The sequence below is a fragment of the Artemia franciscana genome, chromosome 8, assembly GCF_032884065.1.
Source record: "Artemia franciscana chromosome 8, ASM3288406v1, whole genome shotgun sequence".
Classification (NCBI taxonomy): Eukaryota; Metazoa; Arthropoda; class Branchiopoda; order Anostraca; family Artemiidae; genus Artemia; species Artemia franciscana.
Window position 1 is genome coordinate 39,988,005 of NC_088870.1, and position 57,487 is coordinate 40,045,491.

At 34.5% G+C, this 57,487-nt stretch overlaps 2 protein-coding genes across 2 annotated transcripts; both read left to right on the forward strand.

Annotated features, from left to right (window-relative positions):
* Positions 1-410: 410 nt before the first annotated feature.
* LOC136030420 (uncharacterized) lies at positions 411-8,865 on the forward strand. The gene is made up of 2 exons (XM_065709384.1): positions 411-5,709; positions 5,760-8,865. The coding sequence occupies exon 1, from the start codon at positions 3,951-3,953 to the stop codon at positions 5,694-5,696; it is 1,746 nt and encodes a 581-aa protein (XP_065565456.1). The 5' UTR covers positions 411-3,950; the 3' UTR covers positions 5,697-5,709; positions 5,760-8,865.
* A 16,323-nt stretch (positions 8,866-25,188) lies between these two features.
* LOC136030421 (polyadenylate-binding protein 4-like) lies at positions 25,189-51,164 on the forward strand. Its single transcript, XM_065709385.1, has 9 exons — positions 25,189-25,563; positions 32,975-33,168; positions 34,957-35,235; positions 36,557-36,769; positions 37,992-38,115; positions 40,271-40,467; positions 44,372-44,851; positions 46,471-46,668; positions 49,906-51,164. The coding sequence occupies exons 1-9, from the start codon at positions 25,371-25,373 to the stop codon at positions 49,972-49,974; spliced, it is 1,947 nt and encodes a 648-aa protein (XP_065565457.1). The 5' UTR covers positions 25,189-25,370; the 3' UTR covers positions 49,975-51,164.
* The last annotated feature ends 6,323 nt before the right edge of the window (positions 51,165-57,487 follow it).

Below are 57,487 nucleotides of genomic sequence, written 5' to 3' on the forward strand. Positions count from 1 at the left end.
GTGACAATAAAATCTGGGAAGAAATGACTAGACTCTGTGGAATAGGTCTAGAAACAATATGGACTTTGGGACTAATATTGGCACAACTTTTACTTATTGAACCAGAAACATTTTGGGAGAGCACAGACTTGAAAGCTTTGGTAAGTAAATATCTGTATCCTCCATTTCACCAATGGTCAATAATTTATTGTTCATGGGTCAAAACTAAGATCCAAACAAAAGGCCGAATACCAAATAAATTTTGGAATATTTATATTTAAGTCTACCGTATATAAGTCTATCGTAAAAGTCTATCGTAAATAATAAAACAGAAATTTCAAAAGAATTGAAATTAAATTTCAAAAAATTTAATTCCATAAAGAAGACTGAAAATTACAAAGCAGAAACTGAGTTCTTCCCAGCACGTAGATCTTGCGTGTACTGTTTTCAACTTGTAGGCTGTTGATGCTTTAAACTAGGTAGGCCGTGGATGTTTTAAATTCGGTAGGTTGTTGATGTTTTAAAGTAGGTGGAGTGTTTATGTTTTATACTAGGAAGACTGTTGATGTTAAGCTGTTAATATTTTAAACTTGGTAGGCTGCTGATGTTTCAAAGTAGGTAGGCTGTCGATGTTTTAAACTAGTTAGATCGTTGATGTTTAAACTAAGTGGGCTGTTAATATTTTAAACTAGGTAGGTTGCTGATGTTTTAAACTAGGTATGTCGTTGATGTTTCAAAAACGGGGGGAGGGGGGTAAAACCCCTCTATTTAAGCCTTTTGCCTTGTTCAAGCCTTGTGACGAGGTAATCTTAAACAGTGAGAATATCGACCAAGTGGATAGCTTTACATAACTTATTATTAGTAAAATAGTGAGTTAATTAGTGGACTTTGGTTCATTTAAAGTAGAGAAATCGGGCACTAAGAACCCTAGCTACACCGCTTATAACGTCATAGGATGAGATCAAACATGTATTTAGTTATAGTGTTACGTCATTGAAAATTGTTTGTAATGACGTTATTTGAAGATATAACTTGGTTTATTTAGTATAGCTTAGTCAGTGTAAAAACTTAACTCGACAGATCAAAATGAATAAAATATTGAATTTTTTTATCCCTAAAGAACACAGCAAAACAGAGATGACTGGAGTAGAGCTCCAGCCTTCTAAAGCTGGAACCATCAGCACTGCCACAGATGAGGAACATTCGGTGTCTCAAAAAGTAGAATGGAATTACAGGCTAGGAAAATTCATTGTACGGTCTACAGAATGCCGCAGTATTGCTTCAAGAGAAGAAGAAACAAGTTATGAAGCGGTATTAGATTATGGAGCTGGAATAATCACGGGCGAAAAAAAAATAGTGAAACGCCCTATAAAAGCAGCAGTAAAAAAATTAGACACTCAAAATTAGGAGACAGACTCTACCAATATAGTGAATCAGCTGAGAACACTCCAGAACAAACAAGTCTTGTGAATGCTATTACGAAGGACTCAAATGTGATAGAAAAGCAATTCGAAGAAGAACCAGGTCTAAAGAATGAATTAGAAGAGCCAAGTCCTGTGCCTATCCAAGATACTACTCTTGTATTGCCAGTAGTAGAAAATGATGAAAATAAAGGATTAATGTGATGAGGTATTACACTCTGAAATTTTGCCTAATCTAGTGATGCCTGCCAATCCCTTTGTAGATTTAATTGTGCCTACTGTTGTCGTTAAATCTCTTTCGGTGTCTCAAACGTCTATTGGTGCTCCAAAGGTATCGATTCTAACAACAAAAAGTACTAACAATGAACAAGATGTAGAAGAAGGGAAAGTATCGAATATCGTTGAAAACATTCCACCTGGAATTAGTGACAAAATAATCAGAAGCTGACATGTTTTTGTTGACACTCAACCTGACTTCAACTTGAATCAGTGACAAAGAAACCAGACGCCGACATGTTTTGTTGATGCTCAACTTGAGTGTTACAAAGAATTGAGTATTACAAATTGTTCAATCGTAACGAAAACACAATTCGAAGAAGGAGCAGGTCTAAAGAATGAATTAGAAGAGCCAAGTCCTGTGCCTATCCAAGATACTACTCATGCATTGCCAGTATTAGAAAATGAAGAAAAGGAAGGATTGATGTGACCAAGTATTACATTCTGAAATTTTGTTTAGTCTAGTGATGCCCGCCTATCCCGTTGCAGATTTAATTGTGCCTACTCTTGTCGTTGAATCTCTTCCGGTGTCTCAAACATCTAAAGGTGCTCCATAGGCATAGATTCTAACAACAAAAAGTACTAACGCTGAACAAGATATAGAAGAAGGGAAAGTATCGAATATCTTTGAGAACGTTACACCTGAAATCAGTGACAAAATGATCAGAGGCCGACATTTTTTAGTTGTCGCTCAACCTGAGCTCAACTTGAATCAGCGACAAAGAAACCAGACGTCGACATGTTTTGTTAATGCTAAACTTGAGTGTTACGGAGAATTGAGCATTACAAATTGTTCAATCGTAACGGAAAAACAATTCGAAGAAGAAACAGGTCTAAAGAATGAACTAGAAGAGCCAAGTTCTATGCCTATCCAAGATACTATTCTCGCATTGCCAGTAGCAGAAAATGAAGAAAAGGAAGGATCTAATGGTGTTCCAAAGGATCACAAACCTGTGATCTTGCGCGTTGAAAATCCTCCCAGATATAAATCGCCCGTAGGTTTTCAATTCTGCTGAAAATTTCCGTGAACATTTTCTCGGACATTAGCTATCCTCACACATAAAGTCACCGACGAGAAAGAAAGAAAGAAAGAAAAAAAAAATATATATATATATATATCAAAGTGGAAGTAGCCACTACCCTGAAAAGTGATAAGTTCATTGGAGGCGCTGAATTTCATCGTTTTACGATGACAAGGGATCTAATAGACATAAAAAAATCCATGTTTATTTGATCAGGATAAACGTCTACCATTAGGCCAATAGTTTATTATATTGCATAGATGTTAAGAAATGATCAAGTACCTGTCATGCCCTTCTAAAAAATATTTTTGAAAAAATGAATATGTTTGATCTAAAATGCTAAATACAAGCCAAAAATGCTTGTGTAAAAAAATATACGAATGAAATTAAGGTTGTATGGGACAAAGGTAAACAATGGGGTCCATGCAGGAGCATTTTTCCCTAGATTTTCCTTTAAAGCAGATGTTGCAAAACATATTTTGGCTATTTTCACTAAAAAATACCTTTTTTTGTATACACAATTTTTCTGTCATTTTTTGGTATTTTCGTAAAAAAAAAAAAAATTCGTGAATTGATGCTACTGACGTTGAAATTCATGATTTTTTTCAGCTGAGGAGAGTTTTGTATTGACGAAGCCTACAAGAATATGGATTCACTAGTCCAGGACCAAAAAAAACATCCAGTACCCGTGTGGCATACTATTTCTTCTGGATTAGAGTCAGGGTCAGTGCTTGATCCTTTACGCTCAGCCATAGCTGACCTAGCTCTAAATTAGTATCAAGAAGCATCTAGTGAAGGTGAAAAGGAAGCGTCTGTGAAAGCACAAGAAGGCCCTCCCATTGCACTATTTGGCTTACTTGCCGTAAAGCGGTGATCAACACTACCATTAGGGCCTATAAAATCCAAAGCGGTATTATTTTTGTCTACTTTATCTTTAAAAAGTACAAAAATATAGTTTTAAGTCAATTAGACATTTCACAAATCTGCAAAATTCTTCACAGAATCCAAATTTATAATTCAGATAAGAATTCTTAAAATTTCAGGATGAGTTGAAAGTGGATATTTGGTTAATTCAAAATAACGAAATTGGACACTAACACTACTAGCTACACCACTTATGACGTCATATGATGAGGCTAAATTTATTTTAGTTAGTGTATCATTGAAAATAGTTACTGATGACGTCATTTCAACTATATAAACAGATTGTTTAGTACAGTTGAGCCATTCTAGAATTTATTGCATTAGTAACATGAAAAAAATCTTCCAAAATTGGTTTCACCGCTTTCTGCAAAAATTAACAAGCGCATCAGACATTAATAACGATTTACCATGTTGTGTAAAAACATGTGAAAAATCGACAGAGCCTACAGATGCTACACAGATACAGCAGATCTTTACAGATGATATGCCTAAGATTGTTGATTTTGAGCATGGAAATGACCCAAAATCAATTGAAAATAGGCACAACTACAAAAAAAAGCTTTGTACAGACTTCAAACCCATTCAAAAGATGGAAGAAAGTAATAGCATGTACCAAACTTTCCATTCAAATAAGAGAAGAGAAATACTTATCTATGACAAACCGAAAAATCCTTTTCATATAAAAAGCACACTCAGTAAAATGGAATACAACAAGCTAGCAAACCTTACACCGATAATAAAAGAAGTGATGATTGGACTTCGTAATGTAGTTTACAGTGTTTCAGCTGTAATATGTTGCTACAAGAATAAGGTAAAAAGAAGTGTTGACAGTATTCAGAGAAAGGCAGTGGTAGGAATGAAAAATATTATTGACCGTGTTAGAGCTATGACTTCTCGAGCTAAATGTGACGATGCACTTGTACCCGACATTAGCCATACTTCCAGCAGCAGCTGTAACCCTGTAAAGAGCTTAAGGACAAGTATAGAAATGTTTAATGATGATTACTGCTTGAGTGAGACAGTTATAGGAATAGGACGAAATGGAGAAGTCCTCCTCGCCAGCGACAGGCAATGCAACAGAAAAAAAGTTGCCGTTAAAATTGTGAAACTAGAAAAGAATGTCAAGATTCGAGATGAAATATCTGGAGTTGTTATCCCAAGAGAAATTTATTGGCTGAAAAAAGTCCAAAATATAGAAGGCTGTCAAAAATGTGTTGCCTCTTATGTTGACGAAAAAAATGCAGTTATTGTTACAGAATACCAAGAAAATACGGTTGATTTACGCAGGTTTATCTATAATATGCTGATCCCCTTCAAAGAACAGATAAAGCGATATAAAATAAGCGATCGCTGGTTGAGTGAATGTGAAGTCATGAAGATATTCCAACAAGAAATATTGAGTGAATGTGAAGTACTTAAAATATTCCAACAAATAGTATCAATAGTTGCAAGATTAGAAGAGTGTGGAATTACTCATGGAGACCTAAGGACAGATAATATACTTATAGATGGCAATTTCAAAGTAACTCTAATTGATTTTGATGCCTCGACCTACATGGAAGAGAAAATAGTGGAAGATGAACTACGTTTTGACAATTTTTATCCTCCATCCGAATTGAAAAGCCATCACCAAAGAATGAAAGAAAAATACAATACTGATAATTATAAATTCATTTCAGAAAGTGACATAAAAATCGCGGAAGAAATGACTAGACTCTATGGAATAGGTCCAGTTACAACATGGACTTTGGGAGCAATCTTAGCCCAACTATTACTTATTGAACCAGAAATATTTTGGGAGAGCACAGACTTGAAAGCTTTGGAAAGCAAAATATCTGCATCCTCCATTTCACCACCGGTCAAAAATTTATTGTTCATGTGTCTGAGTCAAGATCCAAACAAAAGGCCGAATACCAAGGAAATTTTGGAATATTTATATTTAAATCTACCATATATCGTAAATAATAAAACAGAAATTTCAAACAAAATGGAAAGTGAAAGATTTTCCATAAAGATGACTGCAAATTCCAAAGCAAAAGCTAAGTTCTTCCCAGCACGTAGATCTTGCGTGTGATGTTTTAAACCAGGTAGGTTGTTGATGTTTTAAACTAGGTTGATTGTTGGTGTTTTAAACTAGGTAGATTGTTGATGTTTAAACCAAGTAGGCTGTTAATATTTTAAACTAGATAGGTTACTGATGTTTCAAAGAAGGTAGGCTGTTGATGTTTGAAACTAGGTAGATTGTTGATGTTTTTTGGGTAGGCTGTTGATGTTGATGTTGAATTGGGTTTTTTGGGTTTGAGCGTCCCGGTCGTCATTTATATTCCTTGTGTCCCGGTGACCTGGTGTCCCGGTCTGTAACATACGACAATAGATCAATTGTGTTGTAACTTTGTTCACGATCCCATTCTACACATGTAGAAATAGAAGCAGTACGATTAGGTGAAGGCATTCCCAAATGCTTGAGAAGTTTGTTAGCAATAGATAAGCACAAATCTTCAATCATAACTCAGGTGCAGTTATAAATTTCTGTTATAAAGTCCAAGGTCATATCTGACCTTTCTAGCCGTATTTGGTGGAGTATATTCTCGGCCATTTGTGATTTGTATTTCTCCCATAACTCTGTAGAAGATGAAGGAGAGCAACTTGTGCCGGAAGACACGGGCCGTAATGTCATGTCTATGAACCGGCGATTGTCCAGGATGTAAAAGCTGTTGTATCTAATCCCAAGATGGATTATATATAAATGTAATAAACGACGAATCATTAATCTATAGGTATAATATTTCATTGCGCTGCATTTCTTATCCATTTCTTTGTTAGTGGCTGGATTTATCAATTTAATATTAAAGTGATAGCCGTCGGCTCCATCCCAAAAAATGATAAAATATTGTAGGGCATCGTAGCATCGACGAGTTTAATAAAAACTTCTCATTGAAACGCCTTCTAATATACTTATAATGACGTCATATACAAAGCCTTTGACGTCATATACAAATCACCAACCATAACGATTGCCACTTCGTTGATAGTTGCGTATCAGTAGGCATCAATTCGATTGCTGCTTTGAACAGAAGCACTAAATTATTAATCATGTGGAAAAGATGTTGCAACTCAGAAACGATAGTCCTTTCAACGTATAAAGTACTCAGCTAAGTTGCTTGTATTATTCCCAATCAGTAGTCGCTCTCTTCTTGTTAGAGTTTCAAATGCTTGTAGGACATGGCAGAGGAATATCATAGAGGGACAATCCGTAAGAGGCACTTTGCTACCTGAGTCTTTACAGAGCCCAGGGCATTTTGTGTGATCACCACTGAAGAAATGGTGAGGAATGGCATTAAGAGCCTCTATTAATTCTTTTGCGCCTTTGCCTTCTTGGCTAATTCAGATGATCGTTTCCCGGGCGTACCCACTTAGCTTTTTAATCATTATTGGAGTTAGCCTTTTTGAGCATTCTTGGCCACCAGTCTTCCTTTTATTATACAATCACGATGTAAGGCATTTGCAGGCATGATTTACGCATTCCACTTTCTCAATCATCCGTCCGTATGGAACCTTAGCGATCAACTCATTATACATGTTGGAGTCTCCATCAGCAATGAACCTCTTATATTTTAATTTGTGCATTGTTAGAGCTAAGCGAAATGCCTCTACTATTATGTCCGCTTCCATTCCTGTTGATGGTCCATCCCAGTTCAAAAAACACTTGTGATGGGGTTTTTCCGAATTTCTGTAACGAAAGCACATAGCACAAAACTTGTTTCGAACGCCAATATGGAGCAGCTTCTTAGAGTAGTATCCAATCACCACACCACATCCAGATAAAGCTCTGTAACGAGTCCCGTAGCTTCGCGTGCACCAACTTCCATCAACAATTACAGTTGTCTGCACAAGACCCTCGTGGTCGAATCCTTCTCCAGCTCTCAAAGCTGCCTCTCTTTCTGCTTTTCCATTTTGTAATAAATATTCGGCAAGGAGTTTTTCTGTTTTCTCGCAGATTTCACGCTCCTACTTTGAAAACACTGCAGACGCTGGAATATGTAGTCCTAATGTATAAAAAAGCTCCTCAATCTGGGCATGCGTAAGTCCAGCATTTATTGCTCCCAGGACCATCTCACGATTTAAATTTTTGGTCTCTCTGTCATCTGCTTGCGGTGCATTTTTATCTTTTTTTCGTGATGGAGGAGCTTCGGTAAATACTGACTCCTCCTCTTTGCAGGATTCACATCTGAATACAAATCTATTTCGGAGTCCTTGTAGATATTCTTTTTCAAAGATCATATTTGGGACGTCCTTGATGTCTTTGCAACTAAAAAAAAAATATATATTTAATAAAATAAAATGAATGAGACTTTCCCAAAAGTTTTAGACTGAAGAACTTGCCAACATATAGACCCTTTCGAAGAACTCGTCTAGTCCAACATATAGACCCTTTCGAAGAACTTGTCTAGTTCTTCGGCGTACCGCATTATTAGGTATTTTGGATATTTGCATCTACCAAGCTCTAAATACTTTTTACAAAGGCGCTGTCTATGTGTGGTAACACTTTTAAGATGCATACCTCGCTTTGATTTAATTTTCCCCATGATTTCGGCTTTGTGTGCACAACTTTACTGAAGGCTCCTGGCTATTTCTCATTTCTAGGTTACTTCATTGCATTGAAATAATTTATGAAAATTTTAACCTCTATTAACAAGCAGCTGATTATACCAGCTTGTCATTTTAGTCTCTGGGGGATATTATCGGTGATCTGAAAAGATTCTTTCTGACAACCGACTTGTAAAAATTTCAGGTAGCTGAAACTATTCTAGGGGACTGTTAGAAAACAGGAAAATACATCAAAAAATGGTTCCAATCATCTTATAGATTATTGTCTTCTGCTCATGATAATACCGATTTTGTTCCAAAAGCAATATCCTTCATAGAGTACACTTGTGAAAAAGACCTAGACATTTTCTAAGATTTCTAAGCAATTAGAGGAAATAGAACAAAATCCTTTCAAACATTTTGTAGCATCTTCAAGAAGCTATGGCCTGATATTAAAAGCAGCATCATCCGCCAATCAATACTTGAGTACTTTTTAAATATAAATTTTCAATTTAACATGGGATTTTCGAGTTCCGTCAGTTCACTTAATCACCGCCTTAATGTTTCTGTGTTCCTAAAATACTTTATTCATTCCGAATGGAGCTTATAGTGCAAACTTGAAGAGCAAAAGCTATCCAAGATAAGGAAACAATGAATAAAACTTGCTACACTAGTTACTGTAAAATTAAATTAATATTTATTTTCTCTTATTATCAAAATTCTTTATCTCGTTTTAATTATTGGAAGTGACTAGGTTTGCACCAAATGAATAAATGTTTACTGCTACCCCTTTTTCGCCACAGTCGTTGGTTACGTAACTACTACTACTACTACTAACAATTCACAGCAGCACCAAGATGCATGAGGCCATCACAGCTATGCACGTTTCTTCTCCAACCCAATATATTCAAACCCTCACTCTTTACACCCTCCCAGGAAGTTTCCATTTCCTTTAAATCTTTCCTTGTTACATCCTCCCACCCAATACGAGGACGACCTGCCTTCTGTTTAGCCTAGACGGTTGGCCGAAAGGGACAGTCTTCGGCAATCTGTCATCTTTCATCCGTAGACCGTGCCCTAGCCACCTCAACCTTTTTTCCATTATAGCCCTAGAAAGCGGGATTGAACCACATTTTATCGCAAAGACTACTGTTTGAAATACGGCGAGTCAACCGGGTACCCAGAACAATCCGTAGGCAATTTCTCTAGAAAAAAAATGAGCAAATCTTCACCCGCTTTTCGAACAGGGTTGCCAAAAGGACACTTTTAGTGATTTTTTGACACTTTTTCACTCTGGGTGACACCGTGCCACTATTGGGTGAAAAAAGGCAATTTTTTGAAAAAAAGGACACTTTTTGGCATTTTTTCAAAATCAATACTATATGTATTTATTTTCATTTTTTGTTTTGTTTTTTTTACTGCAACTGCTTTTAATTTGTGCTCTGTGCTTTTCAGGTTTGTTTTCATCTTAGGGATTTTTTATCGTATCTGCACTAATTTCCTTTTCAAAAGCGCGAAAATTCAAACGTGGTGAAACATGTGACTTGATCAAGAGAGTTTAGAAAAATATTTTTGATAAAAATTCCTGTAACACCGCAAACACAAAATCTTCTGCAAAAACATTCAGAATCTTCTGCGGTTCATGAAATAAGACTATGCTTTCAAATTTTTTGCCAGAAACGATGAAAATGAAAACTGTCGTCCAAAAAGCAGCAAAAAATTGCCGGAAAACACCATAACAAAAACAGGGCTTTACTGAGTTTTCAGAAGAAGAATAACTAGTACAACCGAAGGTTCGAGAGAACCCGGGAAATTGTACTGAATTCTTTTTCTTCTTCACGTATTAGGCGATTTGAGGTGTTACATGGAATTTTACTTATTTGAAGAACCGCTTTGTTTTTACTTGAAAAAAACGAACGTAAATCTGGCCCTGGAGTTGTGAGCAAACCATTTAAAGCCTTTTTTGTCAACTTTTAAAGTATATTGGCTAATTTTCTAAGAGGACACTAAAAGTGTCCTTTTTTTGCTGAATTTGACACTTTAGTCCCTAAAAGTTTTGGCACCCCTGTTTTCGAAGCGCCCATGCTTCAGAGCCATATTTGACACATAAAAAAATTGAAATCGGTTTCTTTTTGCAGAAAAACGAAACATATTTGAAACATTTGCTGAAACTACTTCTAGATATTCGTCCTGGTTGATAATGAGGACAATGAGGAATCTAATCCGTTGGTAGTACATATCTTGTGCAGCAAAATGGTATTACAAGATGGTCCATCTCATTTACAGTAATTTCTATCGTGCAAGAAATCGTTGAAATCAAATGACACAAAATCAAATAGTAGTATGTTAGAAGATGGCAAAAACCAAAAGATTTGTTGGAAAACATATTATGTTGTTCGATACACGTGAAAAACAATGCTGATATATGTGTCAGGACGGGGCTGATTACTTAGCTCTTGGAGAAAAAAGTAAATATTTAGGGGCGGTTAAAGCGATGGAATGTCCTTACTCATGCCCCATCCTTGGAGAATTTTGTGGCCCTTTGTCCTGAATTATTGGATTTAAGGAAAGATCTATTTTCAAACAAGTGGGGCCAAATGTGTTTTTTGCTTCAGCAATGGGCTCGCTAGATTTTGGGACGATTAAAAACATTGCAAAGTATATTAAATTGGGAGTAAAGCATAAAAATTTCTTATACTGAAAGGGGGGGGGGGCAAGTGCTTAAAATATTGCTATATTTGTCTACGTTTTTATTATTAATAAAAAATCCACAAAATATTTTTTTTAAGAAAAGTAAAGAGCTCCATTAAATCAAACAGTAGCAGAAATAAAATCAAATTATCGTCCAAGCGTAAAACTACCACAAATTACCATCAATAATTAAATAAAACCAAAACAAATAGAAATTGTAATAAATATCCAAGTCAAACTCAAAACGAGCAAAAATTAACAAGAGTATGGCTGAAAACTCTCATGCCATGATCAGTACAAAATTTAAACTACTGAAAAAAAAAGATAAATGACCGTGGATTCTCAGTATAATATACATATACTGATATCTAAAAAATTTCTTATACCACAATGCTTTTCCATTTACAAAAATTTCAAGATAGCAAAAACGGGTTTAATTTAAATAAAGCAGTAGAACAGAAGCACAGAAGAAACAACGACAAAATTTTAAATAAAAAATCCGAATATTTCGGCTCTATAAACACTAACTAAAAGTCAAGTCTCTTCGTGTGGGATAAAATCTATTTACAATAGTCAGAATTTTATTATTTCTAATTATCCGCGATAAAAGAAACGGCACACTTATTTCATATTCATTTAATTCCAACTCCATTATGAAAACAGTATTCTGAATAAAATTTTAAATGATACAATATTTATGCTGATAGTGTGATTACCTACTTTTTCTAATTAATTGCCACACTAATTAATTTTCTAATTAATTCTAAAAAACAGCGAAAACATAGCCCTCAGCAAGTAACGAGGTCAAGGGTTTCGATTTCAGTATTCCGCTTAATAGCGGAACTGAAAATGAATAGGTATAGTACAATATTCAGTTTAAATGTAGTTTTATTTCTACTTTTCTAAGCAGTGGCGACTATAAACACTGTTTTCAGAAGATTATGAGTGAGGACTGCCCCATTCAAGAAAATCAATTTCCTCCCAAATAAATCATTAGAAGTAAGTCTGAATCTAAGTTCTAACAGAAGATGGTAGCCAAAACCCCCAATCTAGCTGGCCGGTTCCACCCTTCTAAATTTCTTGATGTGAAGCTTTGGCTTCTGGAGAAAAAGAAGACGGCCGTCCAATGGTAAAAACTCATATATACATGAAAAACCACTTTCCGAGTTACGTATACACTCAATTCAGCTCACAGAGGCGAATCGAAAAAAACGCTTTCCGAGTTATATACACCACTGAATTCAGCTGACAGAGGCGAATCAGATGGTATATGCAACAATGTCCTAATAAAATCGTTAGCAAAGATTTTTCTGGTAAAAACACGTATCTGCAGCATTTTTCTCCGTTTGCTGAAGTTGAAAAATCGATATCTAGCTGGGTCACCGAACTTTGGCATGTATTTTAATTGCATAATTGGAAAAAAAAAATACTGTCTAAAACCAATCATAACAACTTTTTACTTCAATCCTGTGTCTATGTGGCGCAATGTCCTGTGTCTGTGTCCTGTGTCTATGTGGCGCAATGGGTGGGAAAAGGGCTGTAAAACTTGAAAAACTTTGAAGACGATTTTCGCGGAATAATAAAAGTGTATATACGCCGTTTTATATTTGGACGGCCGCGCAATAAAAAATATACATTATAAATAAGTTAATGAATGGTATTGTTGTTGATGTAGCTTAAAAGGACAATTTTGGTCGATCTATTTTAATCGGTACAAATGTGATTGAGATGTTACGGTGAACACGAGCTAATTTGTATGGAGTACTGTGGCAATTTTTACCGGGGGGGGGGAGCTTAGATGACATGATTTGATGAGAAGATTTGGGTAGCAGCTCTTTCTGAGTGACGTTTAGACGCAATCAGGATCGCCATCCGTTGAAAAAATCACTATTCTAGTGTTTTTTTGGTTGACTTAGTGATTTTCTTCAATAACCTAATTATTTATGTACTGATCTAGCGATTTTTTTTCTTAGGCAATATAAAAATCACTAAAATAGAGATAAATCACTAGATCTCAGTTCCTGTTGCATTAGGGCTAGTTGTAAGTTGATAAGTTTCTTACTTTGCCCTTAAAATATGGAAAATAGAATAATAAAGAAACTTTAAAATTGAATAATTACAATTTTGGACATAAAAATTGGCAATTGAGCTTCCTCTATTGAAATTCATTAAGGTGAAAATGCGGATACACTTATCAAGATTATCGAAACCGCGAAACCAAAAACCGCAAAAAGATACAATTCTATACAAAAAAAAAACCGCAAAGAATTGAAAAACTAAGGGACAAAAATTTAAAATTAACAGTATTTTAAACAAAGAGAGTGCTAATTTAGAAGCGTGCCTTCTTTTTCAAACAGTTCGTGGTAACGAACTGTAGTAAGGAGCGACCCGGCTCAATAGTAACCAAAATTCTAAAAATGGATCAAAAGAATCGCATTTTAATGCTGGTTTTAGATATATAAGTTTCATCAAGTTTAGTCTTACTCATCAAAAGTTAAGAGCCTGAGAAAATTTGCCTTATTTTAGAAAATGGGGGAAACACCCCTAAAAGTCACAGAATCTTAACGAAAATCACACCATCAGATTAAGCGTATCAGTGAACCCTATTGTAGAAGTTTCAAGCTCCTATCTACAAAAATGTGGAATTTTGTATTTTTTGCCAGAAGGCAGATCACGGATGCGTGTTTATTTGTTTGTTTGTTGTTTTTTTTTCCCGGGGTGATCGTATCGACCAAGTGGTCCTTAAATGTTGCGAAAGGGCTCATTCTAACGGAAATGGAAAGTTCTTGTGCCCTTTAAACCAAAAACCTGGAGGGCACCTAGGCCCCCTCCCACGCTAATTATTTTCCCAAAGTCAACGGATCAAAATTCTGAGACAGCCATTTTATTCAGCGTAGTCGAAAAACTTTATAACTACGTCTTTGTGGACGACTTACTCCCCCACAGTCTCCGTGGGAGGGGCTACAAGTTACAAACTTTGACCAGTGCTTACATATAGTAATGGTTATTGGGAAGTGTACAGCCGTTTTCAGGGGGATTTGTTGGTTGGGGGAGGGGTTGAGAAGAGGGGGATATGTTTGGGGAACTTTCCATCGAGGAATATGTCATGGGGGAAGAAAATTTTCATAAAGGAAGCGCAGGATTTTTTAGCATTATTTAAAGAAAAAACAATGAAAAAATAAATATGAAAAGTTTTTTCAACTGGAAGTAAGGAGCAGCATTAAAACTTAAAACGAACAGAAATTATTACGCATATGAGGGGCTCACCTCCTCCTAATACCTCGCTCTTTACGCTAAAGTATTTTTAATAGTTTCAACTATTTATTCTACGGCTTTTGTGATTCAGGGGTCATTCTTAATGGATTGGGACAGAATTTAAGCTTTATTGTAAAGAGCGAGGGACTGACGAGGGGTGAACCCCCTCATATATGTAATAAAAACATAAGAACACAAAAGTTAGTTACGTAAGCTAATTTATAAGTTATATATATATATCTTTTACTAGTAAAAACATTCGTAGAAAATTAAAAGTTCTAGTTGCCTTTTTAAGTAACCAAAAAATCGGATGGCAATTAGGCTTCCTCCTCCGCTCCTTTTTTGCTCAAAATCTTTCGATCAAAACTATGATAAAGCATTTTAGCCAAAAAAAATAAATATGCAGATTTCTTTTTAATTATTCCTCTGTGGAGAGCCAAAATCAAAACATGCATTGATTCAAAATCGTTCAGAAATTGAATTAAAAAAAAACAAGTTTTTTTAACTGAAAGTAAGGAGCGACATTAAAACCTAAAACGAACAGAAATTACTTTTTATATGAAAGGGGCTGCTTCCTCATCAACGCCCCGCTCTTTACGCTAAAGTCTTTTGTTACTGTTTTAAAAAGAAGAGTTGAGAGAAAGAGTCAAAGTTTAGCGTAAGGAGCTGGGCGTTGATAATGAAGCAGCCCCTTTCATATACGAAATAATTTCTGTTCGTTTTAAGTTTTAATGTCACTCCTTACTTTCAGTTTAAAAAAAAAATTTATTTAATCTGGGAAAAGAACGCATGGAACGTGTAGATTGGTGCGCTGGATTCAGGATCCTATGTCTGAGAGGACGCTGGTTCGAATCACAGTGTACCCAATTGTTCAGTTTGGGACGCAGGTCAGTGGCGTGACTCTGTAAGCTTAGCCAGATTTGACCCAGCTCTAAATGGGTACCTGGAGAAATCTGGGGAAGGTAAACAGGAAGGGTGTGCGAAAGCACAGGATGGTTGCCCCCCAACCTCCCAGTGCACTTCCTGGCTGAAGGGCCAAGAAACGGAGATCAGCACCGCCGGTGGGGACTGTAAATTCTAATGCCGTATCCTTTACCTTTTTTTTTACCCCACAGCAATCGTCGCAGAAGTCGCGTATTTTCAGCCGTTTTGACAACACCGTCTCTAAATAAATTCATGTGACAGTTTCTGCATGATATGAAGACAAAATACAATCTGGTAAAATTAGTGATGAGGGAGGAAAACAGACTTATTATTTTTTCAGATTAAATTTAAAAAACTTTTTTGGGGGAAAAAATCCAGAATTAAATAAAGAATGATATCAAAACTCGAACGCACTGAAATTGAAATGACTTGTAAGACAGTCTAAAACCAAACACTATTGCAACGAATAAAAGACAAACAACACACTGTGAAAGCAAAAATGTCTTTTCGTCTTTATCGGAAGCAATAGCAAAATTTCGCTCCTTCATTTTTGGAATGAAAAGGGCTTATTCGTCTATATGGTTCTAGGCCTTTCCCCTCTCCCCATAAGATGTCTTCTGGAAAATACGCCCGTGCATAATACCCCCCGGAGAATACCCCCTCTCCCAGAAAATCCCACGTGTAAAGTAACTCCGCGGAAAATACCCCCTGAGGAAAAATACCCCCGCAGAAAATAATCACCCAGAAAATACACAACGCGGAAAATCCCAGCCACGAAAAATAGTACTCTACAAAAATACCCCCCGTGGAAAATAAGATTTTCCAAATTTGAGAATTTTATTTGAGTCTTTTTTTAGTTTCGTCGAGAAGGGCTAAGAAAAGAGGAATTCGCAATTCCTTTTTTGTCGAAAAGACTTCCATATGAACATCTGCAACTTTTGGCAGTAGTGGGCGCCAAATTAAAAAAAAAAAGAAAAAAAAATGTAAGCGAAAAATCATCAAAATTAAGTTAAAATCATATAACACCAATAACTTTAAAATTCTTATTGCTTAAGTTTTTATGAACGAAAGTATTGTCATATTCTACAAGTTTGTTTTTCTTATCTCCCAAGTGTAAAACTACCACAAATTACCATTAATAAATAAATGAAACCCAAAACTAACAGAAATTGCAATAGATAACTTAGTCAAAATCAAAACGAGCAACAAATTAAAAGGGGTAGGACTGACAACACCCATGTCTTCTCAAGACCAGGACATAGTTTGCCTGATACTAAAAAAAAGTAATAAATAACCGTGTAATGTCAGTTTATTGTTCATATTCTGATATTTATTCCTTATAGTCTTAATACTTCTTTATTTATTAAAGCAAAAAAACTGATAACATTCCAAATGTGTCTTGTTTTCAGTAAAATACAAATTATTTTCTGATCTTCAAAAGGCGTTGGGGCTGTAAGCCCTACTCATGTTAATTTTTGTTCCTTTTGAGTTCGACTCGGTTATTTAATGTAATTTCCGTTCGTTTTGAGTTTTTATTTATTTATTGATGGTGATTTGTGGTAGTTTTACGCATGGAAAATTATTTGAATTGTTCGTTTTTTATTGACATAGTCTACTATTGACATAGTCTTATTATATTTCATGTATTTTTGTTTTTTTCTATTAGATCATAATTTTTACTTTGAAGATTATTTTACTTTATTTCTACTTATATTTATTTTGGTTTTTTCTATTAGACTCCATAGTTTTTGACTTTGAAGATTATTTGACTTTATTTCTGCTTATATTTATTTTCGTTTTTTTCTATTAGACCGTAGTTTTTTACTTTGAAGATTATTTGAATTTATTTCTGCTTATATTTATTTTCGTTTTTTTTTCTATTAGACTCCAAAGTTTTTGACTTTGAAGATTATTTGACTTTATTTCTGCTTATATTTATTTACATTTTTTTCTATTAGACTCCATAGTTTTTTACTTTGAAGATTATTTGACTTTATTTCTGCTTCAATTTATTTTAAAGAAGCTCTGTACTCTTCTTCAAAAAACTTGTTCTGTGTGTTTCCCATGTACAAATGTTGTCTGTAAGTAATTATATCACTTACAACAACAAGTTTTCAACTGAAAATAAGGAGCAACATCAAGACTTAAAACGAACAGAAATTATTACGAATACGAAAGGGATTGCCTCCTCCTAAAGAGTCCTCGCTCTTTACGCTTAAATTTGGCATAGAATTTAAAAATAAACTTATTATTTTAATTAAACGGCCATTGTGTTTCAGCAATCGTTCTTAAAGAATTAGGAAAAGTTTCAAAAATTTTGCGTAAAGAGCAAGATCTTGAGAAGAGGGAAACCCCTTTAATTTACATGATCATTTCTGTTCGTTTTAAGTTTTGATGTTGCTCTTTACTTTTAGTTGAAAAAATGCTTTTTAAAATTAAATTTCTGATCGTGTTTAAATAATACCGGGAAATCTGGCTCCCCTTCATGAAAAGTTCATTCCCCTAATAAAAATTCCTCCGTGGAAAGTTCTTTTCATGTAAAATACTCTCCCCCAGAGAAATTCCCTCCAGATAATTCAATTCTAGCTGAAAATTCCACCCAGAAAATTTCTTGCGGATGAACTTTGGTGAAAAATTCTTCTTATCGCACTTTCATTTGAACAAGACTTTAATTTCTGATTTTTTTTTTTTTAATCATGGCGGTAATCCCCTCTTCCGTGGAGAAGTTTCTCAGCAAAAAGCCAGCAAACGAGTATTTTCCAGCAAAGTTTTTTCATGGGGGGAGGGTTCAAAAGAAACATTAAAATGGCATCAAAAACGTGAGATTGATATCCACTCCCATATGATTTCTGGGAAATTTTCTGGTCTACACTGTTATTATGCAAGTAAAGAGTAACATTAACCCCAGAATTTATTCCGTATAGGAGGGTCCCATCCCTTCTTCATCCATACCTCCACCCCTGGTCACAGAAACTTTGGAGTATACCCATTAGAGAAGAAATTGAGAGTTCTAGTCCTTTTTTTAAGGTCCAAAGGGACTGGAGACCAACCTGCCGCGTGAGGGTGGCATTTTCTGAGGGGCATTTTCCGCAGGGAGTACTTCCCGGGAATGGGTTTTTTCGCGTGAAAGGTTTTTTCCTGGGAGTGGGATGGTTAAACGCCGGCCACCATGGTAGCTATGAGGTTAAAAATAAGTGACTGAAAATTATGAATACATTTATTTAAGGGGAGTAGTCCTTAATTTTAATTTTAATACCAATACAATTACATCAAAATAATTACATTTTAATCCTAATTTTAAATATATAAGTTTTATCAAGTTTAGTCGTACCCATCAAAAGTTAAGAGCCTGAGAAAATTTGCAATATTTTAGAAAAGAGGGGGAAACAGCCCCTTAAAGTAATAGAACGTTAAAGAAAATCACACCATCAGATTCAGCGTATCAGAGAATCCTACTGTAAAAGTTTCAAGCTCCTATCTACAAAAATGTGATGTTTTGTATTTTTTGTCAAAAGCCAGATCACGGATGCGTGTTTATTTGTTTTTTCGTTTTCTTTTGTGTGTGTGTGTTTTTTTTTCCAGGGGTAATCATATCGACCCAGTGGTCCTGGAATGTTGCAAAAGGGCTCATTATAACGGAAATTATAAGTTCTAGTGCCCTTTTTAAGTGACCAAAAAATTGGAGGGCACATATGTCCCCTCCCACGCTCATTTTTTCCTAAAGTCCCCAGATCAAAATTTTGAGATAGCCATTTTGTTCAGCATAGTAGAAAAACCTAATAACTATGTCTTTGGGACGACTTAATCCCCAAAAGTTCCCAGGGGAGGGGCTGCAAGTTACAAACTTTGACCATTGTTTAAATATAGTAATGGTTATTGGTAAGTGTGAAGACGTTTTTGGGGGACTTTTTCAAAGGGGGGGGGGTCGGAGGGAGGGTGTTACGTGGAAATATCTTTCCATGGAAAAATGTATCATGAGGGAAGAGAATTTCCATGAAGGAGGCACAGGATTTTCTAGCATTATTTAAACAAAACAAAAATGAGAAAATAGATAAAAAAAAAAGTTTTTTCAACTGAAAGTATGGAACAGCATTAAAACTTAAAACGGACATAAATTGTTACGTATATAAGGGAGTTGGTCCCCTCCTCAATACTTCGCTCTTTACTCTAAAGTATTTTTAGTAATTTCAACTATTTATTCTACAGCCTTTGTGATTCAGGGTTCATTCTGAAAGAATTGGGGCAAAATTCAAGCTTTAGTGGGAAGACCAAGGTATTGACGAGGGAGCGAAACCCCTCATGTACGTAATAAAAATATGCAAATATAGAAGTTCGCTACGTATGTTAATCGTAAGTTACGTATATTTATAACTGATAAAAACATTCCTAAAAAACAAAAAGATCTAGTTGCCTTTTCAAGTAACCAAAAATTGAAGGGTATCTAGGCTTCCTCCTCCACCCTTTTTTTAAATCAAAATCGTCCCAACAAACTATGAGAAGGCCATTTAGCCAAAAAAAAAATAATATGCAAATTTTGTTTTAATTATTAATGTACGGGGAGCCAAAATCAAAACATGCATTAATTCAAAAACGTTCAGAAATTAAAGTTTCTTTCAACTGAAAGTGGAGCATCTCAAGAGACAATATACAAATAATTGTATAGTACAAATGAGTGTTCTCACTATCTCACCAATCAAAATAGTAATCCAATCGTATTGCAAAACTTCATTCCACTTGCGCAAGCAATAATGTCGACCTTATTTTCAAAGTCCAGTAATGCAATGATTTGACTTACTGTTATTTGCAATGTATCCCAAAATTAACTTCAATTTATGTCTTCCTGTTCAAGGACTAGTTACTCCAGGCAAGGGCATATTCTGTCATCTTTTGTTCGGGGGGGGACAATTTAAAAACTTTATAAACGCATCGAAAATTCGCTTATAAGCATTTCTGCTACGTTTTACGACTCGGAAAAAAATTTGGGAGGGGAAGTCAAACCCCTTACCCCCTGGATAAAAACTCCAGGGGTACATTATCCTTTGATTTAGTATTTACTGCATTCTAGTCTAAGGGTAGTGCAGCTTAAGGCTTGAATTTCTTGCTCAGATTTATCAATACTCAATTTAACAAAACTGACGAATTTTCAATAAATAGAAATACGGGAAATTTAAATGTTGACCCAATTTATAATATCTTTTCAAAAATAAGCCAATAGTCAATAAGGGAACTGAGATTTAACAAAGTCACCAGGGGATGAGATTACCTTCTAGACTAAAAAGAATTGCTTTAATAACAGCTAACAATCGGATTATTTCACAACAGAATAATTAAGTTCATTTCCATTTTATACATTTTTACTCAGGTGCCTTGGTGTTCTCAAAGAATGTAAGTCTATTAGCTTCTGTGACCTACGTGCATCAGTTATGATAATTGTATTTTATTAATATTAATAATTAATAATTATTAATATAAATATTGTTATATATATTTGAATATTACATATATATAATAATGTATATAAATACATAATAAAATATTTGTATATATTATAGATATTTTTATTATGTATAATATAAATATTAATAATTGGTGGTGGTTTTATTTGTTTTTATTTTAGTTTTTTTTTATCTTTGTTTCTTCTGTGCTGAACACGCCCCGTTTACATACAGGCAAAATATCAGTGGTTTTAATTTTCGTCTTTTCTCTCTTCTTGTCTCAGTTTGTTGTTTTCCATTGAGTCTTTTCTGTCTTTTTTGTTTTCTACAATAACTCAAACTCAGAAGGACCCGAACTTACTATTAAAGTATAAATGAAACCCAAAACGAACAGAAATTAATTAAACAATCATTGCAAAAAAAAAATACAATAGGTACTAAGATAAATGAATCAATAAACTTTGAAACGAGTATAGCTTAAAGTGAATGTGCAAATCAAGCTTAAAACGAACAAACATTTTTTGCTATTGAATTATAAATGAAACCAAAAACTCTTTTTTTGAAAAAACCAAACAAATTTTTCAAATAAGAAATCATACAAGAAAAAGGAACATTTACTAATATAAATGAATAAATAAATCTTAAAACGTGTAAAACTGAAGTTGGATATGTAGATCAAGCTTACAACAAGCAAAAATCAATAAAAACAAGAATTTGGGTACTCCCTCCTTCCCTAACTTGTAAAAGTTTAAAAACATACTGCAATCTCATTTAATTTCCAATTGATTGATCCCCCTCTAAGGTTTATACGGTTATCCCTTCCATTGAAAACCATAGATACCCCCAGGGTATAACTGCGAAACTGCTATTTGTGCTTTCCTTTTCTAATTTGCATAAAACATATATTTGGGACGTTACGCCTAGGTTGCCTTTTTCTTTCAATAGATACCATCAGTTATATAATCCAGCCTAAGGACGTAAGGTGAAACTTGGTCCAGAGAAAAGGCCGAAGACTCACACCTTTACTCAGGGGTGGGGGACCTATATTTATACAAAGGTCGTTGAGCGACGGAAATTGCAAGTGAGCCACACAAATTACTGAAATACATATTTTAAAACGCTGAATGTGCGATTTTTCAACATCAATTTAGCTAAAAATAAAACTCAAAAGTCAAAACGGTCAAAATACCTAGTTTCCTGTAGCATTTAGGACACATTTCCCCAGCACCAAAGATATGCGAAATGGGAGAGTTTTATCTTTTTTCTTCTCGCTGGATACATCCCTGGTTTTACTTAATATGTAAACCTGCAAAATCAAATATGTCATAGGCAACTTCGGAGAGAAACTTTGAAGAGGGATCATTTGATTTCAAATTGAAAATTCTAGTGACCTTTCTGAGAGTCAAAACTAGCTATCTTTCATGAGAGCTGTCCTCCCCCCCAAAAAAAGATCGATCAAAGTTTTCAAATAGCTATTTCGTTCAAAATAGTTGAAAGGTCTAGTAGGTATGTCCTTGTGGATGACAGGACTCTCACTACCCCTTGGGTAATAGCTGTAAGTCATGCAAGCTGCCCATTGTTTACATATAGTTTTTGGTGTTGGGAAAACGGGACATGTTTAATCCTAGGTCTTTACTGAAAGACTCCCTCGACACATTTTTCTAATCATGGTAGGAAAACCAATTCGATTCTATATTTTCAGCCATAGGTGGGGAGGAGTAAAAGCAAGTAGAGATAGGAAGTTCGTCAGAATAGAATCCTTCTTTTAAAACTTTGACCTCGTGACTGCCAAACGAAGCAACAGCATCGTCTAAGTTAGAAGTCGAGGAAAATGGCCCAATGTATGAAAAGTTGTCACTCTTAGGCTATATACAATAATCGGGAGGGACGCAGTCCAAAAAATATTTGTGATCAGGGAGACATTATTTTCATTTATCTACATTAAAAACTCTACTGATGATAACAGGTTTAAAGGAAACTTTTTTTTTTAAAAACCTGCCTAGAAGCTTGCAGGTAGACGCAAACCATGAATCAGACTGTTCATTGTTATAATTTGTAGGCAGATAAACATTAGAAACATTAGAATATCTAAAGCCAAGTGGACCAACCTTGACCAAGAAAAAACAGATTTGGCAGAAAAACGGGCTTAAAAGTAGTAAAACAGATAAGAAATAAATAATCACAAGGAAAAGAGTGAAAACAAGACCGGCGAAGAAGATAAGGATGAAAAGAGCAATTGTGGATTATATTTGGTTTTACAAACGGTTTTGGTTTGGTTTATTCCACCCTTTTTCTGCGATTGTCTCATTTTTCATTTTTTTTTTCTCTCGCTTTAGAAAAGCCTTTTGTTTATTTCTCTTTTCTTCCCCTGAATTTAAACACTTTTTTATGATCCTTATTTAAACTAAGGGGACTCCTAAAGAATGGGCTGGAATTTGATAAGCCAAGGGTGCAAAAAGTCCACTCTTTAAACTACATTGAGATAAAGGGCAATTATAGTCTGAATATTCTTGATGTCTATTTGAACCAAAATATGCAAGGGAAAAATATTCACGCTCGTATATCTCTTCCAATGTGATTAGGTTTGGCAATTATGATGAAATTTTGGTTTATGCTCTATGTCAAGTTTTTACAATTTCCATGTGCTTTTGTTTTCTTTTTTTCTCAACATATTTTTCTGGGATTTATAGTTCTTTTTTGTTCAAAATTTTTGAATAGAGGTTACAAAATTGAAGAAATACGTTTAGCATTTAATCTTGATAATGAATAGACATAAATAACCGGTATAGTGATTGGACTATCAGCCCCAAAAGTCTGTCATTATTTCCCTTATCTTGAGGGCTTAATCCCCAAGTACTTCAATATAAACAGCAGAAAAGTAACATATTTTATCATAATAGAATCAGATAATTCTAAGATATTAAACACATTTATTGGTTGCAAAACTGTTATCAAATGATTTATAGTACTTTTTAATGTGGTCTTGGTTCAATCATGAAGTTATCTCCCTGAAAAGAGGCGTCTGGAGCACCAAGATTTAGAAATAAATATATTTTATAATAGAGTGAAGAAAACGTGGTCTTTAATAATAGCTTAGCTGATGCTTACTTGTACTCTCTTTAAAAATATAAATTATTTAAAACTTTTTGTCATTGTTGTAGTTCCACGTTGTCATTTAGTTCCACTCATAGAAAGTGAAAAAGCAAAATGCATTAGTTATATGTTTGCATAAATAGATTCTTACGTTTATACCAATCTTTTATGTTAGTCACTTTTAGATATGTCTTACAAGAAATTCCATTAAATTAATTAATAAATTAAATAATTAAATCAAATAGTTAATTACCACTAATCTTCAGCTCAAAAATAAGCTACTGACAGTAGAAAAGGAAAGTGTTTTGTGATTGCTCTGTTAAAAGTAGTCGATCAACCAAAAAACCAGTTTGCACTCTTGGAAATCGTAAGTAAATCAGTGGGATAGGCCGAGCCATGTGAAACCCCTGTTACAGTCAATTTAACTATTTTACTTCAAAACTACAATGATGCATTAGAATTGGTTAAAAAAAAGGAGCGAAAACCGGCTTGGGATTCACTTTAGTTTCACAGTGGTTGAGCAGGTCTGCTGGACTGATTTATATAAAGTCCTTAATAAAGGGTGCCAACTCATGAAAATGTAAGAGGGGATAGAATTTTTAAAGTTTTAACAGATATTTTTCGAATCTAGTAGACGTTTATTTGTTTTTTAAGGGAACTATTAAATATATGTTTCGAAAGCAAGGAAGATACTCACCCCGACGATGGACCCCCTTTCCATAAGGATTTAAATTTGTTTTTGGTTGTTGACTTTTTGCCAATTTTAAACGCTAACTAACGCAAAATACTGAACACTAGTAAAATTGTAAAACCACTTTGGGATTCTAAAACACTAATACATATTTTAACCCCATTTTACATTAGATTTTCCATTTAAAGCTGCTTGAAACGGAATTTTTTGATAAGTACAAAAAACCTATTTATGACATGCAAGTTTAAAAATCAAAAAGAATTTCGTGGTTCATTTTGTCCTGTAAGATTAATGAGTAAAAAAGTTAGAAGAAATCTTTTGAATTAAACTTTCATTACTATTTTGGATTTTGAGGCCTTTTATGCACTTCCATTGTTAGCTAACTGTTTTTGTTGGGACGGCGGAAATAGATATATTCGTTAACGAAATGGTTTGCTAACAATTAACACTGTAATAATTGATTGGGAAACTTAAAACACCCAATCTATTACATATAGTAAATATCTTCTATATGGCTCTCAGAGGTTGAATCCGGCCGTACCAGCAAACTAATGGGCCGAAACAAGGACCTTAGTAATCAAGAAGTTTCGTTAGTCCGATAAAACACTGTATTTATTATTTCATTAAGTTATAATATAGATAGCGCTTCAAACTGAGTTCGGCTGCTTGTTGAGTTTACGATGGTAATTTGCGGATGAATTTATTCATAGGAACTATATACAAGTAGTTCCAGTAAAATATTGTAGATTTTTTAAATTAGGAGTGTTATCATTAAAAATTGGAATTATTTGAAAAATAATGACAATATTGTTTCGAAATAAAATATATTGAGATAATAATACATGCTTCGATTGCGAAAGATTTTGAAGAATCGGATGCTCCGCCATTTTAATTTCACAGTTCTTTCTGTGATCCCTAGCTGTTAGGTGTTAGGGTTTATATTATATAAATACCCAAAAAAAACAAAAAAATCGTATAAAACTTTAAACAAAATATTAAAGTATTCTTCTAAACCTCTTGCAAGATTTGGTGGTACATTTTTTGCGTGAATTTCTGGAAAAATTGATAGAAAATGCAGCAAGCAGGTGCATCATACCCTATTGCTTCCCTTTATGTTGGAGATCTTCATCCTGAGGTAACTGAGGCCATGCTCTTTGAGAAGTTTTCCACTGCAGGGCCTGTACTATCTATTCGAGTTTGCCGGGACATGATCACAAGAAGGTCACTTGGCTATGCTTATGTCAATTTCCAGCAGCCTGCTGATGGTAAGTGTGAATTGTATCTTTTTAATAGGCTAGAGAGTGTTATTTTATCTTTTTAATAGACTAGAGAGTGTTTAATTGTTTTTTTTACAAGTGGTAGGGAAGTTCTAGGGAGAGTAGCCTAGGCCTTTTTCTGTTCTGTCTGATTTATTCCTGAAAGTTTCAGTCTTCTAGTTGTAGAAAATTGTCCTAGCCTAGAATATAGGCTGACTTAGCCTATTCCACTTATTAGCTTTGCGCTATTCCAATCCTACCATCCCCAGTTTAAAATTAGGCGACTCTTCAGAAGGTAAATTAGAAAGTTGTGTAGAAATAGTTTGATCCTAGAATGGAGGCTATTGGGAAGGAAACATGTAGCCAACAATTCTTGCTTCAGTAGCCTAAATATTTTGCTTTTCATATTATTGACTTAGATTATGATTAAAGTGAGCATAGCCTACCACTAGAGGCTATTTTGGTAAAATTCTAGTTAAACTACTTTTTGTGGTGAATTTTCAGTGGGTCATATTATTTAGCTAAGATGAAAGTGAAAACATTTGATGCTTTATCATAATTCAATAATTGCTGCTGGGGCTAATTCCATCATGAGCCCTTAAAGGGCCTACAAGGTTAGGCTATTTCATTTTATAACCACACAAAAAAGTTATTAGTATTAGTTAAATTATTGATAAGTGGTTAAAAATGTATCTCTAGCCTAGTTTCTAAATAAGTTGTTCAATAGTAATAAGTAAATCCTGGGAAGGTATTTTAAATACCCACCTCCACACCTCCCTCTAGAGACCCCTGAAATTTGCCTACATGACAGGTCTATACCTATTCAAATTTTGACAGGACAAGATTTCACCTTAATTTTCAGTTACCAGTTGCTTTTTCTCTGCCTTTAGTTCTGAAAATGCAATTCCTGTTATTTGAGTAGAACCCTGAGCCATATCAATGTTTTTTCAAAATTTAGGAAATGTACTTGCATATCTTTAAAACCTTATAAAATTGGGATTGATCAAAGTTGCAAAGCTAAAAACAATTTTGTTGTACTTCATTCAAGCAGAAGATCTATTTTACAAGGTTTCACTTTTATAACACACATATTTTGAAGGTCATCAAAGGTCAGGGCCCTCTAGAGAGAGAAGTGGAGGTAGGTACTTCAAAATACCTTCCCAGGGCATACTTTAGCCTGTAGACCCATCCCTGAAAATTTCATGGTCCTAATGTAACCCCTTTCAGAGATAGCAAGAAGTCACTCAACTAGAATTTTACCTAATAAAGTCCAACATTGGCTCCATTTCTGAGATGAAAGTTAAAAACATATTATACTAAAATATAAAAGAAAAGGGCTTTGACTGTTTATGGGCCAGTAACACCTTCTGACTAAGAGAATTCTAGGATAGATGCAATTTAAGCCCACTTATTATCATGGACCACATATAGTTTCACTCTGTTATATATACACATATGTATTAACCACTTGTGAGACACAGATAATGGACAGTTCTAGTTGTATCTTGAAGGTTTGGCTTCCTATTCTTTGTCAAGTCTCATTTTAAAAACTTCAGCTGATGTTGAAGACACTGTCTCCTTGCTTAGACATTTCCAATTGTTGATGATCACTTGGCTAAAGAAGTCTTGTCTGATTCTACTGTTAACTCTAGGCTTATGAAGCTTCTTAGATTGACCTCATATTTGCCTTTTGCTGGGTAACTGAGTAAACAGCTTATTTTGGGGTTGGTTGATAAATTTATGCATTAGTAGCATGTCACTCTCCTTGCATTAGAAGGTCAAAGATAGGAGCTTAAATTAAATAGCCTTTCACTATATAATTTCTGACCAAGTCCAGGGATGTGATTGGTGGCCCTCCTTTTTACACTTCAATCAATTGTATATAACCTTTGTAAAAAGGACCAGCAAGGCAGGTTCCGAAGTCAAGAACTGGTCTTGCAATTGCCTTATATAGCTTCAAGAAAATTCCTTGTGGTTGGCTTGTAAGTGTTGTTTCAATAAGTGTTTGTGCTGAGTGGTCATGGAACTCCAGAAGATTATCTATAGTGACTCCTGGGTCTTTGCCTATTAATAGTCAAAAGTGACTGGAGGATAATTAATCCCCTTCCCACACCCAGTATTTCCCCAAACACATCCAATAAAATTTGTGATAGCCATTTTGTTCTATGTAGTTAAAAGGTTCAGAAATTATGTCTTTGAGGATGACTACCGTCAGGGCAAGGGTTGTAAGTTCTGCCCTGGCAGCATATAAGGTATATGCAGAAAGGGTGATTGTATAAACCTCAGAGGGGGCACATTGGATAGGTAATCAGAAATCCTTGTGCCCTTTTTAAGGTTCCAAATGGTGAGAGGGTGGATATCCCCCCCCACACACCTTGTATTTTCCTGAATTGCGTCTAATAGAAATTTTGAGATAGCCATTTGTTGTTGTGGAAACTTAAAAAAGAGCTCATTTGATTGAAAATTGTAAGGACTACTGCCCTTTTTAATAGTTGAAACTGATTGAAGAGCAACTAACCTAACTTACATGCCTACCTTTTCTCCAAACACATCCAATCAATATCTTGAGATAGCCATTATGTTCAACATAGTTGAAAAATCCAAAAATTATATATTTAAGGATGACAACCCCACTACAGCCCTCAGGACAAGGGTTGTAAGTTATGCCCAGGGGCATATATAGAAAGGTGAATATATAAACTTCAGAGGGACTCATTGAATAGGTAAATCAGACGTTCTAGCGTCCTTTTTAAGATTCAGAGTGATTGGAGGGTGGATACCCCCCATGTTGGAAATTCTGTGATACCATTTGTCATTATATATACATACCTTACATGCCCCCAGGGCATAACTTAGAACCCTTGCCCTGAGGGCTGTAGTGGGGTTGTCATCTTTAAGTACATATTCCTCGACCTTTCAACTACATTGAACAAAATGGCTATGTCAAGATATTGATTGGATGTTTTTGGGGGAAAGGTGGGTTAGTTGCTCTTCAATCATTTTCGACTATTAAAAAGGGCAGTAGTCCTTTCGATTTCCAATCAAATGAGCTCTTCGAAGTTTTTACGACAAAAAATGGCCATCTCAAAATTTCTATTAGATGTATTTCAAGAAAACGCAAGGTATGGGGGGTATCCACCATCTAATCGCTCGGAACGTTAAAAAGGGCACTAGGATTTCTGGTTACCAGTCCAATGAGCCCCTCCGAAGTTTATACGATCACCCTTTCTTAATATACCTTATATGCCCCCAGGGCAGAACTTACAATCCTTGCCCTGAGGGCTTGAGGTAGTCATCCTCAAAGACGTAGTTTCCAGAACTTTCAAATACTTTGAATACAATGTCTATCTCAAAATTTTGATTGGATGTGTCTGGAGAAATGGTGGGTGTGGGAGGGGGGTTAGTTATCCAACAGTCACTTTTGACTTAAAAAGGGCTCTAGCCCTATCAATTTTTAAACGAATGAGTCTTTTTTGAAGTCTCTACGATAACAAATAGCCATCTCAAAATTCCTGTGAGACATACTTTGGGAAAATATGAGGTGCAGGGGGTGGGTATCGACCCTCCCGTGACTGAATTTCAAAAAGGGTACTAAAATTTCTGATTAGAAATCTAGTGAGCCTCTTCCAAAGTTTATACAATCATCCTATTTTTATAAACCTTATATATGCCCCAGGGCATAACTCACAACCATGCCCGGATGGCTTGGGGGGATGTCATCTTCAAAGACATGATTCCCGGATCTTTCAACTACGTTGATCAAAATGGCTATCCCGGAATTTTGATTGGATGTGTTAGAGGAAATGAGGGGAAGTGGGAAGGATAGTAGTTGCCCTTCCCATGACTTTCGACTATTAAAAAGGGCACAAGCCCTTCCAATTTCTAATCAAATGAGTCCTTCCAATTTCTAATCAAATGAGCCCTTTTTGAAGTTTCTACAACTCCTTCAATACGAAGCCCCCTGGTCTTAGAGAAAAATAATCATACATTGTGTCCACCTTGCTCTTTACTTAGGCAGCGCTATGAAACCTTATATGACCCCACAGTATAACTTACAACCTTTGCCCTAAGGGCTGTGGGGAGGGTTTGTCATCCTCAGACATTTTATCGACCTTTCAATTACGTTGAAAAAAAATGGCGACCTTAAAATTTAGATTGGATTTGTTTGGGGAAATGGTGGGCGTGGAAGGGGTGTTAGTTGTCCTCCAATCACTTTTGACTATTAAAAATGATGCAAGCCCTTCTAATTAAATGAGCCCTTTTCGAAGTTTCTACAACTCCTTTGATACAAAGGGCCCTGGTCGAAAAGACCCCCCCCCCGCTCCAAAAAAATAAAACAGTGTCCACACTGCTCTTTACTTAGCGCTGATTATGAAAGACAGAAACATTAATTTTGTACAATCATAACAAATTTGTGTTACAGCTATGCTAAAGAATTGTCTGCATAATAAATCATGGTTCAGTAATTCAAAACCGATTTTAACTGCCTATTCACTGTCTATCAAATATGCAAATTTTGAATAAAAGTAGAAAATACAGTGAAAGACTCATTTCTTGTAGACAGTTTTTTACTTTTCATAGGTAGCATAATATCACTGCCGAAGTAAAGAGCGATGTGGGCACAATTTATTATTTATTATTTTTTTTTGTTTATTTTTGTTTAGACCAGGGCACTTCGTATTGAACGAGTTGTCTTACAAACTTCCAGAAGGGCTCATTTGATTGAAAATTTAAAGGGCTGTGTCTTTTATAATAGTCGAAAATGATTGGAGGACAACTAACTCCTCCCACGCCCACCGTTTCCCCAAACACATTCAATTAAAAATTTTAGATAGCCATTTTGTTCAGGTAGATGAAAGATCCGGAAATTATGTCTTTGAGGATGACAACCCCCACAGTCCTCAGGTCAGGGGTTGTAAGTTATGTACTGGGGGTATTAAGGTTTATATAGAAAAGGTGATCGTATAAACTTTGGAAGGGGGCTCATTGGATTTCTAATAAGAACCCTTTTTTAGATTCAGAGTGATCGGATGGTGGATACCTCACTCTCCACACACACACCTCGCATTTTCTTGAAATGTATCTGACAGAACTTTTGAGATGGCCATTTGTTGTCGTAGAGGCTTCGAAAAGAGCTCACTCGATTGAAAATTCAAAGGGCTAGTGCCCTTTTTATCAGTCAAGTGATTGGAGAGCAACAAGCACCCCACGCCCATCAATTCCTAAACACATCTAATCAAAATTTTGCGATAGTTATTTTGTTTAGTGTAGTGGAAAGCTCTGGAAATCAAGTCCTCGAGGATGACACCCGCCCCCACCTGAGCCCTCAGGGCAAGGTTTGTAAGTTCTGCCCTGAGGGCATATAAAGTATATGTAGAAAGGTTGATTGAGTATATGTAGAAAGGGTGATGAGGAATATTTTGAAAGGGTGATAACCCCTATGCCCTGAGAAGGCATTGGGGTTATCAGCCCTACTCTTGTTAATTTTCTCTTGTTTTGAGTTTGACTCGGCTACTTAATGTAATTTCTATTCGTTTTAAGTTTTATTTATTAATGGTGATTTGTGGTAGTTTTACGCTTTGAAGATTATTTGTCTTTATTTTTGCTCATTCTTGGCTTAATGGAGCTCTACTTTTCTTTTGAAAAACTTGTCTTACAGAAAAAGTTTTTAAATTAAACTAATTAAATATCAGTCTTGTGGCCTGGTCCCACTGAAAATAAAGATTTTTTTGAGTCCTCGAATAATTTTTATTAAAATCACCAAATAAAATTTGATTTTTACTGTTGACCCTGTTCATTTTTTTTCCCCAACAACCGTGCACGTGCCTGATTTAAGTGCTTTAAAGTTGTTTTTCTTAGAATAGTTTCTGTGTTATTATAAGATACATAAGATAACTATTCTGTACTTAAGAATAGTTATTATTTTGTCTTAAAACCTGTGCCTTCTGTCGCAAAGAATTTTATTGGGCCCTACCACTAATACCAACAACTCAGTGCTGCGCCAAGCTCCCAGAGACTAACATAGCTGTCCACGCTCTTCCACAACGAGTTTTTTTGTATCTTATGTTAGCTACGTGACTGAAAAACTCAGTAAGAATGCCCTGAACATTTTAATTTAGATAAATCACTTCCTCTCCTGATTTCTGACCTTCTGAAACCAACATTGCAATCGAAACCAAATTTTAGAATGGCTTTTTGATCCATTGCTTTAAGGTAATACTTTGATCACCCGCAGGTAGTATTGCTGTCTTTTAAACCTGTTAATGAATTCCTTTGGTAGCTGCGTAATATTAAGAGCTAATAAAATGGATAGTTTTAGTTGAATATCATTGCAATAGAGATACAATGACATTGATTTGCTACAAAAACTGTTGATCTAAAAATCCTTTTAACAAAAATTTTTATCAACCACATCTTGAGTTTCTAACTGTCCTTCATTTCTATTATGTTCAGATTTATTCAGCCGTGGTATTTGAGGAGAATAAATTACCTTCTACCATGTCAAAATGTCGAAAAAAAAGTGGTTAAAATGAAGGTTTTTTTAGATTAACAATGTGGGTTCAGATTAACAAAGACGTACATATTTAAATGCTTAAAAATGGCAATGCCTGAATTTAAAAAGTCAATAGGGTCTGCACACTTGCAATTTGTTTCGTCTGTTCCTGTACTGTGATTGCATCCTGGGGGGGTAGGATGTTACTTAGTTTGAATCCCCCTCTTTCCAAATTTTTGTCCAACTCGTCAAAAAGCAACAGCAATGAATATAACGTACTTTTACTGCGTTTTCAAAGCTTTTTTTTGTAATTCCTCTCCCCTGTACAAAATACATGGATGCGCCCTTGCTTTTTAAGTACCCAACATTATTCTGGGTTTTTGATGGACAGGGTAATTTAAGAAATGTCATCTTCCAACCAGATCTCATAAAGTGAGAATCATGTCTTGTCGATAGTTTTACCAGCGGTTGGGCCAAATTGGAGGTCTGTTTAATAAATGCTAACAAAACAATGGAACACTATATGTAGATTGTATTTCATTTAAAAATTTAGTGTATTTTGACGAATTCATTTAAGTTTATATAATAATTCAAAGTTTTACTTTAAGTTTTTGAAGAGAATAAAAAAAAACTAAGAAATATCTAGTTCATGCAAAGACTAACGTCCTTTTGCATATTTCTAGCATGCAAGCATAATCTGTATCAGGGGTGCCAATTGTGTATGGGCAATTCCCTTCACCTAGATTTTGAAAAATTACCCTTTTGGTATTCTTATCGAAAAAAAAATAAATTATCTCCCCGACCTAGTTTTTGGAAGACTTTACACCTTCATTAAAAAAAAATGAGAAATTCTTGCCCCTCCTACATTTTCGTGCATTGGTGCTCCTAATCAAGAATTGTAAAATTTTCATTTTCTTTTCATTTTAGCTGAAAGAGCTTTAGACACTATGAACTTTGATATGCTCAAAGGAAAACCAATTCGAATTATGTGGTCCCAGCGCGATCCATCTGTTCGTAGGTCAGGAGTCGGCAATATTTTCATCAAGAATCTGGATAAGACGATTGATAACAAAGCCATGTACGATACCTTCTCTGCTTTTGGCAATATTCTATCCTGCAAGGTAAATGTGGTTTTATCTTGTATTTTGTGCTCGGTTAGTCTCATAGTGAGTAATTGTGGTTGGATTTTTGCTTTTAAATTTAGAAAAGAGAAGTGGATGGGCTGTAGCTTGAGGGTCTACTGTGTGTGAAAATTAAGGTGAGGGACTGGGCTATGGTCATTTTCAATTAACAAAGACGAACATAAGTCAATACATACTTTGAGGGTATTACTCCATATTTTACTCATTATTCGTATTTTAGTAATCATGGCAATGCGTATTAAGGCATTAGTTAATAAAGGGTTCCAGGTTTGCATTTAGTTGACATTAAATCTAACCTGTGGTATTAATCGAATGTCTGAAAACTACAATGAAATCAGCTTTTGCTTCTGATTTCTGAATCAGTTTAAAACTGGAAGTACCTACAGGGCTTGAAAAGCCCAAGGGTAACAATATAGTGTTGTTTTGATTTTTTTTTTTTTTTTTAATAACATGCACAAAAAAAGAACGAGCAACATACCAAAAGCATTGCTTCAAAGGACATCTAATTGCTAATTACAACAAATAAAATTGAATTACTGGATACAAATTAATAAATTAACAACATTCCGGTTGTTTGAATAAATGGATATGAACAAATAAAGAACACAATGAAGAGCATGAAATTGACAAATGAAACGGTATGGTTAGACTAAAACACTGTTTAGACGCATAAATTTTAATTATGTCTCAAAATAAAATAACAAATGTATTTAATCTTTAATATGGTACTAAATGATATAGGATTTCTTGCCTAAATATCCCGTAATTTTTCCCTTGGTGCTATTCCCGTCTAAACCTCATGGTCATTTTGTCACCTTTTTATCGGCATTCTAATTGAAGTGTTGATACAGGGAAATGTTTCGTTTTCGCATTTTTTTTTTTTCGAAGATACTTGGCAAATGGCCCAAGAGATGTGCTCAATCTTGTGGCATCGCTGATGTAAACAGTTGCTGCTCGCATTGACTCTGAATAAAAAAAGGCTACTGACAAAATCCAGTATAATTTTTTTTAGCAAAATCTTTAGTTCATAATTAATATAGCTCAAAGAAAAAATTCGAAATGAGGACCTCTAAGAGGAGTTTTCTATGAAATAAAACACATTGCCTGGTTTTCGTTGAAGTTGAGAATATTTGATTTTGCATGATGTCTGTTTTGACCAGCCCTCACCCATCCCAGGAGAAACAAAGGGTGTGTTATACTTTCCCCTAAGAAATTTGCTAATTGAAGCACCTAACTTGTAAATAAATAGCCTACCAATAGCCTAGCTTTAACCAAGGTATCTGGCAGCAGTGGCGACCAACATATGTTTGCATAGTAGAATTTGATTACACATTGTACAAGAGTTTTTGATTGAAGAAAAAATAAAGGTCAATAGGCTTCTCGTATTTCCTGTTTGTCATTTTTTTTCCTCTATTATTTTTGTCATTTTCAGATTAATTTACTACTATTTGCACAGAAAAAACGAAGGTACTATTTGAAAAACATCTTGTGACTCAAAACTTTTAAGCTATTTTTTAACTGAATTAAAATTTCACAAAAGCAACAAAAAAAGTTTCAAATTTAACTTTCATTTGTCTTGTCAGAAATAAGGATCATTGGGATGGGTTAAAAAAAATTACAGGTGTAAACCAATAAAATGAAAGCAAGTTGTTTTGCCATTCAAGTATACTAAAATGATTTATTTTTATGTTTTTATCATTTTCTAGCATGGTTAAATTGGTAAATTTGTGAAACACGCTATTCAGACTATTTTCGTTTTTGTTTTAGGTTGCAAATGACGAACAAGGAAACTCCAAAGGGTATGGTTTCGTTCATTTCGAAACAGAAGAAGCTGCTATTAATTCCATCACCAAAGTCAACGGTATGCTTCTCAATGGAAAAAAAGTTTTCGTCGGTCGCTTCATTCCCCGCAAAGATCGCGAAAGAGAACTTGGAGAAAAAGCCAAATATTTTACCAACGTATATATTAAAAATTTCGGAGATGAAATTGATGATGAAAAATTGAAGGATATGTTTGAGCAATACGGGAAGATAACATCTCATAAGGTATTATTCCTATCCTTAAATTTTCTTGTACAGCTATTTTGAAGTAATTTTTCCTTTAATGAAGGTTTTTAAAATAATTCTATTAATGATTATTATACATAAACTATCAGTTTTGTTTATCATCGTATAATCTCCGGAGTTTTTAGAAGGATTTGGGGTTTTTATGCAATAATTTTAAGAGGATTTGACCTCAACGTCAGCTGATCGTTTCAAAACAGAGGATTTATTAGAGAATTCTCCCAGGTAACTAGTTATTGAAAATTATGGAGAATTTGTGGTTTGATTATGAAACGTGACTGAAGGCTGTAACTGTCGTACAATATCTCAATTAAAGTGAGTAACAACTCAAGAACTCCTAAAGCAGCCAGGTCAATCAAATGAATTTTCTTTGGGATGGATTTGCAACGTTTTTTTGAGCAGTTCTGCTTGAACATTTTTAGGCACTACCCTTTTCTAATTATTAGGTACGTTTTTGTTTATTTATTTTTATTTATTTATTACGTTTTTATTTATTAATTAGATTTTCAACGTTTTTTGAGCAGTTCTGCTAGAACATTTTTAGGCACTACCCTTTTCTAATTATTAGGTACGTTTTTATTTATTTATTTTTATTTATTACGTTTTTATTTATTAATTAGATTTTCAACGTTTTTTGAGCAGTTCTGCTAGAACATTTTTAGGCACTACCCTTTTCTGATTATTAGGTACGTTTTTATTTATTTTTTTATTTGTTTATTACGTTTTTATTTATTCATTAGATTTTCAACGTTTTTTGAGCAGTTCTGCTTGAACATTTTTAGGCACTACCAATTTCTAAAAAAAAATGCTCCGTTTAATAAAAAAAAAATGCTCCGTTTAATAAAAAAAGTGCTTCTGATAATATCGGTTTCTTTAAAACTTCATAGCCTACCTTTGTATTTGGGACAAAATAAAAGAGATTAAATAGTTTTTCAAAGATTTCTGGGAAAGTAGGTGTTGGCTTTTTGTTTTCTGTCGTTTATTCTGATCTCTTATCCAAGCTCTGCAAGTTATGACAAGATTTCCAAGTGGTTCGAAACAATTGGGCCGCACAAACTAAAAATTTCATAATGGGTAAGATCATTTAAAGTACAGATCCCCTTAAAGTACAAATCGAAGAACTAGTTCAAATTAATTGCATGTCATTAAATTTCATTTTATTTTCTCTTTATTTAGTTTGCTTCTAAGACTTTACACTGGTCTTTTTTAATGTCTTATATTTTTTTTAAATCACAATTTTTTTTATTGTTATAAAATGTTTATAACATGTCATTACATCAGAAATGTTATCTCATTATTATAGGTGATGACCAACGAAGAGGGGAAATCCCGTGGTTTTGGATTTGTCTGTTTTGAAGATCCAGAAACAGCTGAAAAAGCTTGTGATGATCTCAATGGGAAAGATATAAATGGCAAAACATTGTATGTGGGGCGCGCACAAAAACGTGCCGAAAGACAAAATGAACTGCGTCGCAAGTTTGAAGCTATGAAAATGGAACGTCTCAATAGATATCAAGTAAGTTTCTATCATATTCTTTGAAATCTTTCCGTCTGATTTTGTTGTCTGATCCTGAATTTTTTTTTATCCAGGGCTTTTTGTAATGTGAATGAGGGTGCTACCTTCATCAACTCTTTTGTGTCATTCCTTTAAATCAAGTCTATTTTTGACATTCCTTTAAAATTGAAAATCCTCCCTGAAATTTTACGCTCCTTTGTGAAGGGGTTGCTGAAATGCCAAATATTTTGGTAATGTTTTTCATGGTCCTTCAAACAATTCATACTCTTAACAATGTCCGCTTGTAAATGGTCGATAACATTTAGTGATTTCCCGACGTTCAAAAATTATCTCATAGGATGATGATACAAGATCGTAAAATCTGTTGATTTTGAAATGATTTTATAATTTTGGAATTGGGTGAAATTAGTTTGGAAGGTTTAAGCTGATAAATATCAACTATTTCCTAAAGCTTTTGAATCTTACCTTAAACCTTAATTGTTCCAGGGCCAGGTTTGGGACATAGGGGATCAACGAAGCCTCGCCAGACGTCCCGGAGCGGAGCAGCAGCCGTGACGTGCACTAGGCAAATGAAATTTTCAGGAATAAATTGAAAGCCTTTCGTCTTGAAAATATGTCTTTTTTTTATCTCCAAATCTTCTTTGCTTGTAAGGTTTGGAAGATTGTAAATATTAATTAGTCGTAATTTTATCTCGTTGAGGTCAACAGTAGTATTTGAGCTAGATGAATGAAATTATCAGGAATAAATTTTTAGCTTTATGGCTTGTAAGGCTTTAAAAATGATGAAAATCTGTCTGTCTTGGCTTGATAAGGATAAATTAGCTTCTTTTGGGCTCTAGATCTCGACAAGGTGGTCCCAGGGATTGGAATTTGGTTTTAAGCCAAATTTGATTTTTTTTTTTTAAGCTAAAACCTATTTACATATTCTTTTACGCCTTTACAAGTAGGGAAGAAATGGAAGTATGAGGTTAGAAACAGCTTTTAAGAACTATTTTGGCTAGGTCCATTCTGAGGATATGAATCACTTAACAAATTTATTAATTTTATAACAAGGCAGCTCTTTGGGGGATGGGGTGCTTTAAAATACCTTTCCAGGCCATACTTGAGTTTCATTCCCCTAGCTACTCAATTTTCCGAGTTGTAAAGCTATGTTTTTTTTTTTTTTTTTTTTTTTTTTTTTTTCAATACATTTGTAAGAAGTATCATTTGGTTTTACTTTCAGGGCGTTAATCTATACGTTAAAAACTTGGATGACACGATCGATGATGAACGTCTAAGAAAGGAATTCCAGCCCTATGGTACCATCACAAGTGCCAAAGTTATGACCGAAGGAGGGAGATCAAAAGGTTAGTTGTTTGCACGAATCTTTACTTCTGACCAAGGTACTACACAAGATTATAATTTAGGATAAGTCCAGTTATGGAATTTGACATTAGTGCATTGTCTGTGATTTTTTTTATAGTTTTGCGTTATTATGTCGCCGGATGCTATGCTTGGCAATATGGGGTAACATCAGTAGGAGTAGGTATGCAAAAAGTTCTAAAGCGTCCTGTAGCAGGACTCAACAAAATTCCAAAAGCTGCCGAAAAATTGGCTGATAGTTTAAGGACACTTTTTTGCAATCCGGAGAAGGAGGTTTTCAAAAGTGAGGACTGAGTAAAGTAATAGAAACTAAAAATAGTCTTGATAAAGACGTCTTAAACTATCTTAATAAATACTACTTGAGATTCATGTTGCCTCTGAAACATATGGTTTTGCGACAAGCCTGTACAGCTGTAACTTGCACCAACAGAGACAAATTACCCAAGTCGAATGATTCACTAGTTTCATCTATATTAGTCACCTTAACCAGAATTATTATGTCACCTAAACCTTCTCTTAGAGAATGATCTGACCTTGCTGAAAAATTGGAACTTTTCCTTATATGCGCATGTTTTCACGGCTTAAGCATTTTGACCCCAGAAGGGTTAAGGGAAAAAACCTATAGGCAACAGCTTCTCCGTACCCGTTCATATGGTTTGGTTATTTTCCTTGTTTTAGTTCTTTTGGGATCTAGTATTTAACATCAGTTTGAGGTTCTGTTTTCAATATGGGGTATCAACTGGCCTGACTTTGTTATTACATTTTTATCTGAAAATTGGTAGGCACATTTCCTGTCGAAACTTCGTCAAATTGAATTTGCCTGAGATTTTCAATACGATAATTTTGTAGGTTATTATGATTAGTTGTTTTTACGTAAGATGTGTTGGGGTCACATGCAACTACCACGTGGCATCAATGGGAAACTCAAGGACTTTATACCTGTAATTTGCCTTTACAAGCTTCATTCAGTTTATTTTCTTTTTGGTAAGGGTTCCGGCTGACCTATACAATATTCTCCATAATTGAATGCAGCCAAATTAAAATCTGACCTTTGTCACCTCAACGCCAGAGTTGAGATCTTCTCTTTAGTTGTCCAGGCTCCGGAGTTGTTATTTTCTTTAAAAAGCAAACCACTTATTATAATGCTCTTTTTGTCGAACAGGCTCTGAAGAAACGTTTGTATTCAGGAATAATTATGCCCTTGAGAATAATTTGTTACGAATAATTTCCATTCAGTAAGCAATAAATAACAGCTTTATAATGCTTAACTTTTCTTTCCTAGACGGTATTGACGCAATTTTTGGTATCATGTATAGTCCTTATTTTTAGTAATTTCAATCTCTTTTCGACATAAAATCTAAATTTGATAGTTTTCTTTGTGGAAATAGTTTCAAAAATAAAAAATGGTCTTATAAAATGAACATGGGAACATCCTAAAAATAAGGCGAAATGTAAGGAAAACATTTACTAAAAACTGTAAAAAAAGGCAGTTTCCGTTTTTGGATTCATATACTAAACAGTATTTGAATGGTCCAGTAGTATGCATAATTCATCTCTGGACAAGACCAGCGATTATCTGACAAGCCAACATTGGTATCACCAATTTATCACTAACGCACGATGGCACTTGTATCATTAAAACCAGTTTGGTTTATCATTCTAGTTTAATATTTAGGTTTATTTAGACATACACTAATACAAGCTAATTAACCTATATAATGTCTTTGCAAAATGAAAATAATAAACATATACTTATATTAAATCCCTACGACTTGTTATGCACTTCCAGAAAATAGGCAATGAACAAGTTTCGATACCAAATTTCACAAGGTCTAAGTTCAGCTTCGACCTGGTTCAGGTAGACACTGCAGCATATTGTAAGATGTCATGGTGATAAGGTGAGGCAAGCAACAATTTCCCAAAGGATATTATCAAGTGGTCTACCTATCTTGTAATGACGATTTAAGCCGCAGATTTTCCAGTGTTTGACATAATCTACTTCTCTACTTCCAATTGTGATTGCTATTTTCTGAATAGTTTTATTTTCATCTTCTAAATAGCTAATTTTCTTGACGAATAGTCCCCAAACAGGACGGAAAAAAGCAGTTCGATTTAATTTTCAATTGTGATTCTTTATAGGTTTTGGTTTCGTTTGTTTTTCATCTCCAGAAGAAGCAACCAAAGCAGTCACTGAGATGAATGGAAGAATTCTAGTTTCAAAACCATTGTATGTAGCTCTAGCTCAGAGAAAAGAAGACCGCAAAGCACAGCTTGCTTCTCAATATATGCAGAGAATGACTGGTATGAGGATGCAACAAATGGGACAAATGTTCCAGGTAAGCTTATTCCTCTTGAACTGTCTATAGACGCACCGATTGTAAGTTTAGCATGTATCGTCGCTATGACGCCTAATGGTCCTATCTGACATTTTCAACTCAAATAAGTATCAAAAAGGCAAAAGACAGGCAGGGTAATGTATGTTCACTCACATTTTCATCTACATTATCCTGCTGATCCTGAGAACAGGTTAGTGAACAATTTTTAAAACATCAAAAACAAGAAGATGACTATTTCGGCCCTATGTCAAAGGGCTGTCCTCAGCAAAGACAGAGTGGTCTTCGTCGCTATTTAAACGATTTTTGACAATTAAATTTCAAGCCTAAAAATATTAAGTTAGACCTTTAGGCGTAAGAGTGACTATATTTTCATTCATTGAATATTATGATAAAGATACTATTTATTACCAAAACATCGCAAAACAAGCCACCTGAGACCGTCATAGTAGTGTACGTTCCTCCTCCACCCCAATCTGTTCAAAGCTGATTTCTCTAGCCTCTCCTACTAAGTTCTGAATTACTATCAATGTAAAAAACAAACATAGTTAGTATTTGGGAGTATATAATGGGGCCAAAGTTACTGTGCTGTCACCCCACCCCATGTAAAACAACCTACACAGATTACGATATCTATGGTTATGTCATTCTAATCTTGGGAAAACCGTTCCGGAGAATAATCCTTCTATTTGTAATCTCATTTTGACGTTTCTACTCAATCACTACTTTGGGCCGCCAGTTTGGTGCTAAGGAAGGGGAGGGAGTTCAGTGCTAGGGAGGGGGACATCCTTCAGATAGAAGCCAAGGTGGTACCCCTCAGATGTACTCAAATATTCCAGGGTTATCTTATGTCAAAAGATAAACCTCGTCAAAATAAGAGACGAATTCTCTTAAAGCAAAAGATCGTATCAAAACCTGAACATCCGGGCTAGGAGATAAATACAGGTACAGTAAACTGTAAGAAACTTAATACTGTCTTAGGCGCATACAAATGAACTAACTCAAAAACCCAAAAAAGACAAAGATGCTGCACCTTTGCGGGGCGGGTTCTTTGACATTCCGGCCAATCATGGCAATCCTAACCAAGGTTTACGCAGTTTGTGAGGATCAATGAACCTTCGATTCAGGCTGAAAAACATTTGGACAAATAATGGATGAACTAAACTTACGGACTGGCCACTGTGGCTAAATTTTTTCCCATTCATAAATAAAGTCTGAATACGGTTTAAGGGAAACGACGAGACTAGAGGGACCTCTAAATGGACATTTGGCAAATAATTAGGACTGTGGGATCCAACAATGAATTGAGAGAGCAAATAATAAGTTACGGAAAGTATTTTTATCTGATAATTAGGGCCAAAACTTGGTGTGGATTGGAATCAACTTGCCTTTAAAATTGAATGGAGAAACTCGTTTCTCTGGAGAAGCGTTTTGTCAGTGCCACTGATTGGAAGGTAGTCCTTAATGTGTTTCAACTTAGTCAATCATTTTACTCTAGGTTTCAGTTTTGAAATTGAATGTCGCTTTCATTTGTAAAAATAATACCAAGTGCTCTCTCAGCCAACCTTAAAATGTAGAAATTATATTTAAATTTGTTTTTCATCATATAGCGCCTCTAAAAATAACCTCCTCCACCTTAAACGCTTTGGTCCCCGCTCTAACCAAAATCCTGGCTATATGTTCTTTTGCTGAAGAGCCATTCATTGTCTTCAAAAAACGACATCTGGTATTTCTACTGTTTCACTCTTTTTCTGAACAGAATTTAACTCTTTCATGTGAGCGTATCTTCATTCATCAATTTTCTAGTTACCGCTTTTGTTTTCTTCCAATCTGCAAATTTTTTTCGACAATTACAGCGAGTTCTGTTTTTTTCCTAGTTTTTTTTTTTAATTCAATACGTATTGAAAATGAATGAAAAAAATTCGACTTAGCTTTCAATTTTGGCCGTCTAGAGATTAAGCAAATCGGAATTCTAAGTGGTTTCGCATCAACTTTAAATAGAGTTAGGTTGATGACATAGGATAAGGGTTCGGCGGTGTTATCGTTTTTTTTTTTTTTTTTGAAAAACATGGATAATTACTCTCAATTTTTTAATGCAAGGACCACCCTTTCTTGAAAGAAGTTTGGTTTTGGTTTAACTTGACAAGAGTGTTTGCTTATTCTTCAACGTGAAACTTCCATAGAAAATAGGATTTAACTTGTTTCACACCACCTCCTTCTTGTATGTTAATATGGCTTCAAAAAAACTAAAATCTAGTTGCCATCAATCCATGGATAATTGGAGAAAAAGCCAAGGCAGTTTGAGTGAGAGGCTCAGTTGGCATGAGCATTTTTCAGCCCTCTAGAATGGCTGTAATTTTTGTCTGGACAATGAATAAAATACGATTGTTAATAATTGTGTAAAATACAGTGACAATACATCGCCACTTATTATAATTACATAACCAAACGCTGCTTTATATAAGGTCTAGAAGATAGGGAGAATCACTCTTTAATAGTTTAATAGTTTTTAATCCCTCTTATATAGGAAGTGATACCTCCTATATAACATCCAAAATTGCAGTCTAAAAGTATGCTTCTGTTGATGTCGACTCCTCCAAATCTTAAAACATGGTTTGGTATTTTCTGTAGGGGCTAGACCTTTATTGACTTTGTTGACGAGTGAGGTTTAACTGTTCTGCTTTGCTTTTTTTTTGTCTGAAAACATATACATAAAAGGAACAAACAGGTTTGATTTAATATCCCCATCTATTTTTGCAGGAAAAATATATAATGTATTTTGCCTTAATTGAATTTACTTTGTACCCAAAAAGCCTCTAGAAAGGATGTTATTTTTTTCTAGAAAATGAATAAAATATGACTTAAAAAATATGTAAAATATAGTGACAATACGTCACTACTGATTATAATTACATAAGTAAACATTGTACTTTATATAAGGTTTTGAAAGGAAAAGTATTTTAAATACTTATAATGTTTTAATCCTCTCTAAAAGTCGCGGATTTTTTTTTCTTTTGATCGTAGAATTATTTGCCGATGAATAAACTCATAATATCGGCACTGTTTTGGATTTTGGAGCAGATGGTTGCCGTGTGTATTAAGCAACTAGTAAATCACTATTTTTTTGTATGTCTTTGTTAAGCATTAGGGCAAGAGGGGATCAGAAATGATATATTTTGGAATGGATCATAATGTGCTGAAACTTGATTTGGTTGTACGACTTTGCATTTCTATCAACTCGTTTTTGTTTCTCCAGTCTTTAACATTGTAATTTAATTATCATTTTTTAACAAAAAAGAAAGAACATTTTTAAGTCCTAAAGCACTGTTTTTATCTCAAATAAACTAAAAAGGAAATAACAAAGCTTTCCCGTCTATCTGGAAAGTTTACAGAAGGAAAGTTAACAGAAGGAAAGTTTACTGGAAAGTCTATTCTGCAGTCACAGCCTATCAGAATAAAGGATTTTCTAGGATTGCATTTCTGTTTGTGTAATTATGACGACCATTGCCCATGCTTTCATTTTTAGTTGTGAAAATAAATTTTTTCTTTAAGCTGGAGAAAACCATAGATCTTTAGGATTGCATATCCACTCATGTAGTTATAAAGACCATGTTATCATGATAATCAATAAATGCTAACGAGCTTTTTCGTCCCGAGCATCGAACTCTGGTCGCTCGGCTGGTAGACTAGGATTCTTCATTTTACCCATCTATGAAATGAATTGCTATAAAATCATGAATTACAAGCAATGAATTGATTAGTTCATTTATTGTCATCGTCAATACATTTGGAATAGTTAATACGTTATAATACTTCCACTGTTCGTTAAATAGAAGTGTTAAGTAAGATGTTATTTTGCAACCTATTCTTGAAGTTGAGTATGACAAATTTTTTTCTCAATTTGCAGCCTAGTGCCCCGGGTTACTTTATGCCAACTATGCCTCAGCCACAGCGATTCTATACCCCAGCTGCCAACCTTGCTCAATTCCGTGGCACACCAAGATGGGCAGGACCTCCAGTACGTCCAGCTGCTCAGCCAGGTCAGCAGCCTGCCGCTGCTTATGCCATGCCAGCCACATATCGCGCATCAGCTGGAATGGGACCTCGTCCTTCTGCTGGCGCTGCTCAAGTTGCTGCAGCAAACCAAGTTCGTGCTGCTGGTGTGGCAGCAGCAGCAGCTGCTGCAGCCGCTTCTCGGCCCATCACTGGAACTGCACCAGTTCAAGGAGCCGTTGCTCCAAGAGGAATGGCAGCCGCTGCAGCAGGTCCTCGTCCAAGCGGTTTCAAATATACTGCCACTGTCAGAAATCCATCTGCTCCTCAAAATATTTATCCCGGTGCTCAACCACAGGCGATTGTACCAGCACAAGGAGCTGTACTTGTCGGGGTAAGATTTTCTGATATAAAGTAATTTTAAAAATTCTCAATATTTTTAAATATTGATAAAACTACAAAAAAACTATAATATTAGTAAAAGTGAATTTTTATGATTAATTGAATTGTTATATATAAAATTATTATTTTACTTTGAAATTTAGTTTAAAAAATAACAAAATTTAATTTGATATCAAAATTATAAAACAATGATAAAATTACATTATTAGAATTTAATTATTATTGTAAATATTTTTAAAAGATGTTTTTAAAACTAAAACCTATTCAAAGATTTTTAAGGTAGATTTTTTTAAATACTTTTTTAGGCTCGGTAAAGGCAACCTCTTTAAAGAAAATAATTTATGTCCAAGACAGGTTATGAACTTATCTGATCTTTATGTATAAATTTAGTTAGGTTTTATGCTCTCTGTGGTACAATTTTGCGACAAGCCTTCTGCTGTAACTAGTATTAAGAGGATAAGGTTATTACATAATTGGATTCAATATCTATACATTAACCAACCTTCAAATATAGCAGAAAATAACCAGAATATATAGCAAATATACCAGAATAGCAGAAAAAAAAACCTTATCTTCACTATAAATAACCATCTTCGTTACATATAATGGTCTTATCTGACATTTTCACCGTCTGAGGTAATTGCGAAAAAATATATTGCTAAAATGAAGGGAGAGTCAGCAAAACCATTGAGCAGTTGAATATGCATTGTCCTGATGAACCTCCCTTTGAAAACAGCTTGGCAAACGATATTTGGCAATTATTCAGAAGTTTGAAATTTCCAGGTTTGCCAGGTATGCGTAATAGTGAGGATATGAATTATAATAGTGACGATATGAATGTTTCATCTTAGAAATAAATTGCTTATCTTCCAAACCTTTGAATTTCTTCTACACATGAGATTCCTTTTTTCCTGGAAGACACACGATTACATTGAATCAGATAGCTTTTATAGGCTGTATAGACGATTCATTTTTGAAAACTTTCCAGATTTATTAAAGGAAACATAAACTGAAAAATGTTCGTAATTATCTTACCCTGTAACAGCCCCATATTCAAACTGAAGTAAGATTTCCGTTTAATTTCTTAGGTATTTCTATTGAATATATATTTTGATTATCTATCGAGTTATTTAGGGAATATTTTGAGCAGGAATGCTCGTTTAATAATAGATTCGTTTAGAATCCAATTAAATGCACTTGTGTCGTAGATTATTATTTGCTATTCCTCTTGCATGTATTGTTTCTCAAATATGAAGAGTGTAAAATTACCCTCAGATTTATTTGTCTAGGACAAAAGAATGCTTACTTTCCTCTAGAAAAGGCAGTACTCCCCCTAAATAGAGGGAGCCCTTAGATTCTGTAAAATGGCATATTTCAATTGATAAAAATCAAAAAATAAGAAGATTCTCCCTCCCCCTAAATTTTGAAAACCATTTTTTTTTTGTGTGTCTTCATTGAAAAGAAATTAAAAAAGTAAACCGTAAATTACCAAAAAAGTAAATTATTATTGCAAATAATAAACCAAAATTAAATACACTTATATCATAGGTTGATATTTGCTATTTCTGCTATGCATTATTTGTGAAATGTAAAGGTTTTCTTGCTACCTAGGGACAAGTTCCTCTTACTGCCTCCATGCTTGCTTCTGCTCCACCTCAAGAACAAAAGCAGATGCTGGGTGAGCGACTCTACCCTCTTATCCAGAACATGTATCCTGAATTGGCTGGCAAAATCACTGGCATGCTTCTAGAAATCGACAACTCCGAGCTCCTTCACATGCTTGAACATCACGAGTCACTCAAAGCTAAGGTTTGACCCTTTCTCTCAACTCAAAACGTTCTCACCCTTCTAAACACATTAAACTTAAATCCTCGTTGGTGTGTTCTTAATTTTATTGTTTAGTATTTCGCTTGAAAAGGATAAGCAGTAGATTCTTGAGAGCCATTACTGGCGCATAGAGCGTTAATTTGATTCTGCTTTATAAGTACTAACTCTTTTGGCTCTGTCGAAAATATACAGACTTCAAGCGACTTTCGCTCGATTTTGTTTTGTTTTTTTTTTTTTTTTTTTTTTTTAAGCACAGGTTTTCAAAAAAACATTTTCAATGACATAGCTTATGCTGAGCCCGGCTCTCAAACTGAACGTTAACTGAATCAGGTGTCCTTAAGCTGTCCTTTAAGAGTCTAGTTTCTTAAGGCCAAATTTTCATAAAACTCTTTTGGCTCTGTCGAAAATATACAGACTTCAAGCGACTTTCACTCGATTTTTTTTTTTTTTTTTTTTTTTTTTTTTTGAAGAGATAAAACTGGAGGGTCGGTGCTCTTCGGAGGGAATAGGTTAAGCAAATATTAGTATTATTGGATTCCTAGTCGTATGCTCTTTCTATGCTCTCATGGAGATTTTCTTCCTTGCTCTTTCTATGCTGTCATGCGACCTTTTCTCATCCCATAATTTGATGTCTTGCTTCATTGTTATTATTTTTTTTTAAGAGGGACACCAGAGCCAGTACTGGTACATAGGGTGTCAAATCTATATCATTTACTGAGCTGGTAAAATTCTGTTTTTCAAAACGCATTCAAGGCTCCATGTAGAAAATAGTTTACTGGTCCTTTCTATGATATTTATTTATTTTTGACTGTATCAAAATTCTACAGACTTTAAGCTACTTTTGTTCAATTTTTGATGAAAAAAGGGTTAAACCGGAGGGGTTGTCCGAAACGAAACAGGCTAAACAAATAAAAATATACTTTTTTGATTTCTTATTTCATGTTCTTTTTCTATGATGCAACTCGAGTTTGTGGCAATCCCCTCCCCCTCAAAGATCCTATAGGCCTACAACAATAAAATGATGAAATTATTATTTCAGAATTCGCAGCAAGTATAAATTTAATTTTTTTTTATTCTCATCCGTGTTTTGAATCATTTTTAATTGTAAAATTCCTACTGAATTTACTTTGGGGAGAATTTACTTTTAATTTACTGAATTTACTTTGGGGGAGGGCGTATTTTGTCACAAGCGGCTACTTTAACCACTAAAAGTAAGAAGATTAGCCGTGTTAAATGGTTTCTCTTTTTATTTGCCTGTTTCCTTCTTAAAAACCACGACACTCCAGTTTCAAAAAAGAGTGAAAGTACTGAACTAAAGACTTACAATGTTCGTTAGAGCCTAACGTGAAATTGTTGGATTGTTTGGGTATTAGATCTTTGGTTTGTTGGAACCTAAAATATTTGTTTTTAAAAAAAGGAATTTGTTTTTTAAAGTATTTTGTGAATAAAGTAGGAATTTCGTCATTCTTAGTCTTTAGTTATTTATATAGTCTAGGGCTTTATATTAGACGGTTAAGAGGGGAAAAGAGTATGAAATTAGCAATTTATAAAAATGCTATTCTTTTTAATTAGCCCAACGCTCCAGTTTTAGAAAATAAAACCTAAGCTAGTAATATAATTTAAGATCATCCAAAGAATATTAAATTATAAAAAAACTTAAGGTTTTTTTGTGATTCGAATAGAAAAAGTGCCAATTCAGCATAAAAGAGCCAAGAACAGATAAACATAGCTACGCGCAGTCAAGCGAATTATGGACGTCTATTCTTGAAACTTATATTTCCTCTCGTTCTGGTCTTGAAAGTGATACGATTTTATTTATATATATATATATATATATATATATATAAACGGAGTACACCTACGAGAAACCGCGATTCCTCAAGATGTCTTTCGGTTGCTTTAAATAACGAAGTTTTGAAGGTAGTATCGAATTTTTGTTCACGTTGGAGCGTTAAACCGTGAGAATAAATAAACAAGACTAATCAATTAAACTAAATATGAATTATGAATTAATAAATAAAGCAGAATGGACAAACTAAATTTGGTAACTGTTTTCATCTGTATAAATTCAAATAAATTACACATTTAACCTATAAATGATTTCGTTAAATGAAATATATTTAATTATAGAATAATTTATAAATTCAAATAATAAATTCTTAGAAAAGGTGTAGCTTTCCTTTGCCATCAGTCCTTGGTTAATTGGAGAGAAATTTGTGAGCGTATCACTGTAATATTGTGGTAGTAGTAGAACAATTTTATTAGAAATAAACATTTCTTAATCAATAGCACAACGTAAGCGAAGCTTGCGAGGCTGTGCTAAATTTAAGGAAAATAAAGAGAGAATTTGTTGTTCATAGCTCATTTGGTTTAAGCTTAATGTTCTTTCTGAAAGATCTGATTTTACCACACGCTATAATTTTCACCGAAAGGATTAGATACTTGTAGCATTGTCGCTACTTGTAGTAGTAATAATTACTAGCTTACTAGCAATAGTATCACTTATAGTATTGTGAATGAAAATGAGACAATATTATAAAAAAAAAAAAAAAAACGGAGCAGCTTAGAAGAGGTGTTTCCCAAGGACTGATGGCTTTCTTTTGCCATCAATCCTTGGCTAATTGAAGAGAAAGCCAAGAAAGTTAGTCTGAGTGAGAGGCACAGCTGGCATAAGCCAGAGTCCGTTGATTTTTGAATTAAATTCAAGTTGGCATCAATCGTTGCTGTCTTTTGGAATAAGCAACTTTTTAATCTTAGAATTTATACGGGTGAAAACAGTTATCAAATTTAGTTAGTTCATTGAATTTTATTAATTAATCAATTCATATCTAGTTTAATTGATTAGTCCTGCTTTTTTATTCTCACGGTTCAACGCTGCAACATGAACAAAAATTGGATACTGCCTTAAAAACTTCGTTATTTGAAGCAACCGAAAGATATCTTGGGCAATCGCGGTTTCTAGGTAGGGATACAACAAGAAGAGCCCCGAGGGCCAAAAAGTTTACTTAGTTGTTCTTTGTTCTTTAATGTATGTGACATGTCTTGGTTTTGGGTATAATGAAATATTCGGTGTGTTCGAAGAGAAAATTCGGTTTCAACGGAATTTTTGTTTTAAGTTTTTCAATTTCTATATTTTGAAATTGAATGTGTTGTTGTTTTATAATTTTTTTTTTTTTTTCAATTTTTTGGTTTTTCTAATTATTTGAATTTTCAATTTAGGTTGACGAAGCAGTAGCTGTGCTCCAAGCTCATCAAGCCAAACAACCGGCTCCTGTCAAAGAAGAGTAATAAAACAGCCGACAAGATAGACTAGTGTAATTAGGGCCCCCCAATTCTTGCATATGGTTTTATGATAAATGTTTCTTTTCTTTTTCTCTGTTGTTTGTCTCCAACTCTTGAAGTTTCTGCGACTATCCTCATTCTTTTCTGCTTCTTTCAGTATTCTGTTCTCAATGCTGGGTGTGTTTTATACTTAAGTGTGACTGCTGGTCTAAAAATGAAAGTTAAAAAATGCAAAATTTCAAAAAATATTGAAAATTGCAAAAAAAAAGCCTGTCAATGACACAGGAAAAAAATATTTGAGTATGGGAGTGTGAATGTTAGTAGCTCATTTAAAAATGGCTACGTTCTCCCACTATATGTTCTGTGCTCTGTGTGCTATGCATAGCGTTGCTCGTCCTATCACCAGGCGTTCCAAGCGCAAGGTCTGTGTGCTCGACAGATTTTGGGTTACTGTTTGGCATATGCCAATGTCTCCCTCTTAAGGTTAAATAGCTTCAAAGCCAGTATTCCGGAGTTGACTATTTGACTATTTTACATGCACTCATTTATTTGTGAGTGCGGGTATAGAAACAACGAAAAATGTGTAAGGCTCAGACCAAGGAGGTTAATTATCAACCAGTAGGGCTGTTATGTTACTTACCTTGTTGGCCTTTGTCTTGGTATTTTTTTGTTTTGTTCACAAGTGGTTCCTGACCATTGTGGTCTTGGAACATAGTTGTGTGTATGGCGTAGTGCGAACAAAAGCCTATAGCTGAAACACATGTCTCAGTGTGTATATTGTGTGTTATGGCAGTAGTACGAAAAAGGACTACAGCCCAAAGCGAAAAAAGTAATATACTATGGATCAATCGGTTATAGCCGTTGGTTCTAAAAATATCCAATAACAAGAAAATAAACCAAAAAAAGGTCCAGTGTCTATAGTAAAATCTTAAAAATAGAAAAATGTCAAAAATTCAGAAAAAAATATATAAACAAAACTAGTAGTTTTGTTCTTTTTTGTCTTTTTCTTGGAACTGAATACCCTTAAAGGTATTTTTTGTTGCAGGTCCAGTTTTTCTTCTTTCTTTTCTTTTTCTGTGAACTCAGTTGCCTAGTTATTCTGTTGGGTAATAGTTTCAGGTCTGTTCTATTTAGTTTCTACCATCAATCCTTCGTATTATAATCTATGTATGATTCAATAAAAGGTAGTTGGTTGATTCTTGATCTATCTCTTCGTTCAGTAGCAGATAAATGTACCAGCAGCTGTATTATACTAATTGGTAAAAGCCGTTTTGAAAAAAATTACGTCAAATATTTGCCACTGGCGAACACTTTATTCAATCATTCCTATTGCTGAGCCATCATTACCTATTGCAAAATTTATTTTCAATCAGGATTTTCTTTGTTTGAAATTCGATATATTGTTAATAAAAAGCAATTGCTTTTCTAAATAAAATAACTGACTAACTTGTACTTTGTCATTCGAGCTCTAAGTAAGGAGCGACTCGATTCGGTAGTAATCAAAACCAAAAAAAAAATGGAATGTTGATAATAATAGATGCATCAAATGAATTTATTTATTATGCTGATTCCAAATATGTAAAATTCATTAAGTTTATTGTCAGTGTAAAATGCCAGTGTAAAGATTTCAAGCTTCTATCGACGAAAACGAGTAATTTTTTGTCAAAAAGACCTTGGATGCGTTTATTATTATTTTTCTCTATAAGATCGAGAGTTTTGCTCAGTCGAATGGAAGTCTAGTGTCCTTTTTATGTGACCTAACATACTGGTTGGTGACAAGCTCCCTTTCCATGCCCCTTTTCTACCTAAGATATCTGATCAAAATTTGGATATAGCCATATTATTCAGCATAGTTGAAATCTCATAGTTGTATAGTCGAATTCGTTCTGGTGTGACACGCACCTCAATAGTCCCTGGTGAAAGGGCTACAAGCTGCGCAATTCACCCATTGTTCATGTAGTGTTAGTTAAGAAATATATGGAATTCTTCTTAGGGTGTAATTTTCTGCGCGCGGGAGAGGGGGTTCAGGGGTATAATTTTCTTTGGGGAAGATTAAGGGAAGGGGTAAAATTAACCTTGACTGGGCTGCCCACTTAATTGGACAATCTGTCTTGGCTTTTTTCTACAATTGGCCATGACTTTGACTTTTCCCACAACTATTCCCTTTTTTTAATTCAAAAATTGACGGATTTTTGTTTTCAAAATTCATGGTCATTTTCAGCATATCAGAGAATGCCAGTGTTTCAAGAAGAAATTTTAAACGGGGGGTTGAGAAGTGGATTTCCTGGAATGATTTGAAAACGTTCAGAAGCTAAATAAAAAAATAAGTTTTTCAAACGAAAGTAAGGGAGAACATAATAGCTTTTAAAACGAAGAGAGGTCATTTCCTATGTGAGGGGACTCTTCCTCAACCCTCGCTTTTTACGCTTGACTTTGACTTTTGTCACGATTCTTAACTTCAGACTGATCAAGACAAGTACTGTTAAATTCGGATAGGTATTTTTTAAAGAGATTAGCGAGAAGAGCGATAATTGAGGAAGGCTCCCCCCCAATATATATATATATATATATATATATATATATATATATATATATATATATAATGCAATCTTTATCATGAAGGAAAGAAACAAGACTTCTTTTTGCAAACTTAGAACCTTGAATTCGGAAAATACGAAATTTTTTTCTAAGTGTAGTTAAAGCTATAACAGTGATCGAGGTAATTATTACTACTTAGGTTGTTTATAGTCAACCACTGACGTGTAAACTACTTTATTAGTTTCCAATTTTATCTTTGTATTGTTATTCCTATATTATTCTCGTATTATTCTTATCTTCTTCAGCTTTTTATGTAAGATTTAAGTTTTTCTTTTTTGCTAAGTAGATTACTTCCTCTAGATTGCAAATGTATATATATATTTTTTTAGAGAGAGAAAAATGGGTTTATTAATATAAATAAACAAGCAACTGGTCCGAAACAAAGCACACTAACTCCTAATGAGGAAGGGGAGATGAGCCAGAGTAGTCAAAAAATGTTCAGATATTTTTCTCCAAAATTCCTCAACAAAATTTTAGTCAAATTCTTCTATTACCAAAGTTTTTCAGGAATCTTATCAATATAGTCGAATTAAGTTTTCGTATAGTGGCATCACAAAGTGCAGGTGGAGGGGGCAAAATTTATTTTCCAAAATCAAGTATGGGAAGGGGCTTTGTTAGTTTTTTTGAATTTTTTCAATGAAAATACCAAAAAAAGATTTTCCAATGAAAATATCAAAATAAACTTAGAAATTTATGGACGGAGTTAAATATCCCCTACTCTCCCGAATTAGTACCATTATTTCCGTGTTTAGTGTTATATTTAAAATCTTGATTGCTTTTAGGGAATCGTACCTCCTCACCTGTCCAATCTTGCCAACGCCTATTTAAAATCATCTAAACTTCCCAACGATGCGGTTTTTTCTGGTTAATTTCAGAACTGGAATTCGTAAAAGCATATGTAATCAGCCGTATCAATTTGCATGGAGTGACTGTTGTCCCCCTTCTTTTAGATTTTGCTAAATATCTTGGTATTTTCATTGAAAAAAATTGCATCTTCAAAAAAAAGTTGGATCTTCAACACTCAGTTTGGTGCTAAGTAACATTAAAAACCAGAGGTATCAAAGATTTGAATACCTAATTCTGGTGCTCCAGTACATCCAAGAAATGAAGTAGATGATACTATAGTATCCCCTTGTATTTAAGAAGCCTCCTCTGCTCCATGCAACTGTCAAATAATTTTAAATTTAAGAGTAAGTTTTTCATTTGCTTCAAAGGGGTGTAGTCTGGGAGAAATTTTTGTCCGGACCTTCCCTTGGAAAAAGCAACCATGTTTTTAGGGCACGGTAGTACCCCTCTTATGAATTTTCTGCTGGGTTTTTCCACTGGGGAATTTTCCATGGGGAGGGAAGTTTCCAGGGGTTGAACTAGTCATGGGACTGGAGAAATTTGCCAGAATTTCAATACATGATTCTTTTTATGTGTTGATTTCTCTTTTCCGTCTCAATTTTACGCTTGGAGTTGTTAAGGGTAATTGTCCGATGTAAATTTTCATCAAGATTGAATTGCCTAGAGGATGTTTCCGCGAGGAGGGGGTTTCTCCGTGGAGGTCGTGCCAGATTTTCTGGTATTATTTTAAAAACGATCAGGAATTAAATAAAAAATACAGGTTTTTTCAACTGAAAGTACGGACCAACAATAAAACTTCAAAAGGGCAGAAATTGTACGGGGGTTGCCCCTCCTCTACACCTCGTTCTGTATGCTAAAGTTTGAATTTTGTCCCAATTTTTTAAGAATGACTACTGAAACAAAACGATCGTTTAAATAGAACAATAAGCTTTTTTGAAAGTACTAAAAAACTTTGCGCAAAGAGTGAGGTGTTCAGAAGGGGAAACCCCCTTCATATACGTAATATTTTTGGGGGGTTTTAAATTTCAATGTTGCTCCTTACTTTCAAATGGAAAAATTTGTTTCATTTTATTTAATTTTTAGTTAAAACGAGCAGGATTTGACGATGTGTTTTTGTCATAAAAAAGAATACTTGTAGCAATTGGTAGATAGTTTCTATAAAAATTTTAAATGTGGATGAAAATCGCTTATGTGGTTGCACACAATTCAAAAACAGTTCAAAGGATTAACTTAAAAATTGTAAAATTTCTTCATTTACGATTTATGTTCTCCGTGAAATGTGCCATTTTTTGAAAAAATTGCGCAAATACCAGTTGCTAGATACCCTAAAACACTGTTTTTGTTAGTTTTAGGCCATTCAACGAGCTAGAATTATTGTTTTGCTTTTATACTTTGTTTAAATTTGCTTTTAAAAATGAAAATTTTGCATGTTTCTGGCTTATTTTTCAATCTAAATAAATAAAAATGCAAACTGCATTTCTAAAAAGGTTATTGGATAAATAGATAAAGCTAAACTTCAACTATCAAATGACAAGAATTTTCATTCATGTTGAAAGTCGTTCACTCTCTTTGACATTAAGACGTAGTAGGAATAAAAATAAGTGAAAGGGGATATCTTGTTCTTTTGTGAAATCGCTTCCTCCAAGGACCAACAGTTGAAAATTGAAACAATTCTAAGGCTCATCAAAGGACAAACTTCATGGCTGGTTTAGCCAATTTTGACATTTTTCTCGCAGAGGAGCCTGCTCTTGTCCTAGATTCAAACGTCAAAACTTTCCAGGACCAGAATTCTACGAGCAATACCGTCCCCAGGGAAGAGATAGATAAACCCTTTCTGAGAAGAACCCTACCTCCTGACTTTTTAAAATTAAAAAAATGTACTTCAGTTATTAGATAAACCTAATATCAGTTATCAAATCTTAAGATTTTCATCTCATGTTGAAATGTTAAATCCTTTGAGTGTAAAAAAATCATACTAAAAATCTGACAGTTGACAAACCTTAACGAAGAACTATGAAAGACTTGTTTTTATTGCATTTAGTACTTGTTTTTAAAAACAAGGTTTTAAAGGCTGTTTTGTATTTTATTACACTTGAAATTTTGATTTTTAAATTTATTGCCAAAATTCATATACTTACGAAAATTGTTAGCGAGGAACGTTCGCTAGTTAGCAAAATTGTTTCTGTGACCTAACAGAAAATTGTTAGTAACAGTTAGGATGGTGGAAATACCTTACTCAAAATAAGTCACACGTAATATGAACAGAAATTATCACTAGTGAAGAGATAACAACTAAAAGATCAGATCACCTTAGTTTTTAGAATTTTTCTTTAATCTTGTGACTGCGAAGGGGGGGGGGGGGGCTTTTTTTGTATGTGTGACTGTATTAGTTAATCATCGAAGAGCCTAATCTTTTTCGTCGTACAGACAAAAAGGTTTCATTTAGACAAGGATCCACCCTCCCCTGTTACTATTAGTATGAGGTGCTTCCTATAGATTGTTGTCAGGAACTTTTGGTTTTAAGATGATCTTGCAACACAGTGTGTCATTTCGGTAATCTAGGAGGAAAACTTATAATTTTCTAGCTATTTAGATCTTTTTTTCTGTTCAACAGTAAGCAGGGTTGCCACCCCTAGTAGCTGATGACTATTTCTAGTGATTTTTTGTATTGCCTAAAGTAAAAAATCAGCACATAAGTCACGAGATTGTTGAAGAAAATCACTAAGTAAATCACAAAGTCTCTAAAATCTAGTGATCTTTTTAATGGCATTAAACCCTGACAGTAAGGCACCCGAAGCAACCTAGGGTAGTATTTTCAACTTAATCGTGTACAGGACGCACTAGAACGCCTCGATACCTGTCTTTGTATCTGGGCAAGTAAGAGTTTATTAATCTTCAGCCTTAGTGTAGCCAATTCACCTCTGCAGTTTTCAGATCGAGTCACTTTGATCGTATGTAGCCCCCGCACGACTTAAAAAGAAATCACTCATTGCTGCCGGCTCCTATTGTAGTTTATCTCGTCATATTTCCCAGTGAGCCGTTGACTGAAAAAGAACACCCAACATGCTAAACAATCGGCTTCTGTCAAATAATACTAATAAAATCAGCGATACCCTAATTCTCACCTATGTTTTTTTTTTCTGTTATCCTTTTCTAACTCTTCAGGTTACCACTATTCTTTCAGTTCTATTGTATATCTTTGATTAAGTGTTTTTGTGTTAAGTATATTTTTTTTATGTTACTGCTGGCTGAAATTAAAATTGACAACGAAAGAAAAGAAGGAAAACAATGAAAATTGCAAAAAAGCCTGGTTTGATCTGACATGGAGAGAAAAACATTTAAAGTAAAGTGTGACGCCCAATAGTTCGCAAAAGAGTACCTACTACGTTTTAAGAACGTGTGAATAAATCGCCCTTGTCTATAAAATTGTAGACGTTTAGGGATTTAGTTAGTGAGTTGTCAACTTTCTGGAAATTGATAATTTTGAGTTTCGTACCTTCTTGGAATTCAAAACCTGTAGGAGTAAAAAAAAATATTCGGAGAATATCTTTTGTTTACTTGTGAAGTCACTTCCCCCAAAGACCAACAATTGTTTGTTACCACAGTTCAAAAACTCTTTAAAGGTCCAACATTTCAAGGCTGATTTATGGTTCGGCCATAAATCCTTCCTCATCTTTTCGAACAATGGCCCAGAAAATACTACGTTTTAAGGCAAAGTTTTCAAATAAATGCACCCTCCTCTGAACGCTGTTGAGCAATCGAGAGTCATGACACCATTTTTCCTGGTTTTCTTATAGCCTGGGTGAGCAGTATCATAAAAGCTGAGGTAGGCTTGATCCAATGCTATAAGATCATGAAGTTTTTGATGATCCATAGTCATGGTTTTATTTATTTAAAAACCTTGCCAAGAATCCGTCCTGATTTGACATAAATCATTGCGGAAAGCTTGAGAGCTTTTTAAGCACGAAAACGGACGAAATCTCCGCACAGATTACTAAATCCACACAGATTTCCGCAATGTGTAAATACATTATTAGCAGATTCTCACATTTTTCTTGCTAGAGCCCTCTTTCCT

Bases quoted from the DNA above. Each gene is read 5' to 3' on its own strand.
- LOC136030421 (XM_065709385.1), top strand. From the start codon at position 25,371: ATGCAGCAAGCAGGTGCATCATACCCTATTGCTTCCCTTTATGTTGGA. The intron at 38,116-40,270 runs GTTAGTTGTTTG...GATTCTTTATAG, and splicing joins CGAAGGAGGGAGATCAAAAG to GTTTTGGTTTCGTTTGTTTT. The intron at 46,669-49,905 runs GTTTGACCCTTT...TTTTCAATTTAG, and splicing joins ACGAGTCACTCAAAGCTAAG to GTTGACGAAGCAGTAGCTGT.
- LOC136030420 (XM_065709384.1), top strand. From the start codon at position 3,951: ATGAAAAAAATCTTCCAAAATTGGTTTCACCGCTTTCTGCAAAAATTA.